The sequence below is a fragment of the Gossypium raimondii genome, chromosome 5, assembly GCF_025698545.1.
Source record: "Gossypium raimondii isolate GPD5lz chromosome 5, ASM2569854v1, whole genome shotgun sequence".
Classification (NCBI taxonomy): domain Eukaryota; kingdom Viridiplantae; phylum Streptophyta; class Magnoliopsida; order Malvales; family Malvaceae; genus Gossypium; species Gossypium raimondii.
The window spans coordinates 19,767,677-19,839,765 of record NC_068569.1 but is presented as its reverse complement, the minus strand read 5'-3'; the positions used below and the strand labels follow the sequence as shown (position 1 = coordinate 19,839,765).

At 33.0% G+C, this 72,089-nt stretch overlaps 5 protein-coding genes across 8 annotated transcripts; 2 read left to right on the top strand and 3 right to left on the bottom strand.

Moving 5' to 3' along the window:
- Positions 1 to 14,607: 14,607 nt before the first annotated feature.
- Positions 14,608 to 22,610, bottom strand: LOC105769646 (WAT1-related protein At4g08300). Of its 4 annotated transcripts, none has more exons than XM_052631440.1 (7): positions 22,324 to 22,610; positions 16,445 to 16,507; positions 16,214 to 16,330; positions 15,826 to 16,063; positions 15,566 to 15,724; positions 15,317 to 15,468; positions 14,608 to 15,008 (listed from the first exon to the last, which is right to left on the bottom strand). In XM_052631440.1, the coding sequence occupies exons 1-7, from the start codon at positions 22,536 to 22,538 to the stop codon at positions 14,795 to 14,797; spliced, it is 1,158 nt and encodes a 385-aa protein (XP_052487400.1). In that variant the 5' UTR covers positions 22,539 to 22,610; the 3' UTR covers positions 14,608 to 14,794. The 4 variants fall into 4 exon arrangements, with proteins under 4 accessions (XP_052487400.1, XP_052487399.1, XP_012445870.1 ...); XM_052631439.1 differs by lacking the exons at positions 15,317 to 15,468; positions 15,566 to 15,724; positions 15,826 to 16,063; positions 16,214 to 16,330; positions 16,445 to 16,507 and adding exons at positions 21,034 to 21,185; positions 21,277 to 21,435; positions 21,535 to 21,772; positions 21,925 to 22,041; positions 22,160 to 22,222 and having other exon boundaries at positions 22,324 to 22,594; XM_012590416.2 differs by lacking the exon at positions 22,324 to 22,610 and adding an exon at positions 16,609 to 16,879.
- Positions 22,611 to 26,642: 4,032 nt separating this feature from the next.
- On the bottom strand, positions 26,643 to 29,360 carry LOC105769648 (WAT1-related protein At4g08290). The gene is made up of 7 exons (XM_012590417.2): positions 29,097 to 29,360; positions 28,800 to 28,862; positions 28,429 to 28,545; positions 27,973 to 28,210; positions 27,654 to 27,812; positions 27,350 to 27,501; positions 26,643 to 26,947 (listed from the first exon to the last, which is right to left on the bottom strand). Exons 1-7 carry the CDS (start codon positions 29,306 to 29,308, stop codon positions 26,752 to 26,754), a joined length of 1,137 nt encoding a protein of 378 aa, XP_012445871.1. The 5' UTR covers positions 29,309 to 29,360; the 3' UTR covers positions 26,643 to 26,751.
- A 5,390-nt stretch (positions 29,361 to 34,750) lies between these two features.
- Positions 34,751 to 37,270, bottom strand: LOC105769649 (uncharacterized). The gene is made up of 3 exons (XM_012590418.2): positions 36,856 to 37,270; positions 36,680 to 36,769; positions 34,751 to 35,109 (listed from the first exon to the last, which is right to left on the bottom strand). The coding sequence occupies exons 1-3, from the start codon at positions 37,090 to 37,092 to the stop codon at positions 35,032 to 35,034; spliced, it is 405 nt and encodes a 134-aa protein (XP_012445872.1). The 5' UTR covers positions 37,093 to 37,270; the 3' UTR covers positions 34,751 to 35,031.
- A 9,717-nt stretch (positions 37,271 to 46,987) lies between these two features.
- On the top strand, positions 46,988 to 48,120 carry LOC105771101 (ethylene-responsive transcription factor ERF014). Its single transcript, XM_012592503.2, has one exon. The coding sequence runs from the start codon at positions 47,124 to 47,126 to the stop codon at positions 47,847 to 47,849; it is 726 nt and encodes a 241-aa protein (XP_012447957.1). The 5' UTR covers positions 46,988 to 47,123; the 3' UTR covers positions 47,850 to 48,120.
- Positions 48,121 to 52,190: 4,070 nt separating this feature from the next.
- Positions 52,191 to 56,484, top strand: LOC105770454 (uncharacterized). Its single transcript, XM_012591663.2, has 12 exons — positions 52,191 to 52,381; positions 52,831 to 52,890; positions 52,973 to 53,026; positions 53,128 to 53,188; positions 53,343 to 53,419; positions 53,927 to 53,976; positions 54,549 to 54,631; positions 55,105 to 55,175; positions 55,253 to 55,406; positions 55,654 to 55,796; positions 55,878 to 55,976; positions 56,177 to 56,484. Exons 1-12 carry the CDS (start codon positions 52,343 to 52,345, stop codon positions 56,246 to 56,248), a joined length of 963 nt encoding a protein of 320 aa, XP_012447117.1. The 5' UTR covers positions 52,191 to 52,342; the 3' UTR covers positions 56,249 to 56,484.
- The last annotated feature ends 15,605 nt before the right edge of the window (positions 56,485 to 72,089 follow it).

Below are 72,089 nucleotides of genomic sequence, written 5' to 3'. Positions count from 1 at the left end.
GGCTAACCATCCTGTGGTCATCATCTCATGACCTAAGAATAGTGAGGCTGGAGCGCGAGTAGCACCAAAGGTCATCATTCAAAAACCGACCGTGTTTACTTACAAGGATAACAGGAGAGTTCCTTGGAATTACAATTGTAATGTGACAATCCTAGGGAAGGAGGATGTAATTAATAAAGAGGACCATGATGAAGGAGGGCATGACGAACGGGTGAAGGCTCGAGTAGAGCCAATAAGAGAAGAAACTTCGGTTGGAAAGAAGAAGAAGGTGGTCGAACCTGAATTGGTGGTCAATGAACCAATCAAGGAGGAGGAAGCTAGAGAGTTCTTGAAGTTCATAAAACATAGCGAGTACAGCGTTGTGGAGCAGCTGTACAAACAACCAGCTCGCATATCTGTGCTAGCTTTACTCCTAGACTCGGAGGGACATCGAAATGCACTACTGAAGGTGCTAAATGAAACTTATGTGGCCGACGATATCTCTGTTAACAAGTTGGATCGATTGGTCGGTAATATAAGCGCTGATAACTTCATCTCTTTCAGCGATGACGAAATACCACCTGGGGGTATGGGATCTACTAGAGCTTTATACATCACTGCAATGTGTAAAGGGTGTATATTACCGGGAGTTCTTGTAGACAACGGGTCGGCACTGAACGTATTGCCTCTATCCACGCTCAACAGGCTACCTATGGATAGTTCACATATGAAATCGTGTCAGAATGTGGTGAGAGCATTTGATGGCACCGAGAGGAAAGTCATGGGAAGAATTGACATACCCTTGTTAATCGGCCCAACTGTCTATGAGGTAGACTTCTTGGTTATGGATATTAAACCTTCTTATAGTTGCCTATTAGAAAGGCCGTGGATTCATTCAGCAGGTGCGGTACCGTCATCGTTACATCAAAAATTGAAGCTGGTGTCAGAAGGTCGGGTAGTGACGATAGATGCTGAGGAGGATATCATTGCATCTGTGACTAACGATGCACCTTATTTGGAGACGAGTGACGATGCAATCGAGTGCTCTTTCCGCTCCTTAGAGTTCGTAAATGTAACATTCATCTTTGAGGGAAACAAGATCCCGATGCCGAGAATATCAAAGACCACAAAGATGGGGCTGCAATTGACAGTAGGAAAAGGAGCTTTGCTAGGGAAAGGATTGGGGAGATATCTTCAGGGTCGAGTCGAGGTCCCAGTATTGAAGGGTAAGCACGATCGTTTTGGCTTAGGTTATAAGCCAGATTTTAAGCAAATGAGGATGGAGCGAGAGAAGAAACAAATGAGAAGAATGACTCGTTTGACAGGGGGTGAAGTTGAATGGGAATCCATGACATTTCCTCTCTTATCCACGATATTTGTATCGGGAGGATTTGTCCATCCAGGAATGCTAGGGGTCAGAAGTATTAACACGGAGCTAGGGAGCATTCATGTCGTGTATGAAGAAGCGACGCGAGGAAGAGCTTTGCCAGATATTCGTCCTTACGAGTTGGAAAGGGAGCTAAACAACTGGACTACAGAAGAAATACCTGTAGTTTTTAGGATTTCCTCAGAGTAATGTCCAGAACACCCTTATTGCTTTTTAGCCTAGAAGTGATAAGGATTCCTTTGTGAAATAGCTCATGTCCAGAAAATCGTTATTTTAATAAAGTTCATGTTTGCAGTCATTTTTGGAGCAAATCTTTCTTTCCATAAGAGCAGTTATTTTAAGTTTCTCTCAAACTACACTTGCATTTCATTCATGACCATATTGCACCAAACAAATTCTTGAATCCATATTGTTTTTCATAACAGGTCCCACGATATCAATGATGCGAATGTCACTCTTACAAATTTAGAGTCTCCTTTTGAACGAAACATGTGTTTAGAGGGATCGCATGATTTTGAAGATAATGAAGACTGTGGTTTGTCTCCTGACTTGTTGAAGATGGTAGAAAGGGCCGAGAAGCAAATCCTACCTCACAGGGAATCAATAGAAATTGTGAGCTTAGAGGAAGGTAAAGAGGTGAAGATCGGATCGGATATCTCTGCAAAGACAAGACAAGACCTCATCGAATTACTCTGAGAGTTCAAGGACGTGTTTGCATGGTCATACCAGGATATGCCAGGGTTGAGTACCAACATTGTAGTTCATCGTCTCCCTATAAGAGAAGATTGCAAGCCAGTGCAACAAAAGCTCAGAAGGATGAGGCCTGATATCGTGTTGAAGATAAAAGAGGAGGTCCAAAAGCAGTTTGATGCCGGATTTCTGCAAGAAGTCAGGTATTCTGAGTGGGTGGCTAACATCGTACCAGTTCCAAAGAAAGATGGAAAAGTAAGAATGTGTGTGGATTATCAGGATTTGAACAAGGCTAGTCCAAAGGATAATTTCCCATTGCCTCACATTGACACATTGGTAGATAATACTGTGGGCTTTTCACTGTTTTCCTTCATGGATGGTTTTTCTAGGTATAATCAGATAAAGATGCATCCTAAAAACATGAGAAAGACTACGTTCATTACGTTATGGGGGACGTTTTGTTATAAAGTGATGCCGTTTGGATTGAAGAATGCAGGAGCGACATACCAAAGAGCCATGGTAGCCTTGTTTCATGACATGATGCACAGGGAAATTGAGGTTTACGTTGATGATATGATCGCGAAATCTAGAACGGAGGGCGAACATGTACGGGTCTTGAGAAAGTTATTCTTAAGATTGAGAAAGTTCCAGCTCAAGCTCAATCCAGCGAAGTGCACTTTTGGGATCAGGTCAGGAAAGTTGCTAGGCTTCACAGTCAGTGAAAAGGGAATCGAGATTGACCCAGACAAAGTCAAGGCAATACGAGATTTACCTCCACCTCGCACTCAGAAAGAAGTTCGGGGTTTCCTTGGAAGACTGAATTACATCGCTAGGTTCATTTCACAACTGACTAAGAAATGTGACCCTATATTTCGCCTTCTGAAGAAACATAATCCTGGTACTTGGGATGAAGAATGCGAAGAAGCTTTTAACAAGGTGAAGCAGTATTTGTCTAACACTCCAGTGCTGTCACCACCTAGCCCGGATAGGCCGCTGATATTATATCTGACAGTATTTGATAATTCCATGGGGTGTGTGCTAGGCCAACATGATGAAACGGGGAGAAAAGAAAGGGCGATATATTATCTCAGCAAGAAATTCACTGACTGTGAAATGAGATATTCGCCTATTGAGAAGTTATGTTGTGCCTTGATTTGGACAACCCGAAGATTAAGGCAGTACATGTTATACCATACGACTTGGCTAATCTCAAAGTTAGACCCGTTAAAATATATGATGGAATCAACTGCTTTGAACGGGAGAATGGCCCGATGGCAGATCTTACTGTCCGAATTTGATATTGTCTATGTGAGCCAAAAGGCTGTGAAAGGGAGTGCAATTGCTGACTTTCTAGCTAGTAGAGCTCTGGAGGACTACGAGCCATTGAGTTTTGATTTCCCAAATGAAGACCTGATGTGTATAGCGGCTACTGAAGAAAATCCACAAGAAAGTCACGGTTGGAGGTTAAACTTTGATGGAGCCTCGAATGCTGTGGGCAATGGAATTGGGGCAGTCCTAGTGTCCCCGAATGGTGATCATTATCCTTTCACTTGCAAATTGGATTTTGATTGTACAAACAACATGGCAGAGTACGAAGCATGCATCATGGGGATTCGTGCAGCTATAGAGCGAAGAATCAAAGTGTTAGAGGTCTATGGAGATTCGGCATTGGTGATATATCAGCTCAGGGGTGAATGGGAAACGAGAGATCCCAAATTAATCAGTTATCGAAAGTTGGTCATCGAATTGATTAAGGAGTTTGAGGACATCACTTTTTGCTATCTCCCACGAGATGAGAACCAGATGGCTGATGCACTAGCTACCTTAGCTTCCATGATCAAGCTGAACAGACATGGGGATATGAAACCAATCCAAATGAGTATCTATGAAGACCCGACTCATTGTTACAATATTGAAGAAGGGGAAATCGATGATAGTCCTTGGTATCAAGATATACTACGGTATGTAAAAAATCGTGAGTATCCTGGCCAGGCAACGGAGAATGAAAAGAGAACTCTGAGAAGACTAGCCATTGATTACGTCTTAGATGGGGATATCTTGTACAAGAGGGGAAAAGATCAGGTACTGCGAAGATGTGTGGACGCCGTAGAAGCAAAGAAAATTCTGGAGGAAGTCCATGAGGGCATCTGCGGAACGCATGCCAGTGGGTTCACAATGGCTAGGCAGATTATGAGATTCGGGTACTACTGGTCTACCATGGAAGGGGATTGCATCAATTATTCCAAGAAGTGCCATAAATGTCAAATCTATGGTGATAAAATGCATGCACCTCCTTCACCTCTTCATGTCATGACTTCTCCATGGCTTTTCTTCATGTGGAGTATGGATGTTATCGGGCCAATATCGCCGAAGGCTTCAAATAGGCATCGTTTCATATTCGTGGTTATTGACTACTTCACCAAATGGGTAGAAGCCGCCGTATGCTAATGTTACAAAGTCATCAACAAGAAGTTCTTGAAGAGAGAGATCATATGTCGGTATGGAATGCCTGAAAGAATCATATCCGACAATGCATTGAATTTGAACAACAGCTCAATAGCAGAGGTCTGCGGTCAATTCAAGATCAGACATCACAATTCGTCGCCGTATCGCCCAAAAATGAATGGTGCAGTAGAAGCGGCCAATAAAAATATAAAGAAGATTGTAGGGAAGATGACTGAGACTTACAGGGACTGGCACGAGAAATTACCGTTTGCCCTCCTTGCTTATCGAACGTCAACCAGGACCTCTACCGGGGCAACGCCTTTCTCCTTAGTTTATGGCATGGAGGCAGTCTTGCCCATCGAAGTTGAAATCCCTTCTCTCCGAGTTTTGTCTGAGCTACAATTGGATGAAGCGGAATGGGTTCAATCTCGATACGATCAGTTGAACTTGATAGAGGGAAAGAGGCTAAAGGCTATTCAGCACGGTCAGATGTACCAGAAAAGAATGATGCGAGCCTACAACAAGAAAGTCCGACCCAGAGAATTTCACGAGGGGGACCTGGTGTTGAGAAAAATTTTGCCTCTACAAAAGGATTTTAGGGGGAAATGGATGCCGAATTGGGAGGGTCCTTATGTTGTAAAAAAGGCCTTTTCTGGAGGAGCCCTAATCCTGGCTGAAATGGATGGGAAAAATTTACCTAATCCGGTAAATTCAGATTCGGTGAAGAGGTACTTTACTTGAAGAAGGGAGGGAACCAAGGTGAAAACCCACAAAGGGCGCTTTGATTCCAAAAAATAAAAATAAAAAAATAAAAAAAATGGAGAGGCTAGGGTGAAAACCCGCAAAGGGCACCTTGAGACCAAAGGGGATTTGAGTTGAAAACCCGAAAAGGGCGGCTCAAATTTTGATTGTCGCGTGGTAGTCTTGTGGTACCTAAATCGGCAGAAAGGAATAGACGACATCTTGGGGTATCAACAAAATACTGTGAATTTCCTAAACACGTGTTGAATTCAGAAGGGTCTTCGAAAAGCTGTATAGAGAAATTCAAGCAGAGATATCTGGGGCACATGTTCATAGTATTTGTATTGAATTCGTTGTTAAAATATGTCATTCTTTTTCAATATAAATGTCCCCAGACAATTCCTCTATCATTGACAATCCATTGCGAGCTATCCTCCCAGACTAATTTTGTTTTATCCATCGTTATGATCTTTTCGCAAGCATGTTGCTTTAGAATGACGATTAATGGACTAGTAAAACTTTCACGAGGGAAGTTTTTCATATTACTCTAGGAATCTTTAAATAGCTTAGGAACCTGAAACAGGACTGTTGTTTAGACTTCACCGGGTTAAAAGGTCGAAGATATCTAGGGGTCAAGAGTCAATATTAAGATTTCCAAGTTTTGACGAAGCGTTGTTGTCACAAAGGAAGCCTTAATGAGCAATAATGACTTTAAACATTCAATATTAATTTTTCATGACATAACATTCAAATGTCATTCACACACGTCTAGTTAGGAGCATTTGATTCATTTGATCATGACATCCTAATCACTAGGCATAATTAGGTTCATCATACAGGTCATGTTCCACAGAAAACAGGTTGGTGGAATCATAAAACCTTATCTCCCTGAGCAGCAGTGGAGCAGGTTGAAAGATAACAGATCTTGTCTTCATGTACTGGCGTGAAGTAGATCAGAGATCAGAAAAAAGTTGATCTTGCCTTCCCATACTGGTGGCGAAGCAGATCAAAGAAAGCAGATCTTGTCTTCATGTACTGGCGTGAAGTAGATCAAAGAAACAGATCTTGTCTCCCCATACTGGTGGTGGAGTAGGTCGAAGAAAACAGATCATGTCTTCATGTACTGGCATGAAGTAGATCAAAGATATTAGGTCCTGTCTTCCTATATTGGTAGCGAAGTGGATCGAATATACATATTTTATCTTCCCATACTGGCGACGAAGTAGATTGAAGATTACAGATCTTGCCTCCCTAAGCAGTAGTGGAGCAGATCGAAGATGGCGGATTTTACCTCCCTGAAGTTGCAGTGGAGTATATTGAAGCCAGTAACTCTACCTCCCCGATCGGCAGTGGAATCGATTGAAAAAGTAGATCTTGTTTTCATGTATTGGCGTGAAGTAGATCGAAGAAAGCAGATCTTGTCTTCCCATACTGGTGGTGAAGTAGATAGAATATACAAGTCTTATCTCCCTGAAGTTGCAGTGGAGCAGACTGAAGTAACCAATCCAATCTCCTTGAAGTTGCAATGGTGTGGATTAAAACTGCAGATCATCTCTCTGGAGTTGCAGTAGAGCAGATCGCATCAAGATTTATCCTTAAATTATAGTAGAACAAGTTGAAGCTATAAGACTTATCTCCCTGAAGTTGCAGAGGAGTAGATCAAAGATGGCAAATTTTGTTCTTTTGAGAAGCTACAAAGTATGAATCCTATCTCCTTGACATTGCAGTGGAGTGGATTGAAGCACCGGTTTCTATACCTCTGAGGATGCAGTAGGAAGGAACAAGGCTGCCTAAAGAAGAGAAGCATTGAAGAAGTTGAAACTCCGCAAGATCAGGCACAATTGGGCCTTGTAGTCTTTCCTCTATTCCCGTTACACGACAATGAGCAAAGAGGGGCAGCTGTAATAAGGCCCAATCGGCCTAGGCCCACGTAATAAGCCAAAACAAAAAAATGAACAGGCCTACATTTTACAAGCCCAACAAAGCAGCCCAAACCCAAAGATCAACACACCAAAACACAAAAAACAAAACCCTAGCCAGATTCTTCGGTAGCCAAGAATAAAGATCCACGCCGCCTAACACCCGATCGACGCACGTTTCGGCCTCCACGCGCGCCAAACTCTCCACGAGCACCTAAAAAACGGACTCAAGGAGTCCAATGAGAAAAAACAACGAGCAATAGTGTTTTCCTTCGATTTATTTTCTTTTTTTCGGCCTATAAAAGGTCCTTTTAAATCTGTAAAAAGGGGGCAAAAAAAGGGGAGAGAGAAAACACTGAGAATACATAGATTTTCAAGGTGAAATTGGATTTTTGTTCTTTTTCTTTTCGTTATTTTCTTTTTTTTCTTTTTATTTTGTTTTTTCTAAATAAATAAAACAAAAAAAGGAAAAGGGAATCTTACCTCTTTCACCGGCGACGCCAAGGGAGGCCGACTCCGTCGCGATTGGGGCACGAAAGACGGCGAAGGCAGCTAGGACGCTAGGGATTAAACCCTAGCAGAGCAATCGAATAAACATTTTTTCCTCATTCGGATTCAAATGATTTTAAAAGAGAAAAATTGTTTTAAATAACATGCAAAAGCGGCGTGCTTCGTCCGTGCCTCGACCATGGTGACCCGACCGAAGGGGAGGATCCGCGCCTCGACGTCATATGGTCTATTTGCGCATTGAGTCCCTCCTGCTCGTGGGCGTTGCAATTAAACCTGCTTTGTTTTTTTAAATTAGGCCGCATATTTGATCCGCGTTTGATTCGGTCCTTAGCTGCAGATGTTTTGAGAGGATGGATTAATTTCCACTTGGGTCCTCCTATTTGTTGCAGCGACTTTAATTGAGTCCATTCAGTATTTTTTTAAATTCGCCTCAAAATTCTTTTTATTTTCGATTTAATCCTTCATTTGACATTTTAGTTTTTTTAATATTGTTAATATTATTATTGCATTCTTACTGTTATATTATTTATTAGTTTTGTCATCATTATTATTTTCATTATTTTTATATATATCTGCATGCATCTTTCATATACATATTTTTTATAATTACATGTGCATTTTCCATATATATATATATATATATATATAGATATGTATATATCCTATTAATATTTTATTTTCATTATTTCCTATACATATATATATGAGCCTAGTTTTTATATAATGTACATGCGTTTTCATAGTATACCCATGCATTTCTTTAATAGATATATGTTTTTATAATATATGAATATTTTAAACTTTTTTGTGCATACAAGCAAATTTTGATATATGTATACTCTTTTTTTTTTACTTTTGAAAATAGTATTTATGTATATTACCATATATTGTATTTTCATATATTATTCTTCATTTTTTTACAAATATATATATATATATATATAAATATACACACACGTTTTAGAATATACAGTATTTCCTATATTTTATCGTAATAAAGATATATTCATTTTCTATAGTATATACACACATTTTTAAAATCTTTTTCTAATTATACATATATATACATAGGTGTTTTAATATATACATATACGCATTTTTCCTGTTTTACCAATACATATGTGATTATACATTTTACTTTGTAAATAAATACATATGCATACTTTTATACGTTTCTTTAATGCTTGTATTTCTATTTGTTTTATATCGATGTATTTCATTCCTTCTTTTTGTTTGCAAATGTACGTGTATATTATACTTGTATATATATTTGTAAATATTTATGTATACATGCTTTAAATTAAAGGATTTGTATCATATGGTACATCAACCCTTTTAACATACCCCTTCAAAAATATGGTTTGGTTTTAACTATTCATCAAAGTTATTTTCTTAATTTAAAGGTTTTTGAATGAAAGCATTTTTGGAAGTTTGGGATTTTTTGAGGGGAATTGAGCCCTAACGTATTGGGTTCTGATTTTCTTTGTCAATCCTAAATGACCGAGAATATTTTTATTCAAAATGCATAAAAAATCATTTTTGGGAACTTAACTTGTTGTGCCCTAACGTATTGGGTGTGGCATGTTACTTTCTCGAAATGAAGATTTTCGTATAAAATAAAAGTGATATTCAAGTTTGGGGATTATGAGGAATTGTACCCTAACGTATTGGGACTCGATTTCTTTACATGACTTGAACAATTGATTATCCTTTTTGCCAATTACACCATTCAAGCTTATTTTAAAATCTTTTTAACTTTCGACACAAAGACATTAAATAGTCAATTTGGTACCGATTTTTGGGCGTTACGAGGGTGCTAACCCTTCCTCGTATGTGAATCGACTCCGAACCTGTTTTCAAAATTCGCAGACCAAAATGATTTTTGAGGTGGGCCGGTCACACCTTAATAAAGGATCGGTGGCGACTCCAGTTTTATTTTTAAAAAAGTGGACAACTAAAATTTTTTGTTTTCAAAAAACGGTTTCGACAGTAAGCACTTTGTGCTTAGTAAGCTCATGTAACAAGAATTATACTTACCTAATATTTTCAATACAATGCAATGAACATTCATACATCCATTCAATACATTATTCCCCTATCATGCACAAACTCAACATTCAAATTAGCCCAATAATTTCCATGTATCAATAATATATATCATGATTGATGAGCTCATCAATTCCACGATTTCCATTTCCTTGTTATTTTTCCATATTTATCCCGTTGAATTTCTCGAAATTTCGATGGATTTTCAGAGGTACACTTTAGTGTACAAATCCGGGTCCGTCAATTCATATTCATGTGCGCACATTTCCATTTCAGAGAGCACACTCCCGCGAACCTCATCCTTACAGCGGGATTACCAGTCTAGGCTAAATCCCCTGTAATATAAACTCATAGAGTATTGTCGGGATTACCAGTCCAGGCTAAATCCCATGCAACGACAATTACTCTAATGAGCTTGGATCTGAATTACCAGTCCAGGCTAAATTCAGACCCTAATTCGGATTACCCGTCCGGGCTAATTCCATTTTCCACATATTCTTCGGGAGGGCTATATCGGGATAGGATCACCCGTCCGGGCTAGATCCTTTTTACCGTCAATTCCTTTTCAGAGATCCATCGAATTTTTCTTCCATTCAACCGGGATTTATTTTCTCTTTCCATCAAGAATATCAATGCTCCATCAATTATCATACAATAAACATCCAAATCATATTCACTTAAATAACAAACATTTCAAGCATTTAAGAATATAATTCAAGTTACACGAACTTACCTCGACAATTGTTCGTAAACAAAAATCTACTAATCCCGAACTTTTTATTTTCCTCGATCTTGCTTCATATTTGAATTTTCCGGATCTAAATAAATAAATTTAATCATTAATCTAATACTTTTCATGTTCATATGTAACATTCTCTATAATTCCATTATTATTTATAGTGCATTCAAAGCTGTCTCACTGAGTCACAGTCACTAAATTATTTATATCTTGAGCTACAGAACTCCAAATTAAGATCCGATAATTTTTTCCCAAAACTAGACTCACATATCTTCTTACCATAAAATTTTCAGAATTTTTTGTTTAGCCAATAAGTACAGTTTATTCTTTAAAGTTTCCCCTGTTTCATTGTTTGACAGTTTCGACCCCTCTTTACTAAAAGTTAATTATCTCATTGTACAGAATTCAGATGATGTTTCTGTTTGTTTATTATGAAAATATACTCATTAATTATTCTAACCATATAAATTATAACTCATAATAATTTTTGTACAATTTTTAATGATTTTCCAAAGTCAGAACAGGGGAACCCTAATTCATTCTGACATTGTCTCACGAAATCTATTATATCTCATGATTTACAATACCATTGATTAAATAGTTTCTTCTATGAGAAACTAGACTCAATAAGATTTAATTTCATATTTTATCCATCCTCTAATTCGATCTCTACAATTTTTGGTGATTTTTCAAAGTTAGACTACTGCTGCTGTCCAAAACTGTTTTAGTGTATGATGTTAATTACCATTTTTCCCTAAACTTTCAATAAATGATAATTTCATCCCTGCTCAATTAACCTCTCAATTGAGCTCATTTTTCTCAATTAACACTTTATCCCATCACTTTAAACTACTTTATAAGCTTTGGAAATCAGAATTTTAGTACTAGACTTTAATTCAAACTTTTTCACAATTAGGTCCTACAAATCAATTTCTATTGAAATTACCTAATAAAATCATCTCATAAACAGATTAAAGCTTCAATTTCATCCTATTTCATCATAAAATTCCAGCACATATTCATAGAAACTTTCAAATTCATTCATAAAATCAAAAACTAATGAATTTAGTAATAGGACCTAGTTGTAAAAGTCTTAGAAACACAAAAATTACAAGAAAAACGCAAGGATTAACTCACTTGGTGCAAAAATTATGAAAAACCAGCTTGAAGAAACCCTTAGGACGTTTTTTGGCTGATGAGAATTGAGAAAAATGAAGAGAATTCTAGATATTCCACTTTAGTCCTAACTTTTAAAGTAAATTTTGCAATATTCTAATTTTACCCTTAATTCTTCAATTCTCCTGATTTTTCTCAGCGTATGCCGCCCAAATATCTTCTTTTGGGCTTATTTTCAATTTATGTCCCTCCTCATTTAACAATTGAGCTATTTAATCCTTTAGTAATTTTTACACCTTTTTCAATTTAGTTCTTTTCACTTAATTGACTACCCAAACATTAAAATTTTATAACGAAATTTTAATACCATATTACTAACACTTCATAAATATTTATAAAAATATTTTTGACTCGGTTTTACGAGATCGAGGTCTCGATACCTTGTTTTTACCCAATTTCTTCAATAATTTCTTTTTCTAACTAACCACTAAAACGGTAAAATTCTTCTATCTATATTTTCATACGATTTTCCTATCATATCAATATTCATGCAAAAATATTAAAATAAATTTCTCTTTAAATCAGATTTGTGGTTACGAAACCACTATTCCGATAACCTTGAATTGGGGCCATTACATGTACAGCAGGGTTTGCATAAAGTTTATCAGGGCTTACATGATGTAAACCGAGTTTGCATGAGATCATAACTGGCTTTGCACATTAAATAGAAGGGTATGCATGCCTTACCTGGCTATTCTTAGCATGCAAACTCGTGCTTATGATGCAGTGTGCAAGAACACTCACCTATTGACTCACTAATACTGCTGAACCTACACCACTTTTTCCTTCCCCTTATCCTTACTTGTGGACGCTCCCTCACGAATAGGGGCTTCGCATATCACATAAAAACATACAGGTTATTTTCATTTTTAAACAGACTAAGCGACCACCTAGTAACATAGTAGCTCGTCACTCTCCTAAATCTAGAGAGCTCACCTCGCGTGACTTTAATCTTCAAATTACTTCAATTTAACTTGACTAAACCCTCGATTTTCACTTCCTAACATGAGATCTAATGTTTAATTATAAATTTAGATCATTAATTTTATACAATTTCACTAATTAACATTTTCCGGAAAAATCATGTTCGTTTTCAATCTCAAGAAGAAAAATCATGCAAATTCTTTTTACGGATTTATTAAATCAAGTTTATAAACCACTTCATTATTGTAAATTGATTTGAAAATCATATTAAAATCATCACTTAGCTCTCTATTATGAGGTTCACCATTTTATGCAAAACCAAGCTTTAAAACCATAGATATTAGAATTTCTTAATTAGATCTATAAAACACAAATTAATCCCTGCTATGAGATTCATCATTTTCTTAAAATGGTAATTTGTACTCTTGGCCCTTAACTTTTCAGTGCTTATATTTTGTCATTTTAAGTTTAAATATTTACATTAGGCCACAATACTTTTTATATTTTACGATTTAATCCCGACTCAAATTAACATTTCACAACATACTTCTTATTTCATTTTCCTCTAACATCCTTTATTCTTTACTTTCTTTATATCTTATGTCACTAAAAAAATCTATATCTTATGTCACTAAAAAAATCTATCGTATATTATTTTTGACTAAGGGAATTTTTGGATGTTACAAAAAGGATGAAGGGAAATTTGAGAGAAAACTCTTGATTTAAGATCTTATATTATTTTTGAAATGGTTGAAAGTGTGGAGGGAAGGGACGATTGGTGGTCTTATATAGCCAACTAAATTTTAAAATTTGGGCTATTTTCCCCTAAGCCCCCTACTATTACCTCCCTTGTTCTAATAGCTCCTATTTCAATTAAATCTTCTAATTTACACATTAGACCTCTAATTTAAAAATTGTTCTGATTTAATCCTCACTAATATATTTTTATTAACCCAATTACCATTATTATTAACTAATTAATATTTTATTTTATTTTATTTTCTATGTCACTAATTTTGATTCCTCACTTGAGCCCACGATTTAATTACCCGATTTTCGAGGTGTGACAGTAAGCTTTGCTATTTCCACGTATTACTCACAAAAATTCAATTATTAGGTTAACAAAAATAACTTGCATCAAGACTGAGATTTCAAAATTTGAACATTATAGAGACTTAGAATGATCCGGTTAGAAAATATAGACTAAATATACAATTACACGCATAGTACATGCTAGTAATTGAATTCAACCAAATGAATTTAAATACTACTATTTGGGTCAGGACTAAAATTTCAAAGTTTAAAAAGTACAAGAATGAAATTTGATCAATTCGAAAAGTAGTCCTAAAACTGATTAAATTAAAGTACAAAGACTAATAGTAGAATTTAACCTATTATGTCATAATGAATTGTGAGTGAAGAATGAAGATTTCGAATAATCTTAAAACAATCTATGGATGGCATCATTCAATTTGGTCCAAAACAATTGTTTCTTCTTTTTAACTCATGTTTGGTTCTTTGTTTCATATGATATCTGCTAGCCTTTTCTAACCATTTCTTCCACCAATTAAGTGAGAGCTGATTGTGGAGTAAGAATCCAAATTAGAATAGGTTAATCTTGAAGAAAGTGGCTTTTCTTCCACATGATTACACAATTAAAAAACTAACAATGGGGTTTAAGGCTTTAAGCAAGCAATTAAGGGGAGCTATCGGAGAATAAGAATCAGTTTAATCATAAAGAAAGTGGAATGTTCCGTAGGATTAAACAATTAAAAACCAACAATGGGGTTCAAGTAAATTCTATTTTAGCCTTCATATTCTTCACGTTGCCAAAGTTATAAACAAGTAGAATTAATATATAGCTACGTAGCTATTAGGATAAACTTAAAAAGTTTGAGATACCAATACAATTCATGGAACAAGTTATTTTTATTTTTGCAGTAGATAGTATCGGATGAGTTTAAGCCACAACAGAAAAATGTATGGAGACGGAATATTCGGACAAAGAACATAGGCAAACCGCGATTGATTCATGGTTTTTACTCCCAAAATTAAAGCCTCAAGAGTAAACTGGATTATTAAAGAAAAAAAAAAGAGAGTACAATCAAAAGATGATTATTAAGTTACAAAAGTACTTAAAGGGAGGGGGTGGATTACATATATAGTAGTTTTTACCGCCTTGGGAAGAACTACTCTGCTCGAAACATATCAATTTTAAGGGAAATATTGGATATTGTTTTATGTTCCTCGAGTGCTGAAGGTGTTCTTTAAATCTGGAATGTTAACAGCATTGGCAGCTCCATCAATATCATTCATTGATCTACCATTGTCTGTGATTGGCAGCTCCTGCAGGCCGTTGCTTTTCTCTTCAAGTTCTGGGGTTTTCACATCTTTGCTTTTGCCCCAAACCACAGTGTAAAGGCCTGAGACTATGATAATGGCTCCCAGTATGCTGAAATCAACCAAATAAAAGATAAAGAAGCAAATGAGTAATGGGAAGCAAGGAATACCAATGCAGAAATCCACTAAATGAATAAGACTTCTAAATTGTTTAATGGATGGTTAATAAAAGCAAAGAGAACTACTTGACAGTGCATTTTGTCACTATCTGCAAAAGTAATATTCTCTAATAAAACTTTGATATATTGTGCACCGTAATATTATTTCATGTGTCAGTGAAATTTCTTATCATAACATATTTGTTAAAGATCAAAGTGCAAGTTGTTGCAGGAACATGTTAGATTGCTGTTAATTTCATACCTTCCAAGGTGGACTTTTTCATTTAACACAAAGGCCCCTAGCGCAGCAGTGATGATCATGCATAGAGGGCTAAAAGCTGTTACAAAGACCGGCCCTCGTGCCCGGCTCACGATGCCTTGCACGTAATAGGCTATCCCGGAGCACACTATTCCCTAATCAATCACAGATTATTTTGAAGTGTTAAGCATTTGTGGTTACTGATTAGTAAGACGTTTAGAGTGCATCATGGATGGGGAAAAATGGACTTACAGAGTAAGCTGCAGCAAGAAGCCTGGAGTCGAACCCAATTTTCCAGGCGCTTAGATCACGAACCATGATAAACGACAGCCCTGCATCTTGCACCGTTCCCATGAAACATATCCAAGCTGTAAGAGACAGCTCTGCTGGGTACTTCTTCAATGTGAAGGACTGGACCAGAAACAATAACCCATTAACGTTAGCGCGTAAACAATTAAATAGTTTTAATGAACTATCTTTGCTCAATAAGAGACGTGAATATTTCAACTAACTTGCAAAATAAAGAAGCTTGACCAGCCAACGATACTTCCAAGAAGCGCTACGGTGCCAGAAACCCAGTGTTGACCAGCAGATTCGGTGGTAGTGCCATGGTGTGTGGCTCCACCTGACTTGACGAAGTCAATAATGGGGCCTTTGTACAAGGTCATCACCATTGCACCCCCCACTGTGATTGCAGTTCCAACCAACTTTGCAACACTGTGTATTTGCTTCAAATTGATTTTCTCCAACCTATTTGACATAAATAATTACCCATTAAAAAATGATAATTTCCTTCAATCTTATCGATGATATGAAGATCATGATGGAACCTTTTAAGTTATCTGATGTGGTGTGGTGTAGTGTGCAGTGGCATATGTTAATGGAAGTGATGGATTTTACCTGAAAATCATGGCCATTATGAAAGTAACAGCAGGAAGCATGTTGACGAAAGCAGATGAATATGTTGCTGTTGTGAACTTCATTCCCAGATAGTATAAGTTTTGGTCAAGCACTGGCCTGCGCATATATATTCCACTGTCAACTCTATTTCTTCATAAATATATCAACAAACAAGAAATTACATGCATTTAGTAAATGCATAACAAAGATGCGATAAGTTTAGAGCAATACTCCAGGAAGCCGAGAACAACAATCCTGAGGAAGATAGGCAGGGTCATCTTTGGCCTAATTTTCCTGCATATACAAACGAATGGCAAAGGCAGCAATGAGGCTGGGGATTATATATGCATGTCTCTACATGAAAGTGTGTAGTGAGATTGGGGAGAAAAATGAACCTTTCAAGGAAAAAGGCAAAGGGTGCAATGACAATGGTGGCGACAACATGACGGTAGGTAGCAAGAATGAAATTACTCATGCCATGCTTCATACAAATGGTGGAGAGGATGTACATCCCTGCATATCCAAACTGCAGGGAGATGATAGCCAAGTATGGCTTCGCTTTGTTCAACACATTAGAGGAAGCTGCTGCACCTGATGTTTGGTCCCCCATTTTTCTCTCTTCTATCTCTCCACCACCGCTTGCACTGAGGCTTGGAAGTTATAAATCAGAATTGGCCTTCTTATAGGGAGAAAAATGCAAACACAAAATAATAATAATAAATTAATAGAAGCAAGTGTAGTGTTTCCCATAAATGTAAAACTCACTTATCCACTAATAAAGATTAAAAAATTCCTCATTATCACAAATCATTTCGAATACCATCGCTTTGCTGATGAAAATCAAAAGAATAAAATAAAAAAAGGCGGGTGTTTATGTGGCTATCTGTTCATATGATTCTTTTGCCTTTTGCTTTCCTTTTACTTCTCGTTTGTTTAATTTAATTACACTATTTATCATGGGAAGTGGGGTTTGGATTCATTGAACAACCAAATTATGTTTAGGTTAAGTGCGGATGTTGCATGCAGAAAGAAACAATGTGGCTTTTGCGTGGCTACCATTTCCAAAATCAACTGCTTCCCTAAAACCAGTTACTCACGGAATTCACCCTCATTATGGTCTCCTTGTTTTCACTTTCCAATTCTTTTTTTTATTGTCAGTTAAAAAACTGATTTGGTAGAACTCATGGCAACTGATTGGTAAAAATAAAAGCAAACACAAGAGACATAGGCGAGGGATAATTAACCCAAGTCAATAGATTTATCCCATACATTTCATTCGTGGTCCTTTATTCTCATGATGCATCAAAGAATCAAATCAATAGTAATCAAAGTATTTAGTGGGGAGTATATTTCATTTAGTGTGGTTTGCATGTAGTAAGACTACTTTATTAACATCCCAACAAGTCCATTGGAAGGACAACGATCTAAAATATGATCGTAACATAAAACAATCGTCAAGAATCATACCAATAAACAATCCAATTCCGCAATAACTCGATCCAACTGAAGAGGTTTTAATTAAAAAAGTGATTCTCTAATACCAATCACTTCAACTAGTTAAAGGTGAGTCATCCCCTCTCCCCAACTAGTATAACTTTAAACCCCGTTCACAATCGTTATTTACATTTAATATTTTAAACTGAAAATTAGAAACCTAATTGGTTGAACCGTACCCATTTGTTAATAGAGTTTTTACAAAGGGGTAATAAATTGTAAGCTTAGAAATATAGAAATGGTAGCATCTTTCAGAAAGGACAGAGAACAAAACTAATGTAATTAGTGCAAGTGACGTCGACAAAGAATAATATATTTATGATTAGACAAACATTATATTGCTTAGAGCATCTTCCCAAACTGAATATTGCTCAAGTTCGGATATCTGGAATTCTTCGTAAGATTAGAATAATAAGAATTTAAGATGATAATTGGATTTAAGTGGTTGCTGATTAATAATCACTAATTAGATTAGGCATCTCTCACTTTATATCTTCTCAATATAGCTTCGAATGTTTGCATAAAAATAACATACAACTATTCTTATTCCTGCCCCTGCTTCTTGTCTCTTCATTTCACTTCACTCTCAATAAATTGCTACCCTTTTTACGTAGCACAAATTTGGAGCAACCACTTGTTTTGCATCTTTCAGAAAAAAAAAACATCCTTTTATTATGCCTTACCTATCCTTATCTATCAAGTTTTATTTTAAAATGTTCGTGTCCATCATGACGTATATTTAAATATGACATGATAAAATTCAAATACTTTTAATCAAAATAAATGGTTCAAAGATTATTAATACACAACCAAGTTACTTATTTGAATTCATGGGAGATAGAATCCGCATTTCACTAAATATCTGTTGGACCAAAAATGTTGTTGAAATATGAGTGGGGGCAGTGAATACAATGATGAGTATTAAAATACTGGGTTAAGGCATGTAATTGATGTGTGGGGGAGGAATCTTCTCTTTAAGAGTGATTTTAGTTAATTAATATGATCTTCCAGGCCGAATACATAGTGTACACAGTACAATTTCATAGTAAAAAGAATTCACCGTCAAAGCAAAACGATATTATAGTTAAAGTTTCAAAAGGAAATATGGAGAAAGTTATAGAGTAAGATTTACTAATAGATAATATGGTAGTAATTTGAATATAAGCCTAAACATGGCTAGTGTATATTTAAAAGTACTGAATATTGTAGTTTTTTGCATAAATGGTATCATGCCTATTGGTATAGTTGTGAATTCTTAAGCTTGTATAAGCACCACTAATCTCGTGAAAGTTCAACATTGTTTTCCCAAGTGTTGGTGAGAGTTTTTTTGCATTCTCCTGCTAGTTTGGTATTGCTTCACAACACCTTAAAACTAGGTATCCAACTTAGAATTGTCAATTCTTGACTCCTTTATTATAGCCCCTACCAATTTGTTGTGATGAAATAGCATTAGAAGCTGCAACCCACTTGTCTAGTTTCTTTATGCATAGTATTCCAACTTCTTATTCAAAATACCATCATGTGGAGTGTACGCAGAGGCTTGCGTTTCCATTCTTTTAGTGAAGACTTGTCTGCAGGTATGTTTGTGTGACATTCCCAAGAACCAACAACCGCAATTAAGGGAGATATATAGCGGAGAATAAGAATCCATAAAATTAAATTTAAGAAAAAAATGTTTTCAAGTGAATCAGTTTCGTAAAATGAAAATACTGCTATTAAAATAGGTTAATCATAAACAAAGTGGAATGTTCCATATGATTAAACAATTAAAAACCAGCAACGGGGTTTAAGCAAGCAATTGAGCGACTGGAATGACTTCCAGTAAAAGAAAATGTTGCTATTAAAATAAGTTTATTAGGAAGAACGTGGGAATGCAACCTTCTAATGGATTTATATTTAATGCATTGTTGGATTAGATTATATACCATCAATGTATCAAACATTATCACGTTGGTATGATTAAATAGTTAAAAACCAATAATGGGTTTAAGCTATTTTCTTAATTGTGAATTTAGCCCTTATGCTTTAATTTGATCAATTTCAATCCTAGTTGTTTTTAATTGGTTAATTTTAGTCCTTACTCAAATAGTTGTAATTACTAGTATTGTACCACACGTATAATTGTAAATTTGGTTTGTATTCTTTAATTGGATCATTCTAAGTCTCTTTACTTTTTGAATTTTAAAATTTCAGTCTTGACATAAATGACCGTCGTTAATCCATCAACTGGATTTTTAGTGAGTAATATGTGGAAATAACAAGTTGACATGGTATTACACACATGATAATATATTTGGAGATCAAATTTTAGAAATAGCAGAAGTTAATGAATTTAACAGTTATTGTTTGATTACGACTGAAAATTTAAATTTTGAAAAGTACAGGGACTAGAAATAATCAAATTAAAGTACATGGATTAAACCCACAACTTTCTCAAAGTGCAGGGACTAATTGCAGAATTTAACCTTTTCTTTTAGCTTTTATATCTTCACCTTGCGAAGTCATAAACAAGAAGAGCAAATATATAGCAATGTAGCTATCAGGATGTGAAAAAGAAGCAAAAAAAGCTCCATACGCTTGAACAAATGATGAACGTGGAAAGTTTGAGATAGCAGTAAAATTCATGGAGCAAGTTATTTTGACTTTTGCAGTAGATCTTTTTGTTATAGTATCCGATGAGCTTAAGCCAAAAAGAAAAAAAGAAGTACGGAAATGGAATAATTGGGGGAAAGCATAAGCAAACCGCGATTGATTCATGGTTTTTACTCACCAAATTAGCCTCAACAGTACAATCAAAAGATGATTATTAAAGGTAGAAAATAGTTTGTGGGAGGGGTGGGTTACATAGTAGTTTTTTATCGCCTTGGGAAGAACAAACTCTGCTTGAAATATATCAGCATTTTGAAGGAAATATCAATATTGTTTTATGTTCCTCGAGTGCTGTAGGTGTTCTTTGAATCCGGAATGTTAACAGCATTCGCAGCTCCATCAACAACATTCATTGATCTACCATTGTCTGTGATTGGCAATTCCTGCAGGCCGTTGCTTTTCCCTTCAAGTTCTGGGGTTTTCACATCTTTGCTTTTGCCCCAAACCACAGTGTAAAGGCCTGAGACTATGATAATGGCTCCCAGTATGCTGAAATCAACCAATCAAAAGATAAAGAAGAAACAAATGAGCAATGTGAAACAAGGAATACCAATGCAGAAATCCACTAAATGAATAAGACTTCTAAATTGTTTAATGGATGGTTAATAAAAGCAGAGAATTAGAACACTAATTGTTTAATGCAGGAAATTTTAGACTGCTGTTAATATCATACATACCTTCCAAGGTGGATTTTTTCAGCTAAAATAACGGTCCCTAGCGCAGCAGTGATGATCATGCACAGGGGGCTGAAAGCTGTTACAAAAACCGGCCCTCTTTGCCGGATCACGATGCCTTGCACGTAATAGGCTATCCCGGAGCACACTATTCCCTAATCAATCATAGGTTATATTGAAGTGTTAAGCACTTGTGATTCGTAACACTTTTCGAGAGCATCATGGCTGGTAAGAAAAGGGACTTACAGAGTAAGATGCAGCAAGAAGCCTGGAGTCGAAGCCTATTTTCCAGGCACTTAGGTCACGAACCATGATAAATGACAGCCCTGCATCTTGCACCGTTCCCATGAAACATATCCAAGCTGTAAGAGAGAGCTCTGCTGGGTACTTCTTCAATGTGAAGGACTGAACCAGAAACAATAACCGATTAACGTTAGCTCGTAAACAGTAAAGTAGTTTAATAAATTTTGTTTATTGAAAGAGACTTGACATATTTCAACTCACTTGCAAAATAAAGAAGCTTGACCAGCCAGCGATACTTCCAAGAAGCATAATGGTGCCAGAAACCCAGTGTTGATCTGCAGATTCAGTATTAGTGCTATGGTGTGTGGCTCCTCCTGACTTGACGAAGTCAATAATGGGGCCTTTATACAATGTCATCACCATTGCACCCCCCACTGTGATTGCAGTTCCAACCACCTTTGCAATACTGTGTATTTTCTTCAAATTGATTTTCTCCAACCTATTTGACATAAATAATTCCTCGTATTAAAAAATGATAGTTTCCTTCAATCTTATCGATGGTATGAACATCATGATGGAACCTTTTAAGTTATCTGATGTGGTGTGGTGTAGTGGGAGGTGGCATATGTTAATGAAAGTGATGGATTTTACCTGAAAATCATGGCCATTATGAAAGTAACAGCAGGAAGCATGTTGACGAAAGCAGATGAATATGTTGCTGTTGTGAACTTCATTCCCAGATAGTATAAGTTTTGGTCAAGCACTGGCCTGCGCATATATATTCCACTGTCAACTCTATTTCTTCATATTGTATCCATAGATATATCAAGAAATGACATGCATTTAGTAAATGCACAATAAAGATGCAATAAGTTTAGAGCAATACTCCAGGAAGCCAAGAACCACAATCCTGAGGAAGATAGGCAGGGTCATCTTTGGCCTAATTTTCCTGCATACACAAACGAATGGCAAAGGCAGCAACGAGGCTGGGGATTATATATACATGTCTATACATGAAAGTGTGTAGTGAGATTGGGGAGAAAAATGAACCTTTCAAGGACAAAGGCAAAGGGTGCAATGACAATGGTGGCGACAACATGACGGTAGGTAGCGAGGATGAAATTACTCATGCCATGCTTCATGCAAATGGTGGAGAGGATGTACATCCCGGCATATCCAAACTGCAGAGATATGATAGCCAAGTATGGCTTCGCTTTGTTCAACACATCAGACAAAGCTGAAGCACTTGATGTTTGGTCTCCCATTTTTCTGTCTCTTTTACCTCTCCACTACTTGCTCTGAAGCTTACAACTTCTGAATCAGGATTCGCCTTCTTATATAGGCAGGAAAATGCTAACACAAAATAACAACAACAATAATAAATAAATAAATAAGCAAGTGGTTCAGTTGTCCATATTCAGTATTTGCAACCTCTTTCTCTATCTAGTACTACTGCAATTGCGAATTGGTACGTAGTACGAATTCGGGTATTGATTGATACCCCGTTTACTTTTTATCAATTTTAATTATTACGAAAATAAAATCACACATATATATAATTTAAAGCAGTTCCTGTTATTACAAATCAATTCCAATATACTTTCACTGTTGATGAAAACCAAAAGACTGAAAGAAATAAAAGGGGAGGGGTGTATGTGACTAAGATGCTTTTTGCCTTTTTGTTTTTTCTTGTATTTCCCATTTGTTTGATTTGTTTATTATGTGAAGTGGAGATTCGGTTCAATGAACAGCCAAACAGTGTTGAGATTAAGTGGTGATGATGCATGCAGGAATTATGTGCCTTTTTACGTGGCCACCATTCTAAAAACAACTGCTGCCTTGTTCATTCTCTCCCTTTTATTCACTCATTTCACCGTCCTTTATTCTCTGTATTTTCACTTTCACTTTTCATTTTTTTCTAAATCATGGATTAAAAATTCGGATTTATTTCCATCAGTTCGAATCAACTAAAATTTTGAGAATTGGTGGCATGTCTTGTCTGATAGTCAGTATGCTATAACTTGTCATAAGTCAAATGCATATTGGTAAAAGAAATATCAAATTAAATGGATAAAAAAATTTATTTATAATGCCTAATTACTTATTTTTAAATAAAATTTAGAACATTAAACCACGTTCATATTTTTATTATTTATTATTTATATTTAATATTAAATGTAGTACTTAAAAATAAAAAGTTATAATTTCTATCCAACTAAAAATCAGAAATCTAAATTGTTCCACCTCCATTCCTATGTACTTTTACACTTGCCATCATAATAAATTGACAAAATCAACTAAACAAGGAGTTGAATTCTACTTTGGTTAAAATTGTCAAAACCCAAAGTAAAGTCTAATCTAATCTAATTAATATTTGATCTCAAATGGGATTCTTGGTAATATTAGAATAATAAGAGTTTAAGATGATAATTGGATTAAGTGGCTGCTGATTAATAATCGATTAGGCATCTCTCACTTCATTTCATATATTCTCAATATAACTTCAAAATCAAATGTTTGCATAAAAATTCACATTTAATTATTCTTATTCCCACCACCACCTGCTTCTTGTCTTTTCACTTCACTCTTAATGACTTTTGCATCTTTCAAGAAAATGTTCATCATTTCATTATGCATTTATCTAAGAGATTTCTCATTTTTTAAAAATAAAAATTTAAGATGGTAATAAAACTCAAAGGATCTTCTGGTGTTTTCAGTGAAATGGAGAAGCAAATGAATAGGATATCAACTAAATGGTTCAATGATTATTGATATACTAAGTGAAGGTACATAGATATTTTGATTCCATGGGAAATCGAATCCTCATATCACTAACTATATATTGGACCAAAAACATTGTTAAAATATGAGTGGGAGCAGTGAATTAGACATATCAACTGTTGCAATGTTGTTGGATTGATTATATGTGTAAGTTTCCCAAGGAAAAAGAGATCATTTATAATCATAAGTCGTAAAATGTAGGGACAAAACAAAGTTGGTGCTTTTCGTGTTTGGATCCCAACATGAAATTATCAGGTTGGTTTGGTGGAATTCCACATGACAAATGGAAAAACAAACACATTGATTTCTACATGTTTTCATTGTAACTATTAAAACAGAGAAGTAAATTGTTTAATTGGTGATTTAAAGTTATATGTTGTAACTAAACTTCTAGTTTTAGACAAATCCAAGGCCACTTTTGCCTTGTCATCTCTGCACTCAAAATCAAACCCAAAGTCACCATTATCCCAACTCTTTCGTTTTGGGTAAAAAAATCAGTTAAATACGTATACCCAACACGTATTCAGACATTTATTTTTTTTCTGGCAAAACCTGATTTTCGTCTCATCCAATACGTACAGTACTTGAAACAGAAGTGTAATTATATGCCACTCAATCCGATACGATTAAATGAAAAGATTGAAACTTTAAAGGTGTGGAATAATTCGAGCATTCAACGTCATAAGATATGAAATTAGACAGATGCTGAGTTATATATATGGTGTGGAGCTAAAACCTTGTCTGTTGAGTGCCCATCCATAATGAGAGAAAAAAGAAAAGAAAAGAGAAAGAGGGGTGGCCCGGGTGACGAAGAAAGCATGTTTCTTTTTTGTCCCTATCATGAGAGATTCAAATCGAATACAAATTTATATTCATATGGTTGGTAGGTAAGCAGATATAGGATAATATTGGTAAAATCAATTTAAATGGATGTCTGGCTCATCAATTAAAAATTTTGATGATTGTAGATGCTGGAATAGGGTTCATAAGATTATAAAGTAAAAGGATAATACAGAATGGAACTTAGTTCCATTGTACAACAGTTTTGATTGATGCCTAGAATTGGTGAATTATTGGTTGAACCGAGTTAAAAAAATCGAGAAAATTTGAGTTCTGTTTTTAGTAATGGGCTAAACGAATCAATTGTCATATTTTTTAAATAAAATAGGGTAAACTATTAAAATAGTAACTTTTGTTTACTTTAGATTACATTTTTGTCACTTCTGTTTGAAATGTTACGTTTTAGTCATTTACATTATCGTGTTGTAAACTGAGCCGTTAATTGCCGTCAATGGTGTAACGGTAAGCTGATGTGGCACGTTAAATCATTATTTCAAATGAAAATTTTAGATTAAATTCTACAATTGGTCCTTATATTTTTTCATTTTGAGCAATTTTATTTTTTTTCTTTTATATTCTTTTAACTTTTCTTTTTTTTTTCCATTTGCTTCTGCTTCTCCCTCTATTTTCCTCCCTTCTCCATTTATTTTAACATATTTTTTCTATGTTTTTTATTTGTTAAAACTAGTCAACAAGCTCACCTCACTCGAAAAAATTAAATTGTTCAAAAAAATAAAAGTATAGGGACTAGTTTTAACAAATGAAAAGCGTAGAAAACTACGTTAAAAGAAATGAAGAATGAAGGAAAACAAAGGGAGAAGCAAAAGAAAATGGAAAATAAAGAAAAAAAGAAAGTTGAAAAAATATAAAAGAAAAAAATTAATTTGCTAAAAACAAAAAAATATGGGGACCATTATATAAATTAACCTAAAATTTTTATTTGAAATGATGATTTAACGTGTCACATCAGCTTATTGTTACACGTTAATGGCAATTAACGGCTCGGTGACTAAAATGTTACAACGCGATAACATAAGTGACTAAAATGTAATGTGAGATAAACAAAAGTGATTATTTTGGTAATTTATCCAAAAAATACCTTAAAGTTTAATTTAATGTGTTTTTATATTTACTTTATATTTTTTATTTTTAAATTAAATCACCATTAAGAAGCCTCACGAATTTGACTTAAGATTCAGTGATCATTGATTTTCTCATAAAATGTGAAGATGATAATGACAAAAGGTGTTGACAATTTGGGAGGCTAATCCTATTTTATTATAAATCATGTGAAATTAACATTTCTCATGAAATGCCTGAAAAGATATGCAATCCACCGTAAAAATACTTCTTCACTAAATATAAATATTAATATATTATAAACCAGAAAGCACCTTCATCTTCAATTATTTATGGTGGTAATTCCCCACTTTGATATGGCAATGGTGTGATAGTGGTTAACAATTATGTCATCTAGAATATATTTAAAATGCTCATTTAACTTATACTCAATCATTGCTATGAATTTTCACTTTTGACCCTCTCAAAATTAAAAATTCAATTGAAACTATTTTAAAATAAAATTATTAATTTTGACCCTAAATTTTTGTAAATTCATCTCAATCACCCACCATAATTTTTGGCTAGGCCATTATGTTGGAAAAATATTAGATACATGCCTATAATCAACACTTTCCAAATTCAAATAACATACCAAGTTAATTTCAGTGACAAGTTGCAGAGAGGAGTGTAATAATGGAAAGGCTTTTATATGCACGTAGATTGAGAAATAAGTACACTTCGAAAATGCAGGAAAGGCAAGTATTCATGCTACTTTTCTTAAGATCATGGTATCTTTTACTTTCCACCCTGCTTAGCACTGTGAATTGTGGCAATGTCAAGCTTAGTGGCATTAGCACCATATTTTTCAGAAATTGGTAGCTCTGGCTGGTTACAATCAACGTTTGCAGGTGCAGATGGTGACCGAGAATCCTTGCTTTTACCCCACACCACGCAATAAAGGCCGATCGCGATAACGATTCCCCCTATGATACTACATGTTATAGTGAAATGAAAGAAGAAAATTTTTAGTTAATGAAGGAATAGGCATCGAAAAGGATAAAAATACTTTAAATGTTATACCTTCAGTGTTTTAAATTCATGGCTTTTATATGTTCATATAAAAATGAGATTCCTAGAACGTGTTGTTTTTCTTATGCTTTCACTCTTTCCTCTATAGGATAAGAAGAAAGAAGCTCATGGTTAATTGCTGTCAAACACCAAAATTCTTTAATGTATGATTATTGAAGGTGGGTTTAGTAAATTGAGGATTAGGTATGCTAATGGTCCATCATTCCATTTTTTCTTAATAATTAAAAACTTAGATATCTTGTTTGGGGTTGTACATAAAAATGAAGTGAGTTCAATTATGGTGCTGGGAAATGGATTCAAATACCTTCCGAGATGAAGTTGCTCGCCGAGGATGGCGGAACCGAGAGCAGCAACAATGATCATGCAGAGAGGGTTGAAGGCAGTGACAAATACAGGGCCTCTTGTTTTCATGACCATACCTTGTACGTAATATGTAATTCCAGAGCTAACTATACCCTTCATAAAAACCAATAATTGGTAGTAATTAGCATGTATTTATAATTTGATTAACCATAATGATATACTTGATGCTAAAGGTACTTAGATAGTTTAGGAACAATATGTTCAATACGGATATGCTTAATTTATTTCGTAGTTTTCGTACTTACAGAGTACAATGGAGCAAAAAGCCTAGAGTTCCATCCCACTGCCCATCCACTAGGGCGATGTTCTACAACCAGGGCAATAGCCAAACTCTGGATAGTACCCGCCAAGCATATCAAGGAGGAAAGAGAGATCTCCGCCGTGTATTTCTTTATGGTGATTGACTGAACCATTTGAAGAACAAAAATTTCATTAATTACCTCAAAGTTAAAAGTTTTGCAGTATTTTTTATTGTATTAGACATGGGATTTCCCAGGAATCTCCGTTATTTGTCTTAAAAAGCCTACAGTTCCACTCATTAGTGGATGACATGTAAGAACTTACTTGCAGAACATAGAAACAGGACCAGGCAACACAACCGACAAGGATCAATAGTGTCCCAGATATCCAATGTTTATCAGACGAGTCACCGCTGCTTCCATTGTGGCTTGTGTGCCTTGACCATATTAAATCAATTACAGGGCCTTTGTAAAGTGTCATAAGTAAAGCTCCTGAAAGAGATACCAGGGTCCCAACGACCTTGGCTATACTGCGTACTTCCTTCATCTTTATATGCTCTAATCTGATCAAACAATAGGAGCTTCTGTTATAAACTAGACCTTAGAGTCAAAGATCAGTCGCAGTTTATGAATCCATTTCAGTGGTTGGAAACTAGAAAATATTGAGCAGACAATTTTTGGAGTCTCCCATTTGTGAATAATATAAATGATATTAAGGTGGTTTTTTGTGTTGGCTTAAAGTCTTGTTCTGATATAGATTGATAGGAACTTCAGAATTTACCGAAAAATGACTGCAATCACAAAGGTGACTGAAGGGACAGCATTCATAATAGCAGATGTAAATGATGCTGATGTATATTTCATTCCCAGGTAAGTGAAGCCTTGATCAAGAATTGGCCTGTCAACACAAATTTTCAGACATCAAACACAGAATCCTGTCATGGATGACATGCCACAATATATTGTCATAATAGATTATGTTGAACAATTTTATTTGGTTTGAACCAAACAGGGAAGTTGTTTATGATTGGAGTTTCCATGAAGTTAAATGGTGTTTACTGTTAATTAAAAGGTGTAATTTCTCTCTCTACTTTTAAGACAAACATATATATATGTTTTAAGTTAAAGAAGTATGAAGAGGGAAAAGATTACTCTAGAAATCCCAAGGCCATTATTTGTAGGAAGATTGGGAATGTCATCTTTGGCCTTGTTTTCCTGTAAGAAAGAGGAGAAAATGCATATTGAGATTAGTCCTGTTTTATTTCCACATGTAATTATAACTGCTATCTTATGGTGCATGAACGAAATCTATGTTGCTCCGGTTTTTCATTTTGTTTTAGAGCAATTGTGCCATACACATATTCACATTCAAGACATTGGAGTCCGTGTAACATAGATCACAAGTAATATATGCATGGATGTGCGTAACATGCAAAACATTATGATCACCTCTCAAGCACCAGTGCAAAAGGTGCAAGTACGAGTGCAGCAATGGCATTACGATACACGACGAGCACGTAACGGTTCATGCCTTGGTTGAGAGTCACCATGCTGATTATGTACATCCCAGCTGAACCAAATTGCAAGAATATCATGAGGAAATAAGGTTTTGCCTTGCTGAAATTTGCACTCAAAGGTCCATTTGAACTTTGGTCACTCATCTTTGCTCTAGCTCAGTAGATAAGGAAAGATTTACCTGAATTCTTGACTAGGAAGTGATTAAAATTGTTCTTATATATATGCAATAAGCCATGTAAAGGACTTAAATCAACCCGGAATCTGCAGGGTCCATTTTCCACGAAACTTTAGACAGCAGCGCTTTTTGCCTTTAATTTCCATTTCGTTCAAAGTTTTGAAAAAGAAAAAGGACAATTAATTATGTTATCTTCCAAGCAAATAGTGCAATCCTTCATTTTGGCAGATGGAGTAGAAGACACAAAATGCATATACACTTATGCCTAGTGTCCTTTGATGATGGCATGAATATCAATAGTATTGCATGTGTCCAGTGGCGGAGTCAGAAAAAAAAATTTGGGAGGCGGGCGGAATTAAATTATATATTGTAAAAATACAATTTCATCATTTTAATAGATTATATCTTTATAATTTTTAAAGGGCCAAAGTGTAATTTTACTATTACTAATTTAAAACGTTATAAATTATAAAAGACCTAAATAGAAAATTTTTCATTTTAGAGGGGGTCAGGGCCCCTGCCTATCCCTTGGCTCTGCCACTGCATGTGGTTACGCTGAGATATGAGCTTTGTAAAAGAAACTACCAACTCAGGAGTGCCATTAACATATACTTATCCAAGCTTAGAATGTTAAACTAAATAATTAACTAACCAATCAATTAACATATTTACAAGACTCAAATATGAGATCTGAAAGTTCTCAGACCTAACTTTATCCTTGAACCAAAGCCTTCTTGGGCACTTATCTATTACATGTAGCACTACTTTTTTTACAAGTAATTATAGTGAGGGAAAAGGTTTACAAACATAGAAATCAAACCCTAAAACTCGTGTTAATCAACTTGAAACCCATTAAATTTATCATTGAACCAATGAGGCAATGACATGATTAGCAGCACTACTTTTTCTTTTCAATAGATATACCACTACTACTAAAGAAAAATACAAGATAATAATGGCAATAGTTTATTATATGTTACGTGTCATTATAGAGTATAAGAGTATGATCTTTTAAATATATAAAAAACTTGAGAAAGAAAATGAATATACACTTATTAGGGTCTTGTGCCCAATACTTATTTGAATCCATAAAAGAAGATTCCAAATGCTAAACATTGATTACAATAGATAATAAATAAGTACAAGAAAAGCAAGGATTAGCAGTTCTATTGCAGGCGATTAGCACATCTAAGTTTTGATAGTTAGAATAAACTATGCATGGGGTGTATGATTGATGAACGTGAATGATGAGATCATGCCATAGAAGCCAAGTGCCGGAAGATTTGTTTTCCAAAGTGGAATTCGTTATACATTTTTCTTAAATCTAGAAACCACTGCATGAACAGTACTTGGCTTATACATAAAGCAATAGATTTTTATTAGATAAGTAGATGAGTTTGATATCATTATTATTCATGAAAGCTCCATTCACTCTTCTTTATTTCCACAAACAAAAGAAAAAAAGTTTTTCAGGGTTTTAAAGATTTATTTGGATTTATATTTATAAACCTGCCCTGATAATGATATGACTAATTAAAATAGAATCCTGAAAATGTTGATTAATTTTATGGAGAAAAAAAGAATACTTTAATTTTATTATATTTCAATGGTTAATTGTAGCCAAGAAAGAAACGATGGGTTTCCATTTTATGGTTGCTTCTCATTCAGCATGCATGATATGGACATTAAAGCTAACCCTTTGCCTCAATAATTGGCTCTTTTGGTTGTATCAAGAAATAATAATAATATAATAAAGCAATGTCTTTTGGTTCAACCACCGAATCACATAAGTATCTCAATGAACTCTGCAACTTGATTGGCCTTATGAGGAACAAGAATTTGCCTCTTGTACGTTGCTCTTCGACTCCGTCTAATGCTTTTGATTCATTTCTATTGGTTCAAAAGCATTCAGCCAGGATTGAAACACCCGCCCCCACTCTATTAACAGGATTTCCACAACGTACACGGCAGAGGCAATCAAATGGTAACCGAATTTGGATATGATTGTCGAATACAAGTTTTTCATAATTTTTTCATGTATTAAGGAGGTCTTTGAAGGGTATCTGAGTATACATCCGAACATAACGTTGAAAGTATGTGTAACTTTTTAAAATTGTTTTAACTAAAATCGACTGATTGGACTGATAATCAAAGATCAAATTGGTTTTCGTCTCCAGTTTTTTTTTCTAACATCGATGGAAACCTATGTGTCAGATATCTTTTGACTGTTCTTGCAACTTATTGGGTAGAAACAACAGATAGACATGAATATCTATACCCAATACAATATGTTCAGTAGCAATATTATAGATCATTCATGGTAAACAAGCACTCTCAAAAGGGCTTGGGGGGGGGGATTACATTGTCAAGTTTGTGGAGTTATGGTTGGACTAAGACAAAAACTGTTCTATCAACTTTCTAGGCTCTCATCCATCAATATACAATTATAAAATCAATTGATAAAAGCCTGGACTTTCTCAGTGGAACATTACACCAGCAAATAGCAAATCATCAATTCTCTCTAGGATTGCAGTAAAGATGTAACAAAATAAAATTATTATTACTCAGTTCAATAAAGTTTGCTTAATCCAGAATATTTGCAGGGAAAAGGTGACAAATCGGATTTCCTATACTATTAGAGAATCAGATAAGGCCATATGTATCCATATATGGTATGAACCATGGTAGCTAGATAATTGTTTTTCGTGAATGTTTATATCATATAATTAAATCATTTAAAGCAAATAATGGTAGAGAATGGGAAGAGCCGTGGAGTTTGAACAATTGCTTATAGAATATAGGCAGTGATATAAAACAAAGAGTATTGTCGTTTTAGTTGAAAGCACAAAGCAATCTGAAGTGGGAAAAACTTTATCTGTTCAGTGGTGTTGTTATTTTGATACATGAAAAAGCTGCTTTTCCAGGTTAATGGGATAGAAGGTAGCGAGACGATGCGTGCACGGTGCCATTATTGAGCCTCGAGTTGATACAGAATCTGTTGCAAAGTTATGATGAGAACTTGAAGATGAAAGATCATTCAAACTTTGCAAAGATGATCAACCCTCAATTAGGAGTTACTTAAACAAGTTGTAAACCAAGGATTTAGCTCAATTGGTTCATCCAATCACTTTTAAAAATAGATATTCAGCAAGTCCGGGACTGAATCATGTATCTGCAACATTTTTTCCCATGGTATTCATGACCTGCACGCTTTGTACCTAAAAAAAAAGATGATAGGTCATGAACGTCTAGTTTATCGAGTGTTATGCCACTTGTGATTTGTGAAGAAACTTTGAGCACGCCCCACCCCGGGCAAAACAAATAGAAACAGAGCCTTTCAACTTGGAAAGTCCTATCGATAGCATCGGTCAAGTTATGTTCTCATTCTAGTCACTTGTAAAGACTAATCAACCTTATTTTAAGCATATAATGAAAACAAATGAATGCATAAGAAAAAGGGAAAAAAAATGATGAATCACTAATTGGTGCAATAACTCAGCATAATATTAAAAAACAGAGCTTAGTCCTGTTGATTCTTGTACGATGACATCCAACAAGTCGGGGTTTCAAATCTCAACACTTATAATCCCTTCCCTAATCTTACGTACAGGAAAAACAAATGTATTACATTAAAGTTATAGACAATGACAGTAGCAGTCCTGACCAGCTAAAGACTCTTTCTCACTTGTACATGTACAGTCTTTTTCATTTTTCCTTTCCCTTTGATGCATGCAATTTCCCTTACTGGTGCTTACTAGACCGAGACATCGTTAACATCCATATATGGAAAGGATGAAGCGAGGATAAAATCGATCATGCACCAGAAAAAGGCAGGAGTTTAATATCAATCCAAGTGCAGCTAACTGCTTGGGACCTTCAAAAATAATGGATTAGTCAAAAGTTGTAAAAAAAATGGTATGAATATGACATTGAAGAACCATGATTTGATGAAAATTTCCATCTCATCACTTTCAATAACTTAAAGTGGCCTGCTTTTGTTTGCATTGATTTAATAATACATGAAAAGAAATTTGCGTTTACCAAGGGCGATAAAAAGTGGGAAAGCCTTTATCTGTTGGCCTTCTTACGGAAATAATCCAAAAAATATTATTATTATGAAAATGAAAAGTTCAAAAACTATAATGAAAATAACCTGAAATGAACCGTGTCGGGTGGTGCCGGTATCCTGATTGCCGGTACCAAAGTCCATCCTTGTGTAATCATTACTTTGTGATTGAGTCGGGAATAAAAAATTAATTTTTTTAGTGTCGACACTGTCATGGCCAGCACCCGTTTATATATTTTTGAGTACTTTTTAAAACATATTAGTATTTCTCGGTTCAAAAAAATATTTTTTTAATAGGTGCCAGTGTTAGGTAACCAGCACAGGAAAAAATTTTCAAAATTTTTTTGTCTGTTTTTTGGTGCCAACATTCACGTTGTTAACACCAATTCATATTTTTAAAAAAATTGTCACTGATGGTGTCAACATTCCCGTTGTCAAATAAATTAATGAACCATGATTTTTTCAAAACTCACACCGATGCCGACAACAAGAACGTCGGCGCCAAAAACACAAAGAAAAAATTTTAAGAAATACCCATATTTTTAAAAAGTACTCGAAAAATACATATGAGTGCCAGTCATGGCAGTGTCGGCACCAAAAAAATTATTTTTTTATCTAACTCAATCACAAAATAATGATTACACGATGAAGGACTTTGGTGCAGGCCATCAGAGTGTCGGCACCACGGCCAGCACTGTTCATTTCAAGTCATTTTTGTTATAATTTTTGAACCTCGGTCATTTTTATAAATAATAATATTTTTGGGTTATTTCTGTAAAAAAACCTTTATCTGTTAGTGTGATGTTATTTTGGGATAGGTGTCCATGAATTTGCGTGCACGGCGCCATACTGAACCTCAACAGCCTATCAAAATTTGTTGTTGTAAAGTCAGGATTTAGCCCAAGTAACTAAAAGCAACCAGATGGAATCCAGTAAGTCAAGGATTAAGCTTAATCCGGTTGATTCATGTAGTCAACTTTAAGAAGTGACATCCAACGAGTTTGAGTTTCGAATCACAACACTTGTAATTCTTTCATTATCCTACACGATAACCTCCTTTGTATAAAAGAATGCATAATCTTACATTAAAGTTGTATATAATGACAGTAGCAGTCCTTCATTGACCAGCCAAAGGTGCAGGTGGGTTGAGCTCTTTTATCTCCTACAGTCTTTTTCATTTTCTTTCCCTTTGATGTATTGCTTTCTCTAACTGGGTACCCACTAGACCAAGATATACTTGACAGCCGTAAATGGAAAAGATGAAAAGAGGACAAAACCGATCGTGCACCACAGATGGCAGGAGTTAAATAACAATCAAATGCAAACCAAGTGGAACAAAGAATATGACATTAAAGAACCATGATTAATGCAATTTTTCATTTCATCACTTTCAAGACCTTAAAGTGGCCTGCTTTTGTTTCCATGGAATTAATGATACACAAAAGATATGAAAAGAAAAATTTGTTTATCGGAGTAAAGCCACAGCGTCAGTGATGGCGGCTAGATTAAACCTAGTAAAAACATACTAAAAATGACATGATGTATATCAAAAATCATTTTCCCTTGTAGTTCTACACGAACTTCGGTATCCATTCCATCACATAACAAAAAATTACAGAGCACTCTTACTGTTTAAAAGCAGCTGCTATCTTCTTACGGACAAGTTCAACCCCAAGTCGAGGAGATAATCTAGGTAGTATTTCCTGAAAGAAAGATTGATATTGCTCGTGAGATGTGCTCTTCAGAATGATCCATATAACTAGCAAATATTTTATCCCATCTTTGTAAAGACTAGTGCAAGGGAAGCTAGAGAAGGATGACCTATTTTAATATCCTTATTATACCTTATGATACTCGAATTCTTCATTTTTCTAAAGTTCCACTACCCGAAACTTGTGTTTGAACATATCAGGACATTGGAATCAGGGCATGATCCTCCAAATATATTAAAAAATTTTGCAAAAAAAATTTAAGAAAATAAATCAGTATACCTGTATTGAACACATGCCTATATCCAACACCCAACTGGGCCTGGATAACAGAAATTATACCCTTACGCTACATTACATCCTAATTTATTTCAATAAAGTAGCATTGTGATTTTATAGTCAACAAGAGCTACTCAAAGGTAACAACATAATCAGAAACTTTTGACTGGACTATAGCCATGACGAGTGCTGGATATCTGATGAAAATGATGGCAAGTAAAGAAAAGTGCAATGTAAAAGGGAATCTGCATCTTTGAGTATGTGCCATCCATCATAAGAGTTATTCCACTATTATACTAAATTAATCAGATTAGATTTGGGGGAAAAACATTAGAAAGAAAACCAAGGTCTTACCTTGAAAACAGTAGTAGTGGAAGAAATCCACCAAATAAAAGAGGGAAAGAATAAAACTTGTTTAAAGTTCACCACTACAGAAAACCTCGTCAATATTCTGTGTTAGTATAAAACATTCCCTCAATAGAGTATCTAAAGATTCTACACTAATGTCATTCTAATTATCTCTGAAGAATGTAGGATCCGTGTCAGTTTAAATACTTCTAAGAACAGGATGTGGAGATTGCCAGCAAGTTTTAACCGAGTAAGCCATAATAAAAGCTTCCTTCTTCAAACATGAAACAAAAATTCCTAAAAGAACATCCCATACATGTCAAGCTAAGTCCCTAAATAATGGTAAACAATATAAATTGACTTCAAACATGAACCAGAGATTACCAGAGAAGTTGTAAGCAAGTTTCAAACTAAAATAGATTTTTAAGAAAACACTCAAGTAAAATAGTAGTTTTCATGTGAATCCTTTGTACAAATGCTAGAGATTACTCTCTACCTAAGATGAACTATACAAGTCATCCTAAACCTTATTTCATAGTTCCAGAGACCCCACTTACTTTTTATACAATGTCCCCTCTTAAAAACAGTTTTTCAAGAACAAGTGATTGCTCATTTCAACCTGAGATGGAAAACTAATGCACCCAATATACTAAACGAAGTGCAATCGAGGTTCCTCCTCTATTCATAAATGATCAAAGACCTTGAAATGACCTGGCTAAAAAAAATTTCCAAATTCAGTAGGCCTTTTAGTAAAATCAAACAGAAAAGCCCAAAACCCTAATTCTAGGAGCTTAAACTATGTCATGGGAAATGAAATCCTCCTCCATTTCTTCCTGTTCATTTAAATGTCCCCTTACACAACCTTCAGTTCACAAATACAAGTTTCCAGGCACTAATAGAGGTTAAAGGAAAAACCCAAATACAAAGAAAAGCTCACCTCAGAGCCATCAGAGAGCACTTTGGCTAAAACGGGTATCTCATATTGATAAGCCTTCTCCCACTCAGGATTGCTGGTAATATCCCTCACCTACTAAAAAAGAACCCAACAATTACAACTTTCCAAGTTCCAATCTTTGTATATGCAAAGACTGACATGTGAGGTGGGGATTTTACCTGCAAAACGACGTCATGGAGGGGGTCCGGGCCGGAAAGTGAGAAGGCGGCGTGAAGTTTTTCTTTGAGGCCATCGCACAAACAGCAGCCAGGCTTTGAGTAGAGAACCAGCTTCCTTGGTTTGGATGGTGAAGAACAAAATGACAAGGGAGAGAAAACCCATTTAGGTTTAAACGCTGGAACGTGAACAATGGATAAAGATCTTGCTGCCATTGTTCCAATACCTTTGGATAGCATTTCGCAGAACTCGGGAGCCGATAGATTTTGTTTTTGAGTGACGGTTGATTATTAAGTTTGAGATTAGACCCGAATTATCTGGGTCACACTTCCAATCAAATTAATTACTTGACTTAATCACCTGATTGGCCCTGAGCCTAGGCAACTTTCCTCGTTTTCATTATATATTTTAATCATGATAGCTCCTAAAGTTGCTAATAGTTACAATTAAGTATAGGATGGCAAAAAAATTCTGAACCGAACTCAATTCATTTGGGACGGATTTTTTTTTTTTTTTAAATCGAGTTTAAGACGGTTGGGTCAAGTTGGGTGAAATTATAAAAATTAGTTAGAATAGAGTTGAGTTTAAGGTAATGTCCTATCAGCCCCGATATATTTACAAAAGTACCTTTGATATATATAAATATATGTATATTAAGTTTTTGCTTTCAATAAATAATTATATGTTAAGTTTTAAATATAAACTTGAAAATTTTAATATTATTTGCTTCAAAAAAAATAAAACAATTAAACATGTAATCTTATTTACTTCAAAATAAAAAATAAAATAATTAAATTAAATTTGAGTCGGGTCGGGTCGAAGTCGGAGTCGGGTCTCTTATTAAATTTCAAATTCGAGTTTGGGATAGATTTTTTTCCTTAAAAGTCGGGGTCAAGTTGGGGTTCGAGCATATCCTTTTTCTTAAAAGTCAAGTTTAGGTTAGGTCCAATTTTAGGTTAGGTTCAGGGTAGACAAAAATTCGCCCTACCCTATCTCGTTGACATCCCTAATCAAGTTCTTAAGACTAATAGGATCTATTTTTTTTTTTTTTTGGTTTAAATTTACTAGAGATCCATGTACCATTTTGAAATTCAAAATTTAATCTCTATTATTTAATTTTAAGACATTGAGTCTGTGACAGCCCAATTTTCAGTGGTGTCGAAAATAGTAATTCGAGATCACTAAATCCGACGAGTGGGTTCGAAAATTTTATTATTTAATTATTATTTATGAGTCAAGTATGATTTTAGAAGACTTTTGAATTAGTAACTTGTGATTTGGAATAATTTATTAGGTAAAATGGTTTCGAAAATTAGGAATCGAGACCTCGATTTCATAAACTGACCTCGATGTCATTGAGTTAGTATTAAATTTTCGTTAGAAATTTTTAATGTTTTGATAGTTAATTAATTTAAAAAGACTCGATTGAAAAAGGTGCAAATTTTGTTAAAATGACTAAATAGCTCAAGTGTTAAATGAGGGAGGACTTAAAAGGAAAATTAGCCCAAAGATGATGGCCTGGGCAGCATAGGCAGGGAAAAATCAAAGAATTAGGTGAAATAAAGGAAAATTTGGAAAACTGAAAATTTTAGCTTACAAATTGAAATAAAAAGAGAATTCTAGAGAATTTATTCATAATTCTCAGCCAAAAACACTATTGAAGAACCCTTAAGAAGCTGCTTTTCATATTTTGCTATAAGTGAGTTCAATTCTTGCTCTTTTCTTGAAATTTTTGTGTTTCTATGATTTTTACAACTAGGTTCAATTGTCTATTTCATTGGTTTTTATTTTATGGGTAATTTTAAAGTTACCATTGATGAGTGTTCAATTTTCATGATGAATTAACATGGATTTGAAGCTTTAATTTTGTTATATGATGATTTTATCAAGTAATTTCAATAGAAATTGATTTTAGGACCAAATTGAGAAAAATACTAAATCTTAGAGTTTGGTATTAAATTTTGTTTATCAAAGTCTTTGTAATAGCTTAGACTATTTAGATAAAATGTTAATTAAAAAAATTAGCTCATTTGATGGGTTAATTGGTGAGGGACTAAATTGCAAAAGCTATAAAAGTGGGGTAATCGTGCAATTTCAAAAATTGAGGGGTATAAATTGTGAAGTGAATTAAAATTTAAATATGTTCTAATGAATGAGTAATTAAATATATATTAGATCAAGAGCCCGTAAATCAACGAGAAAAAAGGGAAATTAACAAAATAGTCCCTAAACTACTACAAATTCTACAAATCTACCCCAGGTAAGTTCATATGATTAAACTTTCATGATTATTTGTTAATTTAGGAATGGTATAATGTATTTATTCATATTTTGTTGTTGAAATTAAGATTATTGTAAAAGTATGAAAATTGAATTGAATGTTTTAAATTAGTAGAACACGGGATTGAGTACGATCGTCCCGTGGCAAAGAATGAATTGACGGATAAGACCATGGTTGGACCATGGCAGTGTTTAAATGTAAGACCATAGCTGGGCTATGACATTTTAATGAAAAGACCGTAACTGGGTTATGACACATTGAAAGTAAAACCATGGTTGGACCATGGCAATATATATATATGTGTGTAAGATCATAGCTGGGCTATGGCATTTTGATGATAAGACCATAATTGGGTTATGGCACTACAAATGTAAGATCATGGTAGGGCCATGGCAATGCATGTGTAAGACCATAGTTGGACTATGGCACAAAGAAAACGATGTACTCATATCCGTAAGCCGTTCTTCGATTCAGTAAGAAATGGTAAAAGACTTATGTGATTGAATTGAAAGATTTATAGATTATTATTGATATTGATCTGAAGGAATTGTGTTTATGGATTTATATTGTATTTGACAGGGAAAAATGTATGATTTATTTACAATATGATTTATTTACAATTTAATTTATTATATTAAGTTCGGTAAGATCAATGTTTAACCTATTGAACTTACTAATTAGTTTCATTAAGCTTACTCGTGTTGTTTAATGTTCTTGTAGATTAACGTGTAGTCGGGAGATTGAATCAACATATCAAGCTACACTATCCAATTTAATCCGGTAGTTTTTGCAATGTAATTTTTGGTTTATTTGGGATGTATAGGGTTGGTTTGGAAATGAAATAGTTTGAATTGTGGTTGTGAATATTAAATGTTTGTATATATTTAATTAGTAATAGAATTTGGTAAATCAATGAAATGAGTTAAATAGGTAAATATAAATAATTGAAATATTGGTGATGTTATGTCATGTTGAGAACATTGTTTTAGCTTGTATTGATTGCTTGATTGGGATATATTATTGGTGTATGTGAATGTTGTGTACAGGTTGATGTTAAAATGAGTGAGAAAAGTGGCCTTAAAATGGCCTATTTTCGTCCACACGGACAGAGACACAGGTATGTATCTCAGCTGTGTGTGACACACGGCCATGCACATGGGCGTGTAGTTTGGCCGTGTGTCCCCTGCAACTTAAAATTTCAAAATCAGAATACCTAGGTTTCTGCACACGGCCTAGCACACGGGCGTGTGACTTGGCTGGGTCACACACAGCCTAGCACACGGGCGTGTGGTTGGCTGTGTGACCCAAGTCAGAGAGTTACACGGGTATGGACACGGGCTGGGACACAGTCGTGCTCTTCACATCAAATGCCCACACGGTCTAAGACACGGGCATGTCTCCTAGCCGTGTGAGTCACACAGTCGGCCACACGGGCGTGTGTCCCCTGCTCTTAAGAAAATTTTTAAAATTTTGGAAAAAAATTCCCTAAGTATCTGGTTTAGTCCCGATTCACTTTTAAGGTGTATATTGGGCCTCAATGGCTCATTTAAGGGACAATATGAGTGTTATATGATTGATTCTTGATTTGTATATTAAATGTAATGAAATATTTGTAATTAGTCGATAAAGTTCGATAATGCTTAGTAACCCTATTCCGGGGACGAATAAGGGTTAAGGGTATTACAGAGTCTCTGAATTTTTTTTAAATCTTGGTCCTCGTCTAATTGTGGTTAAAGTAAAGTTAAAAATAGTAAAACAATTTTTTAACCCTCAACGTTTTGCAATTTTTATTAATTTGGTATTTATTCTTACTACATAAAAAGTTTAAATTTTAGTTCTTTCATATTTAAATAAAAATAAAAATTTCAAAATTATGAAAAAATAAAATTCAAAAAATCTTTAAAATTTTAAAAATTCTAAAATTCTAAAATTATTATAAATATAAAAGATCCAAAAAATATGTTGCTACTCATTGAATGGTAATAAGAAGTATTCATGGGCCGTGTAACCTAGCCAACCCGATCAATCTGACTCATTTGAGCTTATATTTTAACCTTGGATTTACCCATTTTAATATATAACAAAATATAAAAACTTTTCATTGATATTAATTTTATATTTAAATTTAAATATAAAAGAATTTGTTATTATTTTAAATAGTGAATGTTGTAGTAAACAAACTCCAAACTTTTTTTTTTTGAAATCAGACCTTGGCCTAACCTTGCCTATGGTGAACACCTCTAATGGTAATAAGATATTTTCAAATTTTAAACTGTTTAATCAATTTATATTAAATCATATTTGAATAAGTCTTTAATTAATTTCATTCAAATAATTTATATATCAAAATATTTTTAATTAAATTTAATTATAAAGTATATGAAATATTAGTATAAAAAATTTAAGTAATGATATAAACTCTAAATTGATTTGACTTAAATTTCAATATATTTGTAAAAAAATTGTTAAAAATACTTTATATAAAAATTTTTAGATTTAATTTATTACCTTTATATTTTACAAATATAGGCCCATTTTTATACAAATTTCTCTTAATGTAATGTATTTTAAACAAAAATAATCTTAAATTTAACATTATTATTTAAAAATTATCTTGTATCATTATTTAAAATTACGTTATACTAATGTTCGAAAAATTTTACTTTATACTAACATTTTATATATTTTATAATTAGATTTACATAAAAAGATATATAATTAATTTGATTTAAAATTTTAAAAATTATTCAATTTGATTTAATATGAACAGAACAAATATCTCAAATTTTGGAGAAAATATATTAACATTCATGGAGTAAATAACACATGTTTTGAATTTTTGAAAATATTTATATTTTTAAATTGTTTAAAATTTTTTATTTAAAGTGTTTTTATTTTGCATACTATTTTATATTTTATTGAAAATAAGAAAAAAATAGTTTTAAAAACATTTTTATGATTATTTATGTACTTTTTAAAAAGTAAGGACCAATTAATAAAAACTACAAATGTTAAGGGCTAAAAAAATTATTTTACCTTTTTTATAGAAACCTCATTAACAATTCTAATAGTAAATTATGGATGACAAAACCTAAACCGCCTCATGGATTCCGAACCAATCTGTTCTGAATGTAGCAATTTTTTTTGTTTGAAAAGTTGATGCGGGACGGTGCAAGGTAGATTTTTTCTTTTAGATAGTGGGTATAGAGCAGTTATACTTATTGATTGCCTTGCTCCAACCCAATCCACTATACTTATCATTTTATTCGTGTATATATAAATTATTAAAAGGAAAAAAATATAATAATGTAATATAGAAAAAATAATATATTTTATGTTTAAACTTTTTTGGGAGAATTGTGTTTAAATATTTACTTAACTTTAAAAATATTGAAAATATTAAAGATAAGTAGAAAAAATTAAATTGAAGTAGAGTAAAGTGGGGCAGGAATGAATGCATCTAACATCTAAGGAGGTAATAGTGAATTTCAAGATTATACATCTATAGTGGAGCGGAGCTAGGGGTGAGCAAAATCCGATTTGATTTGAAAAACTCGATAAAAAATTTAAATTTTGAATTAAATAGTTTGAATTATTTGAGTTAATCAAGTTATTTAGATCAACTCTAATAAAAAATTAAGTTTTTTGGTTTAACTCGAATATGAATTATACAATTCGAGTTATCCAAAAATCCGAATAAGAAAAGGCAAAACTACGTCGTTTTGATAAATGTTTACCTTTTCTAAAGTTAAAAGTCAAAACTATTAAGTTAAATGGCAAAATTCCATTGTTTTGATAAATATTTACTCATTAAGTTAAAAAGGTAAAACAATTATATTGTTTATATAGTTAAATAATCTTATACTTCGTCTACTGGTTAAATAATCGGTCCATGTAAACGTAACATTGAGTATGAATAATATGATTTGTTAACTCAACTAAACTTAACTCGAAATTTTTTCACTCGATTCGATTCGATTCGAAAAAAATTCAAATTGAATTCGGTTGCTAAAATATGATTCGTCAACTCGACTAACTCGAATTTTTTACTCGATTCGACTCGACTCGATCGAATACTCACTCCTAAGCGGAGCAGTGGTGGAGTAAAAGTGTGCCAATTGTGAAGTGATAGTGGATCTAGCAGTATTCGCCCCCACCCCGCCCCATCAATCTTGTTTTTAGATTTTATAAATAATTATTAATTTATTTTTATAATTTCTAAATTTTTTAATATACATTTGAACTCATCTAGAATAAATCTGGACAAATGGTTAATTCAAATGAACTTGGACAACCATATGCCAAGGTTCATTCCAAACATAATTTTTATTAATCATTTTTAAATTTTTTTATAATTTTCTTTTTTGAAATATGTTTTAAAAAATTTGAAATTTATTTTTTGACATGGCATGCCACATTAGCATCTTTTCATATGGCATACCACGTGTCATCCTTTGGTGATTGTCGTCAATCATGTCAATGCCTTTAACGGTCAAACCAGTCAACTAACAATTTCTGTTAATAGAAAGACCTAGTTAATTATTATTTTTGTATATTAATGACTTAATAGGATGCACTTTCTTTTAAGGGATCAATTGATTTTTATTTTTTAATTTTACTAAAAGCTTTTTTTTTTTACCTTTAATCATTTTGAATGGACGTAAAAAAATGTATACCATGACAATGACACATAAAAAAATTGTGTATTACAATAATTTAGATTTAATTTTTATTTTTTACACACACAAAAATTCAACACCGGCATCACATAATGACCTCCAATCCAATGGCTGCCACATAATTATCCATTAACCCCCAAATTAGCAATGATTATTGAAAGGGTTAGGATAAAAACATCATAATTTGGAAACGAAGAAAACAAAAGAACAGCCTTAGTCTCATTCTATATGCTGCGACTTCAAGCTGTAACAGGAAGTAATGATTACATTTCAAGCTGTAAAACATGAAATATCAACTAACCCAAACTACTGCATGCATTGGTGTGTTCCAGCTAAAAACCATACTTCATATGCACTAATAATTGGCCAAGGAAATAGATAATCTCTTATTAGCTACCATGTTTGCTCTGTAAGAAGGTTCATAAACACTGGAAAGTTTAGAAGATAAAAACAGAACAAAACAAAACGAAAATGGAGAGCAACTCAATTCGGTAAAAACAGAAAAAGGTTAATTTGGTAAATCTGCATTCAAGTTGTTGAATAGCTGTATCTACGTAATACAATCTCATGAAGGCCTTTTTTAAACTTGTTTTAAAATCTCCGGGTTTGAAGTCAACAAGGATTACGTGAGCCATCACTCTGGATATATATGGTGGTTGCTGTGGATAATATACATTAAACCCTTTGAAAACAACCTTCCTAGCACTTTCGCCTATCTTTGCCCTTACCCCCATTTCAATATATTCTGGTCCTACTTCCAGTTGGCTAACGCTCAATCCCCTTTTTACCTCACAAGATCTAATTATTTCTTTGTCAATTTCCTCGAACCACCCAGTACGGAATAAGGGTTATGGGGGTACGGCAATGTCAATGCCAGTTCAGCACAACAACATTTATGTACACATAACTATCCGTATGGATGTACAATAATATTTGATGAGACTTGAGATGACCAGAAGCATGAATCTTCTGTTTAATTATTTTCTCTGCTTTAGGACAGATTTTATATATCGATTTGCCTTACTATAATCGATCTTGCACTGCAGAATTGCCCCAGACAAGTAAAGATCTTTTTGGCCCCTCCTACTGGCATATATATATATTGTTTGAGCTATAAATCATACAAAAATGAGATACCCAAATTTCATAACCCAGTAACAGGTAAAACCTACAAGAAGTTTACTCTGAAAGACAGGTGTTAAAAAAGTTTATCAATAACATTAACATCAGTAAACAAAACTGTGATACATTATGAGCTCAGGGGCACAGCTTCTGAGCCGAATGATTAAATATAAAAATGAAATATCCTTCCCATTTCCAAGAAACCAAGCCCTTGTTTCATTCCTTAATTTCTGAAAAAATTTTAAGATAAAGAAATGAACCAAGGGATGGTCTCACACATGTGAAAGAGATACTGTTTTTAAATACATGTTACTTATATGGCGAATCGGATCAATGCCAGAGCACCTGCCCGATAGGAATAGTTTTGCAATTAATACAGAACAAAATACACTTGTTAATTTAAGGAAAGAGAGATGCGATGCCTTCTTGATTGAAGCAGGGTTTTTGTACGGATTGACCACACTATTCTTTTTATTCACACATGAGTAATGTTCATTGGGAAGAACATTTTCTCTCTCTCATGGCAAAAAGTATTACTTGGGCCGCCATTATTGCTCACAAACAGGTTTTCTTATCTTATGTCGAAGGGCCCCCTTTTATGAACCTTTGACTGGAAGGAACTTTGTACTAATCTGTATGTATGTATGTATGTATGTATGTATGTATGTATGTATGTATGTAGCCTTTTTTGCAAAAATGTTGGGCACGTTTTGCCAGGCGTATCATTGCCAATTTGCCTGACAAGGGCAACAACCGTGTGCTGGAAAGTTTGAAAAATTGGTTCATCCCATTCGAACATCCCCAAGTGTGAAAACTAACCAAGTTTATTCGTATTTTGGTCCAGGGATATTAGTTTTGGTTTTGTTTGCCGTACCATAAAGAGAATCCCCTCGAGGTAAGCAGGAGTGAGAAACTTGGGAAGAAAGAAAGTCAAGACATGTAGGCATAAAGCAGCCAAGCATAAAAACACCATGAAAGTTGAAACAGTTGAGAGATGTGTGTCATAAGGGCTTCTAATTTATTAATCAGTAAATAGAGTGAAAAAGATGGTTTTTGAGAAGGCATGAGGGCCAAGAGACGCGGTTTCAGAGCTGCAAGACAGAGCAGCAACAGCTGGTTTTGTTTTTTCTACATTGGGGTAATGAATGGCTTAGTTAAGCACTAGGATTTAGACTGCGCGTCTCACACCCCACCCATTAAAACTAATGCCTAGCAGATCCTGGAAGTTGCCTATAAAGAATCCTATGTTTCTCTCTCTCTCTCTCTCACACACACTCCTTTATTATTATCTTAAATAATCAAAAGGGTTTTTTCCCATAAAAAGGAAAAAGAAAAACCAATATTTCTACAATTTATTATATCAGCTATAAAGAAAAGTACAGTAAAACATAATGTATTTTAATGAAAACCCTGGTGGAAAAGTTTCTGGTTTACCCCTTTCCTGGTTTCTTTTCTTATTCTTTATTTTCTGGGTATCAACTGGGGTGGGGACTGACTTGCTTAGCAAGTCAATCTAACTCTAAAAACAGCCATTTAACTTGAGTCATTCACTTCTAACAGCTATCGAATCATAGCATGTTGCATTCATGTTCCATCATTTCCTGGCTGTTAAATTTTAAATCTTTCTGCAGAAAGTCTAAGAAAATGACTTTATTACATTAATGGTATTTAATATTGAATGATTCAAAGGGGGCAAAAAAACGTTTCTTCTAGCTGTAATTTGTTCATTGTCTACAAAACTATTTGTGCTTAATTCCTTGATCTTTCCTCCTCTAATCAAGAATTAGCCAATGAGGTTGAATATTGGGGTTTGCAAATTGACATTTCTGCTGTGTACTTAATCATTATATTTTCATTTCCACGTGTTTGGTACAAACTATTTATTATATACTTAGCCATAGGGAACAGGGGTTTTACCATTGAACAGTAAACTATTGTCTATTTCTTTCTTTCTTTTTTTAATTAGTCTAAAATATCTGTCTGTCAGCCATTTTCTTATTCATATGTGGAGTAACACTGATTGACCGACGGATCTTCCCAACATTAAAAACTCTCACTCTCCCACCATCTATAAATATCAACATCTTTCGTCACTTTCAAAAGAACAAGAAACCATTTGATCCATAGCTCATCAAAGCATTAATTGATAACTGAAAATTGTTGTTGAGTGCTCGACTGCTAGTTGCCAATGGTGAAGACTGATCTGCAGAAGATTCAAGTTCAACCACAACCATCAAAGCAAATGAAGGCATCAACATCACCCACACCACCACCACCATCCTCATCAGCATGCAAAAAGAAGAAATATAAGGGTGTAAGAATGAGGAGCTGGGGTTCTTGGGTGTCAGAGATTAGGGCTCCAAATCAAAAAACAAGAATCTGGTTAGGGTCTTATTCTACACCAGAAGCTGCTGCAAGAGCCTATGATGCTGCACTTCTTTGCCTCAAAGGTTCCTCAGCTAATCTCAACTTCCCAATCACATCCTCACATTACATCCCTGACCCTGACACCCTTTTGTCTCCCAAGTCAATACAAAGAGTGGCTGCTGCAGCTGCTAATAGTTTTGTCGTCGGTCATGGCGTCTCCAGTGCCGCCACCCCACCGATATCCCCACCACCTCCCTCCACATCCTCCTCTTCACCAGCTTCTTCCCCATCAATGTCCTCCTCACCATCTGATCATCAAGTAGTTGATGTTGATGATGATGCTTATGTGTCACTCATACAATCTCTTGCTGCAAACGACGAGCCTATTTCTCTGATGGAACCATGGTACTCCTCCTTTGACAGCTGCCTGCAATATTCTCCCAAGCATATTGATCAGATGTTCAATGTATCCTCACTTAATCCACCCTCAATGATCCATGATTTCTATGATGAAGGTGATGATATCCGCCTATGGAGTTTTTGCTAAGGCAAAAAAGAAAAAGTCCAGCATTAAACCATTCTTTTATTCATTCCTATTCATTGATATTGATCTTCACTTGTTGCTTGAAGATGTTACTGACAGTGACCAAACAATTCATATTTTAGTGTAATTTGAGTTAAGGAGAATGAATCCACATGGAACTGAAACCATTGTTTTTTGGAACTCTAATGTGGAGCCTTCTACATATTCAATGTATCAAATTATGAATATTGTCATATTTAAGAGAAAAAAAAATCATCTTTTTTTTTTTCATTTTTCATTTTCCTGTTCCATTTATTTGCAGAGGCCTTTGGGAAGTGTGGGGAGCCCCCAGTTTACTTTAATTTGTCATGGTCAAAAATATTCACCGGGAACAAACTGTAGAGACCGTTGAAACTTGAAACCGAAGCAGTTTTGTGCTTGTTAAAAAATTCAAAGTTAACATTATACGCGGTAAGGGAATAGATAGATTGTAAAAATGGGATGTTCCAAGTTACTTGATTTAACCAATGAAGCCCTTTTTATCCAAACAAGAAAAAAAAAAAAGGAAAGCCTCGAAGCTGTTCACATTTGAGTTACGGAAATATTAGGTTAAACGCCCTTTATTATTAAATGAATTATTTAATTTCTGTATTATTAAAAAAATATAATAAATTTTAATTTTAATATAATTAATATTTATGGTATAAAAATATCTTGAGTTTTTCTAATTATAGTTCAATTTCAAATAAAAATTTCATTTACAGAATAATAAAAACTTTAAAAATATTAACTCTATTAAGCAATAAATCATTGATCTTATTTGATTCTTTTTCATATTACAAGGACTAAATCGATTCATTTAATAGTAGATGGATTAATTTAATCAAGTCCCTATAATAGAAGGATCTCTCATGTACATTTACGGAAGAATTATGTATAGATTTGTTAGTTAACTAAATTGAGATTAGTTAACTAGTTTAAGTTCCTACATTTGTTTAACAGAAAATGACTTAGGAAAATGTTTTTTCTTGTGTTTTTTTGTAAAATATAGCTTAGTCAACGGAAAAATGAATTATAGGTTAATATAAAATAAATCTTTTTTTTGTAAATTGATTTACCCTTTTAAAAATTGTAAGTCATTCTCCAAAAAAAGACTCTTTTATGAGTAATTTTGTTTTATATAAAATTAACTTGATCAAGTCTAATGTTGTTATATTATTATATTATTAATGATTTTTATTTTAATTCTTAAAATATTTAAAAATTAAAATATTAATATCAAATGTTATAATGTTTAATATTATTAAACATATATATTTAATTACTTATATTTAATAATATAATAAATTATTTAAAAATATATTTAGTATTACAATCTTATTTTAATAATAAATTTTGAAAATAATAATTTTAAAATTTAAATAATATTCTTAATACATTATTGAAAATATATTTATATTAATCATTTTAATAATAAGTATATATTAAAATTTAAAATATTTAACAATAAAATAATTTATAGAATAAAATATGGTTATCTTAATTATATTAATATGAATATCTGTTTAAACCATTCTTAACTTTATTTATCCATTCCAACTCTAATGTGTCATTATCTACTCCCATGTATGTAATATATACAATTTAATAATTAGACATTGTTTATTATTAAGTTTATATATAATATTTATTATAAAATATCATCTTGTTATAAAATAAATTTCGATCGTCAAAAAGAAATGATACTATAATATTTTGTAACAAATGTATTTATGTCATGTTTGTTTCATTAAGAACAATTTTAGAAAATGATTTATAAAAATTTGTCAAATAATGGAAAATATTTTACGATAATAATCAAAACCAACTTTTCAAGAAGATCAATTCATTTTCAAAAAACATTTTCGAAAGTTGTTTTTAGTGAAACAAGCATAACCTAAAATGATTATGTTGTAGAAATAAAAACAATCTAAAATACTTGATGTTCAAATTCATTATGATCTTGATTCAAATAGTACGGATTACCTAAATTTATTATTAGGAGCATAATGAGAGTTCTTAGACTTTTGATTAAATAATATGATTGCAATTTTAATCTCTCTCGAATATTAATAATTTAATTTAATTATTTTAATTTATTTGTTAAAAATACATTTTTATCCTTATCAAAAAGTAAAAATTTTATTTAAGTTATTTGAATACAAAATTTTAGCTTTGTCTCACAAAGCTTTTAATTTATCTCAACAATTCATCACATAATTTCTCATTTATACCATAGGAATGTTAATTTAAATATATGGTTTTTAATATTATAATTTATTTTGAGGGAAATATGTGGTACACAACAGTATAATTTTAGAGTTCATGAGATAATGTTAGGGATTGACAAGTGTTTTATATGAATATAGTAATTTTTTTGAAAAATATTTTTAAAAAGAGACAAGTGTCAATTTTAATATTACCTGTGAAATAAAAAATATATAGTGTCATTGTACCAAATACTAACCCTTATTTTAAAGTGATTAGTCTTTAGCATCATGTGCAATGCATGTGAATATACGTGTAAATAAAATAACAATAAATTTAAAATCATAAGGTATTGCTTATTGATTAAATTGGATAGTTTAAATTACTAATATTACTTCAACACTTTTGAATAAATGTAAAAGGATTTTTTGAAAATTTAAGTAAATATCTCGTAAAAAATTATTTTGAGAATTGAGATTAGAGTTTGATTAATTTGTATGTTCAACATTGAGCTTATGTTGCGTTTTATTACTTCGTAGTTGCAAATTACTTAAACAACAATAATAGGTTGAAATTTTGTATAGAATTATAATTACAATACTAATTAGAAAAATTGTATAAAGTAAAATTAAAAATCAATAACAACATAAAATCATAAAGGGAAGCTGTTATATTAAACAATGATAGAAGGAACTGAATAAGAGGGTGAGTTTAAAAGAAATTTAGTATAACTGTATTATAAATTAAGAAAATGCGTTATGATTAGAGGTGATCATGGGCAGGGCCGGGTTGGGTTTAGACAAAATTTTAGGCCCGTTTTCTAGGCTCGATTCTGGTTTGGCCTGAAATATGGGCCTAAAAATTTTTTCAAGCTCGGCCCGACCCATATTAATATATATTTAATATATAATATATATTTGATTAAAAATAAATATATATATATTTGATCAAAAATAAAAAAAATATATTTAATATATAGTTCGGGTCAGGCCAGGCCCTTGCCAAAAAAGTTTTACCCAAGGCCCAGTCCATTTTCTAAACAGGTCTTGTTTTTTTTGCCTAAACTCATATTTCGAGCCTATATTTTTACCCGAACCCTCCCATTTTTCGGGCAGGCCGTCGGGTCGGGCCGGGTAGCTCAACCCATGATCACCTGTAGTGATGATGAATGAATATTATAATTTAACTCATCATTGATTAAAATGATCTTTCATTACTTTCCGATGTCATTCTCATTTGACTATGCTTTGAAATTTTATATTCGACAAGTCATTACTTCAATACTCAATACTCTATTATTTTTTAGATACTTTAAACTTATTAATGCTAATAACCTTTATTTGTTGAATGCCATTTATAATGATAAATTTTAGTTTTAATTAGTATATAAGCGTAACACTAATTAAACAATGATTGGTTTAAAATAATAAATTATTAATAATTAATATGTTCAATTGTGTAGTTCAAATCAATAAAAACTCTATTATATAAAAAATAAAATTATTGATATGATTTTATCTATTATTTTTATAGGAGATTTTATTTATTATTCTTATCTATATAGTTCAAATGAATGAAAATTCTTGAAAAAAATTATTTATTAAACCCCATGTGTTGGCTTAATGGTCAGGCTGTTCACCATATCAGGTGTGGTCTGGGTTTGAATCACACTAGTTGCATAGCCCTCCTCTTATAATTCATCAAAAAAAATATTTATTTAATGTCAATTTAGTAATTAAATTAATATTAAAGAGTACTTCGTCTATTTAAGTTTTTTTTTAAGTCGTGATTTTATATATATTATAGATATATATTTTAATAAATTCTAATTTTTAAAGGGTACATAAATATTATTAATTAAATTAAATCAAAGTGATTTATAACAATAAAAAAATAAAAAAAATGTAAATTATAACAGATTCAAACTTAAATATTTTTAAAATTACATTGTCAATTTCCATTAATGGATCATATCTAAAAATTCTAACCAAGCTAGCTAAAAATTTTCAAAAACTTTGTTAATAATCAGTTCTCTCTATTTTCTTTACATGGACCCAATTTAGTTAGAGAAGACCCATTTTAAGGCCGAATTTACCTGAGTTTTGATCAATAATCCAACGAGTTTAAGCCCAATCAAACTCAGTGCTTTACCATTTGCCTGTAGGCTGTGTAGTAACAAACAAACCTACTCGAAGCTCATTGCAGATCTGTAGTTGCTTTGCTTTTATCATTCACTTCAGCTTCGACTCAGAAACTAACTCACCAATACAATGGCTTACTCCAAGGACCAGCTGCTTGCTCGTTTAAAGGTTATTCTTTTAATTCTTTTTGGGATAATTTTTAGTTTTTTTTATTGCACTCCAATTTCGATTTGGGGTTTTTATTATTTTCTTTTACATTGGTTTTTTCCATGGTAAGAATAGAGCAAGTAGAGGGTTGGAATCCATGTAGTTTTTTTTTTCTTGGGGAGGGAGGGGGGGTGCTAGACTATGGACTTCTTTAGTTATTTGCACTGTGAATGGATGCAAATCTTATAATCCTTCTAGTTATATGGCGTTGGCTCAGCATATTTCTCTGTTTGTATCGGACTGTGGCTGAATTTAATGAATTTATATCAATTCTACAACCTACTGAAAGAAAATGAGACTGATAGCATCAATGGGGTTCATAATCATAATCATGGCCTTGCTTTAGTTATGGTGGTTATTCTTTTGTACCCTTTTCTTTAGTGACTGGTACGTGGATTGGGATCTTGCAGGAGCTTCAAATAGAATTTTCCCAGTATGAACATCCCGTTGTTTTGACAGTTGAAGCTCAGGTAAAAGAAGACTGCTAACTTGGTTCATGAATCCCTAAGCATATTCATGGATTATATAACTAAAATATTTCTTCTCAATCAGGCAAAATATGTTGGGAATTTGGGAGGTGCATTGAGCAAAAATTTGTTCTTGAAGGTATAGTATAAAATGCTTTACTGTTACTCGGACGTGTAGGCTGAATGAATCTCGGATTTGTTTCTAATTTCCTGTGTGATTGCAAATGGTTATCCATGCAGGACAAGAAACATAGGTACTATGTTGTCTCTGCTCTTGCAGATACAAAAGTAGATTTGAAAGGTACATTATTTTCTTTTCCACTTGAATATAAATTATCCTTTCATATAATGCATTCAAATGGTTCATTAGTCTCACATACTAGTCTTGATATGGAAAATTTGAAGCAATTTTTGGATGCTGATGAGAGTTTTGTGTTGCCTTCAAAGCTGTGCAGTTTTATCTCAGAGGCTTGGTTTAGGGAAAGGTGGTCTAAGAATGGCTGCAGAAGAGGCACTGGTTGAGATACTTAAGGTGGGTGTACATATTAGTTTAACTTGTTTGTAGAAGAATTTTCTGAGATTGTATTATGTGTAGTATAGATTTAGTAGAGAAGTCTTTGCCTGGTTGTATAGTGTTCAGTGTTCTACTCAATCTACTCTAACTATGTGAGCAGATTGCTTCTAATAACCTATCTTGTTTCTAAATTGTAGTGCATGGTTCAAAATTATGGTTTTATCCAATTTAAAAGGATATAAAGTAAAAAGACAAGCTACTAATAAAATAATATTCACTTTTCAAATTTCTTAAGAAAATTAATTTTTGTAATCTGTGTTCAAGTTTTTCTTTTAAATATTTTTAGTCAATAAGAGGTTAAGGGTTGACTAAGTTGTTCGCTAATGATCATGAACTATATTATAGCAAGATAGTACTTCACTCTTTCATTTTGTCATGTTTTCTTCCACTAAAAATTGTCATAGATATTATAGCAATATTATAATTTACTCGTCTATGTTTTTGTTTCTGTTTTGTACTTTTAAGGTTCCACTTGGATGTGTTACTCCATTTGCCGTGGTAAATGAATCTGCAAGGTATACATTTAAGTTTCATTTCTTTCAGGCTTCAAAATATATTTGCACTACAGTGCTGAATGGTGCATGGACTATTCTTTCCTTAGGATCTGGTAATTTTTTGGCTGCACACAAGATGGGAAACCCTTGAAGCTTTAAGTTGTGTTTTTCTTTGGCTGTATTTAGTACACAATGGTGTTCTATTTGTAGAATCCCTAATGAGATGGTTGGATTAGTTTTTCCCTTCATTATTGATGTCTTATTTATCCTAAAAAACTGTTGTAGCTGACCTTTGTGTGTGTATGTGTGCACACATGAAGAACGCTGGGCCTATGTGAAAAGTAATAAATAATCTATGAATACTGCAAAAAGTTTAGCATTTAAAGATATATCTAGTGCTAATGATCATTAGTTTAAAATTCTAGCATGATTCCTTTACATCTTACATGCAGGTGCTGCCCCATCCACTACCTTTCTCTTTTCTCTTTGTTACAATGTATGTTTGGTAGGATATAAAGATTTGCTTGCTTTTCTTGGCTGTGTTCTTCAGAGTATTTTTAGCTTTAATTTTCAGTTTTGTCATTTTTTTGAAGACATGTCTCACTATTGTTGGATCAAGGATTCAAAACTCAAGAGTATTGCTTTTTCCACCCACTTTCCAACGACATGTCAATCTGTAAGTTGGGAAAAAGAATGTACAAGATATGCTCACATACTCCTCTCTTGAATTCACAGTAACACTTTATTTTTGTCATGTACAATGCAATTAGTGGTGGCTTTCCTATATCTGGAACATTAGCTTGTATGGCATTGTTCTCCTTTATCAAGTTATGTTCATTCCTAACTGAAAATGCATAAGAACTCTTAAACCAAACCATCAATTTAAAACTTGCCGCTTCCTTTTCTCTCTGTTCTTGGCAGTTAATTGGTTACAAGTATCAATGCCTTAAGTTTCCATGGTGTATTCAATTTAGTCATTGAGGCCTAGAAATCCTGTGATAGAAAAAGGGAACTGACTTGCTAGGATGTGGCTTTGTGTAACTGGCAGTCAAGGAGGAACTTAGTCATGTCACTTTAAATAGCCCTTTGTTTCTGAACTTAAATATTTTGGTGCCTGATTGGAATAATTCCTAATTGATGTGTTCCCAGCTCTTAACGCCCACGGTCTGGACAAGTTTCTTAAATCGATTGGGAGAGACCCATCATACGTTGACCTGGAGGTGATATTGATTTTCATAAACTGTCTTATTTCACCAGTAATTATATGCCAGATGAGCTGATTTAATGTCATTGGTAGGCTAACCCTCCTGTAGGGAAAGACCAACCTCCCGATTTAGCTGCTTTTGTTCCATCAGATGCCCCAATTCTGTCAGATCTTCCAGTAAAAGCACCTACACAAGATTCTACCGGAAAACATGTTAGTGCTGCTAGTAATTCTGCAGCAGTTGCAGGTAATTTATCTAAAAGAATTGTTATGCACCACTTATTTACTTTTCTTGCACAGCTTACAAATGCCAGGGGTAAAACAGGTTGTACTTTTCACAGAGGAAATGGAGAAATTTTATTATTTTTCTTGTAACTTCAAGGAAAACTGCAATGTTGTTTGTGTGATAGTTGAGTCCGCAGCTCTGCAGTCAATCATCAAGTACTGTAGTATTTAACTTGTCTAAAAAATATAACTGTCTACTCTTGATGTAGCCAAAGCTATTAAGCCATCTGGTAATGCGCAAAATGTTAAGGAGAAGCCAGTCAATACTGTGCAGCCTTCAATTCCTGCTGCGGATGCTGGGAATTTTGTGGAAGAGCTCCTGGATAGAGCATCTGCATTACTGCTTTCAGAAGTAAGCTAAATCTTATACTTTTGGTCAATATCAACCTGGATTTTTTTTTCGGTTTTTACTTAGATTAATGAAATAACACAGATTTCGGAGGATTCGATTAAGCAACACAGTGGGCAGCTTGGAGCTGAGGTAGCAAATAATATAAAAAAATGTCTTAGAGAAGACCTAAAGAACCTTGCTGTAAGTATAATATGGTGACAGTCATATACGTTATTAAATATTATTTAGTATTTACAGCCACCATTGCCCAGAAAAAAATTGCTAACACATTTGTTTTCCCATAATTTTTCCTATTCATTTTCGGATAAACAAAAAAGAAACAACTAGGGTGTGTTGTATTTTAGTTTTACACTAATTGAAATGGGGGCTGTCCATTGCAGACAATATTCAAGAACACAGCATATACTGAAGGGTTTTACGCAGGTACTCGCTATCAACCTAAGCGTCTTTGAAGTCATTTGTGATGCTTAGCTTAAACTCTGTTGTACCATTTTGCTTACTGGAAACAAAATCCAACCAAAACACATAAATTAAAGGGAGAAATGTAGTTCTCACTGTCTCATAACTCTTGTTTTTTCCTGACATTTATGTAAGCCCTGTTTTTGAATCAGATAAAAATGTTAATTGGATACGTTGTTATCAGGATAATGAAGGAGCTTTTTTTAATGTAGGTGGAATTTTATGCTCATGTCCAACCTAGTTATATAGGAATATTGTTTAGACTTGCAGCACATGTATGTTCCAATTTTTTATGCATAAAGATTGATTTCCATTGACAAAGAAAGTTTACATGAAATTTCCATTAGCAAAAACTGCTGCATATGAAGAATACGGCAGCCATGCGAGCCAACGGATAGCAATCTTGTTTAACAGTTTAGGACATTCAAATTAGGGTGAGCTCGGTTTGGTTGGATTTTTTGAACTCCCAAACATAATTGAATTCGGTTTCATTGTAGTATTTTATACTAATTTTGGATTTTAGATTTTTGGACATTATTTAATAAAATTTCAATTTTTTTTTAATTTTATAAATATATTTAAAAAAACAAGTAAATTTATTCTTGTATGGTATATTTTTAGAAAAATAAATTTTTATGTAAGTTATTTCATTATTTTAAATATAAAAGAATTTGATTCGGTTTAATTAATTGTGATTTTTTAACTTTATTTTGTAAATCATTTAAATATCTCGGCTTAAATTGAGTTTTGGTTCTCCCAAAGAATTGAAAGTCAAATTTCATTATCATTGTTATGAATTTTTAGTCCAAGCAAATCCAATACAATTTTAATCCATGGCTATGTATTAAGCTGGAAAAGTGTCAGAAGTAAAGGTGTAAAGATGGTATTCATTTGAGAGGATAGTCCAAGTGCAATCTCATAGTAAAACGCCCAGCATTGCAAATTGTTAGTAAAAGGAAAAACAAGTGTGTACTTGCAAGTGGTACATGAACAATAACAAAAATTGAAGCCTTTGTGTGGGGTTCACACCTTTTGATTGGTTATGGATAGGATCAACAAATAACAACAAACGGAAAAAGCAGGGTGTCGTTTGACATAAATACAAAGATTGTGGCCAAATATTCTTTATGTCGAGATCATGTTTTCAGACATAAAAGTGGACTCTGCTTTGGATCCAACTGCCAACTCCCATCATTGAGCCTTTTACCCCTTGGTTCAAACTTCAAAGGCTAACTATTGCCATTTTTAACTGGGTTGGTACTTGGTATTAGACATTAATTGGAACAAATTATTATGTGATGAGGCCTTTGTTTTTTCATAAATTTATAATTTTTAAATAAATATTTAAAACTTTACTTTTAACAGTTGATAGACACAAAAATGGTATAGTATTGGCTACAAAAACTAATTCATGAATTATTAAAAAAACTTAAATTTTAATGATAGAAGCTTTGCATGTTGTGTAATGATGGCAAGAGGATTAGGATGAGAATATTTTGAGAGAGTTATTTTTGAATGGTTTTCTCTTCTTTTTTACTCAATAAATCGTATAACTTATAGAAGGGAATAAGCAGATCAACCACCTAGTTTTCGCCCGAAATCGACATCTCTTTGACCAAAAACAAACATAACTCGACACGCACAAAACAAGTTACTATTCTATCACGTCAACTTACTATACAAAGAATAAGATTCTTGAGAAGAATCTTGAAAAGTTGTCGGCAATTAATTCGACATTCATAGGTGTTCAATTATTAGTAAAATCTATTCATCGTCAATGATTGGACAGTAAATTTCACATATACTGTTCAACATGTACAACAAGATTGATACCAATTACAAGGTAAGGGAATTAGATGCGAAAGCTAGTAGATAAACTTTTTAAAAATGTAAAAGAAAAGGAAAAGTTTTTTGCAGAGAATCAGAGAAAAGGAACTATTTTCTATATTTGATGCTTTGTTTAGGCTTCCCCTGTCCCTATTTATAAGAGAATTCTTAAACTTTATTTTATTTTCTTTCAATCCCACACAGTTTTCTGATAAGGATCCTATCTCATCATTAACATAGTTGCTTCCACGTTGTATTGTCTTGTCACATCATTGATTTGATGGTTGCTTCCACGTTGTAATCTTTTTTGTTTGCATGCCATTTACTTCAAGTTGCCTTCTTTTGTCCATACTTGAATATTTGTTTTTCTTGGACTTTATTTTTCCACGTGGCTACCTGTTTTGGCTTTATTCTTCTTGAATGTTATCTAGATTCATTTCTTCTATCTCATCTATATGTAATGAATCTAGTGACAGTATTGGTGAATTCCAAGTCTCCCACGTGTTTTTGATTTCTTCTATTATATGAGAATCTTCAATCTCCATTTCAGCTATCTTTTTTAATAGTTGCACAAATTCTTTATCTCTATCATTCTGGATGTTTCCGGTTTCATATGCCAATATTCTTCTTCCATCAGTCCAGAGTTTATAAATGTAAAGCCTGGTTTTCAGTGGTGTTGGAAATAGTGGTTCGAGGCCACCAAATCTGGCAAGTAAGTTCATAAATATTATTATTTAATATTATTATTTAATATTTATGAGTCAAATATGGTTTTAAAAAGGTTTTTAATTGATAATTTGTGTTTTATAATAATAATTTAGGTTAAGTGGTTTTAGAAAATGAGGTATCGAGACCTCGTTTCTATAAACCAAGTCGTAAATATTTTTATAAATATTTACAAAGTGTCATTAAGGTAGTATTAAAGTTTCGTTGAAAAATTTTAACGTTTCGATAGTTAATTAATTAAAAGGACTAAATTGAAAAGGTACAAAACTTGCTAATTATAATAATTAACTGACTAAATGATTTAATTAATAAATTATGGATGAGTTAAGAAACAATTATACCTAAATTAAATGGATGGGGCGGCATATGAAGGAAAATTAATAAAACAAAAGGATTAAATCGCATAATTGTAAATTTGTTGAAATTAAAATAAGATAAAAAAAAGGTGAAAAGACATATTCTCTGGACATTTCTATTTTTCATTGAAGAAAACCATGAGAGTTTAACTTGGAGGTTCTGCCATTTTATATTCTTGCATGTAAGTTCAATTTAGTCCCTTTTCTTGTAATTTTATGTTTTTGAGATTGTTACAATTAGGTCCAACTAAACATTACCTTTGTTTTTATTTTGTTAAAGATTTTAGATGTTTCCATTGATGAATCTATATGATTTTTATGATAAATGATGAATTTGAGATATTATTTGTTAATTAAAAGGATTTTATTAAGTAATTTTTGATGAATTTCCGATTAGGGACTAAATTGTTGAAATGGTAAAAATACAAGAGTTTGTTGTAAATTTATTGAAAAAATGGGTTGTATTGAATGCCGTGAATATTTTTCTAGCTTGAATTTTTATTAAAATGGTTAATTTGCATGTTTTGATTTTAGGGACTAAATTGAATAAAATAAAACTTTAGAGGTAATTTTGTAAAATGTCAAAATGACCAAATTGCATGAAATGAATTGTTTTATTATCTAAATTAATAAATTGAATGAAATTATTAATTTAGATCAAGATCAGGAGGAAAATAGAGGAAATGGAAAATTGCCAAAACGCCCCTGAATCTTAGTATTTCTACAATTTAGCCAGGTAAGTTCGTGTAACTAAATTGTATATTTATATGTTTGAATTAAATGTTGTGTATGTAATTTGTGTAATTGCTATGTATGAATATTGATCACATATTTGAAAAATATATGACAAGTATTAAGTCCCATTTGAACAAATGAAAATCGATGGATACAGGGTTCCCGATATATGGCTCTCACGAGCTTCCCGTATATAGCTCTTCGGAGCATCCCGAATGGTTATGTTCCTAAATGTGTTGCGGACATACCACAGATCGAAAGAGCGTCTTGATATTAACTCTCATGAACATCTCATTATTTGGTTCTTGCGAGCTTTCCGTTAATAGCTCTTCGGAGCATCCCAATTGATTGTGCTCCTACATGTGTTGTGGACACACCGCAGCTCTTATGAGCGTCTCGATATATGGCTCTTCGAAGCTTCCCGATTAATTGGCTCTTCGGAGCTTCCCAATATTGGCTCACTTGAACCTTCTCGAAATTGCCTCGTATGAGCTTCCGTTAATAGTTCTCCGGAGCTTCCCGTTACATGGCTCACATGAGCTTCCTGTTATATGGCTTGAAAGAGCTACACTTTAAGTGCTCGTATGAGCATTCTCGAATATGAATTGACGGATTACAGTTTTGTACACTATATGTGTACTACCCATGTATCCATCGACATTTTAAATGGTTCAACGGGCAAAGTTCTGATATGAGATAACATGAGTTCGAAATGAACTATTACCTGTATATACGTGAAATACATGGAAATGATATTTATTTGATATATTGAAACATGACATGGAAAATAGATGTTTATGAAACTTGTCTGATAATTATGTATATTCATGATTATGAACTGTTACCGAAATAAATATACACGAAATTCATGAAAATGATGGTACATGAAATATTGATATAATAAAATGAATGATATATGTTTATGAATAAACGGCAAGAGAATGATATGTATCATGACATGTAAATATGTGACTATCTTTGATATGTTGATACAAGGAAATTATGTATGTTGAGACGAGTAATAAACTCAAGTGCGACATGTTGAGAAAATAAGTTTATCAATGTTGAATTTATATGTAATATGTGCAAGTACGCTAACCAGTGTTGTTGCTTGATGCTTAGGCAAGTGTCAAGCTATTGGTTGAATGGTAATATGTTTATTTATATGATGCATTAAATTGGTAAGTATTTAAGTGAAAATATGCTAGTGCTCATAAAAGAGTGGTAAGGTTTAAATTATGCAATTTCTTATGAAATGACTTATCATGTGATCAATTCGAAAAAGGCTTTGGTTAAATGCACTAGCTTGTGACCATGGTTGAATGATATGTTTATTGTAACAACCTAATTTTCAGTGGTGTTGGAAACAGTGATTCGAGATCACTAAATCCGACCAGTGAGTTTTAAAATTTAATAAATAAATACATATGAGTCAAGTGTGATTATAGAAGAATTTTGGGTCTAAAACGCCATAGGATATATTGAAACAGTGATTTTAGAATTTTGTGATTTAAAAAGAAATTCATAAGTAAATTAGGTCTAAAACGAGGTACTAAAACCTCGAACTCATAAACCGAGCCATAAATATTTTTAAAAATATTTATAGAGTGTCATTGAGTTGGTTTTAAAGTTTGGTTAGAAAGTTCTAACGTTTGGATGGTCAATTAATTAAAAAGGACTAAATTGAGAACAGTGCAAAATTTATTAAATTATGATTAAATAGCTTAAGTGACTAATAAGGAGGGATTTAAAAGGAAATTAGGCCCAAATTATATGGGCTGGACGGTTTGGGTAAGAAAATCAACAAGAAAACAAGGAGAAACAAGGGCAAAATTGGAAATTTTGCAAATTAAACATATAAAACAAAGACAAAATTGAAAAATCTAGAGATTTCTTCATAATTCATCAAAAAAAATGCCATAGGAGGTTTGAAACAAGCTGGTTTCTCATAATTTTATACCACGTGAGTTCAATTCTTTCTTTTTCTTTGAAATGTTTATGTTTTGTGACTTTTACAACTAGGTCCAACTATTGAACTCATTCGTTTTTGATTCCATGGGTGATTTTGTAAGTTACCATGAAGAAGTGTTGGAATTTTATGATGAATTATCATATATTTTAAGCTTTAATTTCATTATATTATGATTTTATTAAGTGAATTTAGAATGATTTTAGGACCTAATTGTGAAAAGCTAGGAATTGGGGTTTTTACTGAAATTTTGAATATCAAAGGCTTTATAATAGTCTAAAATGATTATATAAAGTGTTATTTGAGGAATAATTAGTTTAATTAAAGTGTTAATTGAGTAGGGACTAAATTGTAAAAATTATAAATTTTGAGGTAAAAGTGTAATTTTAAAATTAAAGGGCATAAATTGAAAAGTGAATTAGTATTGAATTATATGCTAATGAATGGAAAAATTTATATTATAGATCGGGAATCCGAAGATAAATGCAGAAAAGAGAAAATATCAAACTAGTCCCTGAACTTTTATAACTCCTACAAATTGGCCTAGGTAAGTTCATACAGCTAAAATTTTATGATTAATTGTTAATGTGGGAATGATTTAATGTATTAATTCGTGTATTGTTATTGAATTGTGATTATTTTAAAAATGTGAAAATCAAATTTTAAGTTCATATTAAGGGATACGCATGATTGAGTACGTACGTTCAGTAACCGGTGATAAATTAACAGATAAGTCCATGGTGGATCCATGGCAAAGTGTGAAACGTAGGTATGAAAATTCAGTAAAGAAAACCATACCGAGTTGTGGAACGTAGGTATGGTATTTTAGTAACGAAAACCATACTGAGTTGTGAAAAGTATGTATGGTATTTCAGTGAAGAAAACCATACTAAGTTATAACATTGTAAAGGATTCAAACAAATCGTGGCACCGGGCAAACGATGTACTCAAATCCGTAAGACGATCCTTAATTTGACAAGTATTTGTAAGTGCAATTGAAGCTAAATGTTGGAATATAAGTTGATATTTGATATTGAGCTCGATTGAGTAAATTCATTGTTTGAGATTGTGGTTGCAGGAAATGTTGTATTATACTTGTTTATTATAATTGTTAGTGAAATTTTGGTGAGATTTTATTATGAGCCTATGAACTTACTAAGCTTTTTGTAAGCTTACTTATTTGTGTTTGTTGTTTCTTGTAGATTGACGTGAATATATGTTCGGAGGATCGAATCTACATCAAGGATCACACTATCCAGATTTACTCCGGTAGATTTTGTTAAACAACTTTTGATTTATATGGCATGTATAGGGGTTGATTATCACCCCGGGAAAGCTAATGTGGTTGCTGATGCCTTGAGCAGAAAATCTTTATTTGCTTTGAGAGCTATGGGTACGATGTTAACTTTATCTGATGATGGCTCAATGTTGGTTGAATTGAGAGCTAGACCGTTATTTCTTCAAACAAATTCGGAATCTCAAAAGAATGACGATGAAATTGCAAGCCAAGAGAGCTCGGTGTGAAGCGGTGTTGACTCAGATTTTCAAATTGGTTCGAGATGATTGCACGATGTTCGGGACGAATATGTGTACCGAGAAATGATGAGCTAATTCGGACTATTTTAGGTGAGGCACAGTGGTGATTTATCATCCATCCGGTAGTGTGAAAATGTACAATGATTTGATGAAGTTGTATTGGTGGCGGGCATGAAAAAGGATATCTCGAATTTGTAACAAAATGTTTAATCATCAACAAGTGAAGGTGAGCATCAAGTGCCATCGGGTTTACTTCAACCGATAACGATTCCGAATGGAAGTGGGACGAGATCACGATGGATTTCGTGACAGATTGCCTTTAACTCCAAAGAAGAAAGATGCTATTTGGGTAATTGTGGATAGATTGACAAAGTCAGCCCATTTTATTCGACACGCATTGATTATTCACTTGACAAAGTTGGCGGCATTATATGTTCTTTGAAATAGTGAGACTACGGAGGTGCCTAAATCTATTATATCGGATAGAGATCCGAGATTTACTTCGAGGTTTTGGATAAAGTTACAGGAGCTTTGGGTAAGAAATTGAATTTCAGTACTGCGTTTCATCCGCAAACTGACGGGCAATCAGAAAGGGTGATTCAAGTTCTTGAAGACATGCTCCGGTGTTGTATTTTAGAAATGAAGGACAGTTGGGAGAAATATCTACCACTGGTTGAATTTGCTTATAATAATAGTTATCAGTCAAGTATACAAATGGCACCGTATGAAGCATTATATGGTCGTAAATGTAGAACCCCTTTATATTGGACTGAACTCGGTGAGAATCGGATTCATGGAGTCGACCTGGTGAAAGAAACTGAAGAAAAGGTGAAAATAATCCGTGATTGCCTAAAAAGCGCCTCAGATCGGCAAAAGTCGTATGCGGATTTAAAGAGAAAAGAAATTGAGTTTCAAGTGGGTGATAAAGTGTTCTTGAAAGTATCCCCATGGAAGAAGATTCTGAGATTTGGTCGTAAAGGCAAACTAAGTCCACGTTTTATTGGACCATATGAAGTTACCGAGAGAGTTGGCCCTGTAGCATATCGGTTAGCTTTACCGCCAGAGTTGGAAAAGATACATAATGTATTTCATGTGTCGATGTTGCGACGTTATCGTTCGGATCCTTCACATATAGTTTCTCCTACAGAGATTGAGGTTCGACCAGATATGACTTATGAAGAAGAACCCATAAAGATTTTGGCTCGGGAGGTCAAACAGTTAAGAAATAAAAGTGTAGCCTTAGTGAAAGTGTTGTGGCAAAAACATGGAATGGAAGAGGCTACGTGGGAACCGGAGGAAATTATGAGGAAACAGTACCCAAACCTCTTTTCCGGTAAGATTTTCGGGGACGAAAATCCCTAAGGGGGGGAGAGTTGTAATGACTTGATTCTGGGCCTAGTCGGAATAGTGGTTTCGGGACCACAAATCCGACGAGGGAAAATATGGTTATTATTATATTTTTATGGTCTACAATTTCACGGAAAATTTTCGTAAAAATTTCGTTCGAAAATTTCGACGTTTGGGCACTCAATTTAGTCAAAAGGACTAAATTGTAAATAGTGCAAAAGTTGAGTTCTACATCTTAGAGGTGTCTAATTGTTATGAAATTTTAAATTGGAGGTCTTTATGTGGTAATTAGACCATTAGTTAGTTGATGGACAAAAATAGACATAAGAAATGGGTGAAATAGATTTTTTTAAATGGGGCATTTTAGTCATTTGGTTATTAAATAGAATTAAATGGGAAAAGATGGCAAAATATGCTCATCTTCTTCATGGTGAACGAAATCAGCAAGGGGAAGCCATATTTAGGGTTTTAAGTTTTCAAGCTCCATAGTAAGTGATTCTAAGCCCGCTTTTTAATGTTCTTCGATTTTGGAGTCCCGTAACTTGGTTTAGCTTATTCTACCATTAATTCGTGTTAGGGTTCATATTTGGAAAAATATCCATAGGTGAAATGTGTTTATTTTGCTGTTTTATGGTGGAATATGAAGCTAGAGATTATGTTAAACAACTTTTGCTAAGCAATTTTTTAAAAAGCGGGTAAATAGACATAATCGGTAAAAATAATTAATATTCAAAAGTATGTGTTGGAGTGGGAATTTGATGTTGCCATAGAAGGAAAAATGTTCATGATGTTATAAAACTTAAGAATAAGTGATGAAGTTTAATTTCCGAGCTTAGGGACAAAAGTGTAATTATGCAAAAGTTTGGGGCAAAATTGTAATTTTCAAAAGTTGGGTGGTGGATTATTTTAATAAATGTGAATATTAAACGAGTTAAATTTGCTATTATAGATCAAGAAAGACGTGAAGAGTATATCAAGCGGGAAAAGAAAAGATAGTGGAGTAAAGTGCAAAATTACGATATTTTGCACCGAGGTAAGTAAACACGTGACTTAATGTATTATTTTGATATTATTTGATATATGTTGAGATTTATTTGGAATTAAAATAAATGTTTGGCAATATCCTAAAATGTTGTTAAATCGGGAAAGGTGATAAAGGGTTGCAATATATGGGTTATGGGTTGAACACTCGGAATAAGCCGTAATATGTTGTATATAAAAGGGGTTGCTGTGTGCTGATTCCCCGATTTATGGGTGGTGCTATGTGCGTGATCCACCATATCTTTGAAATGTGAAAGGGGTTGCTATGTCTTTGATTCCCAGGGGTTGCTAAGTCTTGATTCCCGATTTCATTGGTGGTGCTAAGTGCGATATCCACCATATCTTTGAAATGAAAAGGGGGGTTGCTATGTGCTGATTCCCCCGAGGGGTTGCTAAGTGCTGATTCCCCGATTCATTGGTGGTGCTAAGTGCGATATCCACCATATCTTTGAAATAAAAAGTGGGTTGCTATGTCTTTGATTCCCAGGGGTTGCTAAGTCTTGATTCCCGATTCGATGGTGGTGCTAAGCAGGATCCACCAATAACGGCTAACATTCCAGTGTTCAACGAAAAAGTGTGGAAGATGAATATTGCCATATGGTGGAAAATTTTATGGGGTAAATATTGAGTTGAATACTAAATCGACCCATGTATGAGATGGGAGAAAATATCAAAAAGCAAAAGGAACGATTTAATTATAAACTGTGTTGAACAACAGCAATTGGGTAACTTTGAAAAATCACCATAAATGGTGGAAAATGAATGGGAAGCTGAATAATATATGAAATTTAAGTTGAATGTATCTATTCTCATATGAAAGAAATAGAATAAGCAAAGGAGTTGTATTTTGGAGATATCTGAATTTTACTGAAACAGGGCTGGATTGATTTCGAGATCCCTGTTCTAACTTTGGAAAATTACCAAAATTGTAAAAAATAATTATGGCATGAAATTTATATCCCTGGAATCCTTATTGAGTCTATTTTTATTAGAAACAAGCGAAACCATTTTTCAAATTTTTACAGAGAGTTAAGTGAATTTTAGTGAGGAAGGGTCAGAACCGTTGGGCAGTGAAACAGGGAAGGTTTAATGAATAAACTGTACTAATTGGCTGGGTTAAAATTCTGAAATTTTATGGTGAAATGGTATATGAGTCTAGTTTCGGGAAAATTTACGGAACTCAATTTTGAGCCCTGTAGCTCCAGATAAAAATAAATTAGCGACTATGACGCAGAAAAACAGCTTGCTGGAAATTGCCTAAACAATAAAGTTATTCATGAATAAGTTTATATTTTGGTGTAGTTATGGGAGTAATTACTTATTTATCATGTGTTTACTTACTAAGCTATATGCTTACTCGATTTTATTTTTCTATTGGTTATAGTGACTTCCAACAACTCGGAAATTGGAACGAAGTCAGACAATCATCTACACTATCCTTCACATTTGGGGTATTTTACTACTAGTGTTCCGAAATTTTATGGCATGTATAGACACTTTATGTAATGTGGGATCATCATGTAAATATATGTTATGGTTCCCTTTTAAATGTAGTGTTTATTAATAGTTAAACTATATGTGTGTTTATACAAATGAAATTGGTTGGTATATTAGAATGTGTTCTAAATTTGCAGGAGGTTTAAGCAAAAATAAGTAGGAATGCTGTCGAAATTTTTTAAAAATTTAGTAATACCTCATACTCTGTTCCGGTAAGGAATACGGGTAAGGGGTGTTACAAATATAGCTTCATGAGTATTGCGGTATCAATATTGGATTATTTTTTATATGTATAGATTTCATATTTGAAATGAATTAATATGATTAAAGATTACACGAGCTTACTAAGTATTCATTGCTTACATATTTGTTTTTATTTACCCTATAGATTATCGGAAGCTCGAACGGGTTGGAAGCTTGTCAGAGTTATATCACACTATCAATTGGTTCTATCGGTAATTTTGGATGATTTGATTCCAGTTATAATGGCATGTATAAGTTAATTTGGCCAATGTTGGCTTATTAATGTTTTGTTATATCTAGCCATAGGGATGGGTTGTAATGAACATGTTTTGATGTGCATATGAGAGGCTATATCATGTTAGATGTGAGTGTTTGGTATACTTAAATGATGATAATCTTATAGGTATGTTAATACTTTGTACAAGAATGCATATATGTGAATTTGGTCAATTTGATAAGTTTGAATACTAGAGTATTTGTGATTATCATATATGTATAAAACTTCGTTTTAGCTTGATTTGAATACTATATGATGTGAAATATCCGTTTACTTGATCTGTAGATTCCGATAATGCTCCGTAAATCTATTCCGGCGACGGATACTGGTTAGGGGTGTTACAATAAATTTCTTGCTGAAGTAAATATTGGGCTTTTGTCATCAAATCTATCCCTGTTTGGGTTTGATAATAACTGGGATTTTTGTAACACTTGTCAATTTTTTTGTCAAGTGTTCTTTGTCTTCTTTGACTGCTGATAATTTGGGGTTTCCAATCATTCTTTGAATAAGCCAAATTTGATATGGCTGATAAAATTTTTCATTTTCAGCAATACCAATAAGGCTGCTTATTTCAATATGAAAATAATAGTAAAAGTCATCTTTATTTATTATGTTTAATAATATAGACTTAATAGATGCAGGAAAATCTTTTAATAGATGAAAATAAAATTTTAAACTATTATTTCTTTAACAAAACTCCATTCAATACTCATTATATAAAATGGTTCATGATCAAGTCTAAATTTTATAGTAGGAAATTTTTCATCTAAATTATTAGTAAAATATAAGCTTGTAGAAAATATTCGAAAAAGCCTTTTGAAATTGAGCTTACTATTTGCAAATAGCTCCATTTATTTTTGTAAAAATTTTACTGGTAAAATTTTTTAGCTTTATTATATAAACATAGTCTAAACATTTTATTCATAATAGGACTATTTGTTCCTTTATTAAAAAATATTGAAATATACCAAGAAGATTGTTTATCTCCTTAATGTCTATATATTATAAGCTCTTCCCAATCTCTATATAAAATAGATTTTAGTAATAAATTATGAGCTTCATTTTCTTCCGTTGTTTTTTCAACTAAAAATTGTGAAAACTTAGTAAGAGCTATTCTGAAATTAGTTCTTTGTTCAGAAATATGGGTTTTCCATATTTCATTAATAAAATTATATAGTTCTAGTGGTAAGCCTGTATTATAAAAATATTTTATTTCTTGAATTTGTTGTGCCTTCAACAAATTTTCTGCTCCTTTTATTATTTCAGCATAACTGGCTTGGAATACTGAATTTAGATCTTGAGACCAAGGGAATTGACTTACCGTTTTTTGTGTCAATAATAAATGAGTTCCAATTGGTTGTCTTACGATTGGATATGGCACATAATATCCTTTATTAGGATAAAAAGGTGTTTGTGCAGGTGTAGTCACAAATCCTTTATTAGAATTTGTTGTTTTCCCTTTGTTGGGTCTTTTATGGACAATTGTCCATTCACCAACTTTTTCTAGAGGTTTTTTACCTCTATCCATTGGGTCTGTTAAGATAATTAGCAATAATAATATCAGTTCCTTTTACATATAAAACTTCAAAATTAAAAGTACATAATTCATTGTACCACCTAATTCTTCTAGGTACAGTTTCTAAACTTTTGTTAGTAAGGAATTGTTTAACTGCCTGATTATCAGTTTTTATGATAAATCTTTCAGGTGCTAAATATATGAGAAAATTTTTATTCCTTTCTTTATTGTTAATAATTCTTTTTCATATATAACATAATTAATTTCATTTGGTTTAAATTTCCTTAAGCTATATCCACATATTAATTCTTCATTATTTATAATATACAACCCCAATAATTTTGTGAGGCATCTGTTTCTAAAATTAATTTATCACCTTATTTAGGTAAATAAACTTTTGGAAGAGTCTTTTTAGACCGGATAAAAGTTTATCCTTTTTAGTTTTTCATATAATTTACCTATTTTTCAGATAAGTTAGGAAAGAAGTTTCTTCCGTAATTAATAAACTTTAGAAACACTTAGAATAAGAAATAATATTAAAACTATTATATTTGCATATATCATATTTTAAAATTAAAAGTATATTCTTCTCCTTCTTCTTTCACTATCTTTGCTTTCCTTTATTTATATAATTTTATTGAAAAACTCTATTTTTCATCTATTTTCCCAAACTAAATAATTGTACGAAAAAGAGAAGGAAAAAAACTCCAACCATCTTTTATCTTTGTTTCTTTTGAGATTCACCCAAATTAATTAAGTCCCTACATTTCTTGGGGAAGGGGCAGAATAAGAAGAAATTATTTGCCCATATAAATAAATAAATAATTCAAATTCACAACTTCACACAGACCAAATTGACAAACCATCTTTTGACACACAATTTGTCACCAGTCATCACAGACATCGTCTGATTTGATTAAATGTTGAAAGTCAACGGTTAGAATTTAAGTGTGGACTTGGCCTTGCTATCATTTTGCTAATTAATTTCATAATTTCGTGGTCTTCAAGAAACTGAGGGAAAAATAGTTTTTTTTTCTATAATAAATTTTTTGAATTTATATTTAATGCAATTTTATACATTGACAGTAAATTGGGCGATGACATGTGTTAAAATTTTGATTAATTATTACAAAATTTAATTCTATGTTATGTATTTATTTTTTATGGTTTTAACTAAATGTTAGCCTTAGTGTCCCAAATGTAAACCCTAAAATTTATTACCAAAAAAGTTAGATATTTGAAGAATGGTTTTAGAAAATTTAAAATTAAGATTTATTAAAAGTGCTCCATAAAAACGATTTATTAAAAGTAGATTAGATTTAGATATAGTTTTAGCATATTTCCATTTTAGTGTAAAATGGTAATTTTTATTCTCTTAATTGTATGTAGATTTTAAAAAAATATCCAAAATAACTTGCATTTATTGGGAAGAAGGTCCAAATTATATGTATGTTGTTTCTTTTTCTCTCCGATATGTGTTAGTATTAGACACATTGTTGATTCATGCATGGACTCCTTTTAAAGTAGTATCTTCGTAAATCATTCATCCTCAATCACATGCTTAACTTAGTAGAAGACACCTATCCGTATTTGAATGTGAACACACTTCCAAGACAATGAGAAGTCTATTATATTTTACACACCCATTATTATATTTTACACATTTAGTGGGGTTGAATGTATATTCTGCCATGTCATACTAATAGACAAGAGGACCTCTCCTATAAATATGCCGAAGATTTATGAAGAGGAGATTGATTTTCTGGGATCTTGAAGTTACTCTGAGCAGTTATCCTCTAAGTCAACCTGTCCTCTTATCCTTACTCCGACTATCAATCTTTTTAGGTGAACCGACTTCTTTTACACCACTGTGATCTCTTCCCTTATTGTACCCCATATCAACACTAATCATTCATGTTGTGAGTTCTTGCTGATATTAAATTCGAGTGCAAATTTAGATAACTCTTCTCTTACTTTAACTAAAATAGATTTTATGGTTAAATTTATACAAAAGCAAGTCAAGAAAAAAAAAGCTAAACAAAATTATAATATTGTAGTATTTAATATAACACATTATAATTATAATATAATATTATTAATACCTCTTACCATAATCTCTAATTTATTTAATTACAAAAGAAAAAATAATTATTTGATATTATGTTAATTTTGCATGGCACAACCATACAAGCAGTAAAGTCAAAAAGGAAGATATTGACTTCATAAAGTAAACCCTAAATCCTTACAAATTTCAAACCTTTTAGAAATTTGTAGCCTTCGTGTCATCAACAAAACCCTCACATTATTTAGGCCCAAAATTTTTCGGCCTAAAAAGTCAACAAAGCTGAGTATTGGATTAGGTGACTAACTCAATTCACAGGTTCCATAAAGAAGAGAACATTAAAAATTTGAGTAGGGCAGACGATTTGTGTATTTATGATTTTTTGTCATAATCGTATTAAAAATATTATATAAATTTCAATATAAAATGATTTTTTTTGTATTATATTATAATTAATTTTGGTCTTACGTTTATATGGTTATAAATAAAACTATGGAAGATAACTTGGTTGACATCACAACCGGTTTAAAAATTTTCACTATCGGTTAATTGAGTTTTAACTCGATTGATATAAGTATTGTTACCAATATAAGAGAATGTGGGTTTGAGTGCACTGAAACGCATTATCCTCCTATTTATAGGCTGAGGAAGGATGATGAATAGTTTTAAACATTGTGTTAAAAATAATAAATATGACCCTAA

What these genes read in the sequence shown, in the direction of transcription:
- LOC105769646 (XM_052631440.1), bottom strand. Translation starts at nt 22,538, where the DNA reads ATGGGAGACCAAACATCAAGTGCTTCAGCTTTGTCTGATGTGTTGAAC. An exon ending in GTTGTTCTCGGCTTCCTGGA is followed by an intron (nt 16,331 to 16,444) that starts GTATTGCTCTAA and finishes ATATATGCGCAG; the next exon opens with GCCAGTGCTTGACCAAAACT. An exon ending in ATAATGGCCATGATTTTCAG is followed by an intron (nt 16,064 to 16,213) that starts GTAAAATCCATC and finishes TATGTCAAATAG; the next exon opens with GTTGGAGAAAATCAATTTGA.
- LOC105769648 (XM_012590417.2), bottom strand. Translation starts at nt 29,308, where the DNA reads ATGAGTGACCAAAGTTCAAATGGACCTTTGAGTGCAAATTTCAGCAAG. An exon ending in ATGGCCTTGGGATTTCTAGA is followed by an intron (nt 28,546 to 28,799) that starts GTAATCTTTTCC and finishes TTGTGTTGACAG; the next exon opens with GCCAATTCTTGATCAAGGCT. An exon ending in CCTGTTTCTATGTTCTGCAA is followed by an intron (nt 27,813 to 27,972) that starts GTAAGTTCTTAC and finishes CAAATGGTTCAG; the next exon opens with TCAATCACCATAAAGAAATA.
- LOC105769649 (XM_012590418.2), bottom strand. Translation starts at nt 37,092, where the DNA reads ATGCTATCCAAAGGTATTGGAACAATGGCAGCAAGATCTTTATCCATT. An exon ending in TCCATGACGTCGTTTTGCAG is followed by an intron (nt 36,770 to 36,855) that starts GTAAAATCCCCA and finishes CTTTTTTAGTAG; the next exon opens with GTGAGGGATATTACCAGCAA. An exon ending in TGCTCTCTGATGGCTCTGAG is followed by an intron (nt 35,110 to 36,679) that starts GTGAGCTTTTCT and finishes TCTTTCTTTCAG; the next exon opens with GAAATACTACCTAGATTATC.
- LOC105771101 (XM_012592503.2), top strand. Translation starts at nt 47,124, where the DNA reads ATGGTGAAGACTGATCTGCAGAAGATTCAAGTTCAACCACAACCATCA.
- LOC105770454 (XM_012591663.2), top strand. Translation starts at nt 52,343, where the DNA reads ATGGCTTACTCCAAGGACCAGCTGCTTGCTCGTTTAAAG. An exon ending in GTGGTAAATGAATCTGCAAG is followed by an intron (nt 53,977 to 54,548) that starts GTATACATTTAA and finishes ATTTTTTTGAAG; the next exon opens with ACATGTCTCACTATTGTTGG. An exon ending in AAGACCTAAAGAACCTTGCT is followed by an intron (nt 55,977 to 56,176) that starts GTAAGTATAATA and finishes TGTCCATTGCAG; the next exon opens with ACAATATTCAAGAACACAGC.